This window comes from Falco cherrug, chromosome Z (genome assembly GCF_023634085.1).
Source record: "Falco cherrug isolate bFalChe1 chromosome Z, bFalChe1.pri, whole genome shotgun sequence".
NCBI classification, from domain to species: Eukaryota; Metazoa; Chordata; class Aves; order Falconiformes; family Falconidae; genus Falco; species Falco cherrug.
The window spans coordinates 47,622,011-47,694,099 of record NC_073720.1 but is presented as its reverse complement, the minus strand read 5'-3'; the positions used below and the strand labels follow the sequence as shown (position 1 = coordinate 47,694,099).

The window sequence follows — 72,089 nt, the reverse complement described above, 5'->3', positions numbered from 1 at the left end:
CAAGCAAGAATGAAAAGAAAGAGAATAATCCACATTACAAATCATCTCTGTGCACACTACATAATTTGATTTTACTGGTACTAGAAAGCCATTTAAAAATAGGCTCAACCAAGATATTTTTCTGGAGCACCAAAGGTATTTGCTTTTCCATCCTGAAAAAGCCTCAGTGAACTTTAGTGTTTAAGCAGTTTTAAGCTTCACATTAAGCAGAAAAGACCTCTTACATTACTATTTCTTAATGGAAGTATTTCTCCAGGACAATTGTCATAGGTTCTTGGATGAAACAAAGAGAAGAAGCACTTTCATTTACCTCCACATTCATTGGCCTTCTTTCATGGCTAGGATGACCTGCATATGAAATTAAGCTTTTAAATGCTGGGAAACTTACTCATAAGTAGTAGCAATCTGATTGAACTAAAAACATTTACTTTTAGCTAAGAAGGTACTCCAGTGGTAGTTGTCTGTAACTTTTTCCAAGAATGACTAAACATTTAGAAAGCTTGCTTAGATGGATTACCTTAATATCCACTTTAGGAGTAATTTCCTTTCTATGAAATATTTGAGGATTTTTAGTGATATACAAAGTCAGGCTGTCTACTAATAACATTTTGATTTGTTCCTATTTTTTGTTACTAATGAGAGATGGGAATTTGCAATCTACTCTAAGTTTGCAGGCTTTAGCCTTCATAATGTAAGCAGTATCCTACCGAGTCCGCTTTGAGTGCAGATGCATTTTAGGATTCAGCTTTTTATGAAACACTGAAGTTCTACAAAGTTTTTTTAAATTTTTTTTTCCTTGTTGGCTAGTATGCAGGAACAAGTCTGGACTTTAGGCCATAATCCGTTACAAAGACACTGGTGAAGACTCAGCTGAGTTCAGTTTTGTTTATAAAGCTGAGATTCAATTTCTGTGTTAAGTATATGGAGGTGATCGTATCTTCCCCAAACGTTTAGCACTTACTGAATTCTGAATGAATTTTCTCATATATATTTTCTCTTATATATAAAGTATTAAACTGAATAATGAATTAAAAGGAACTAGAAATAAGCCAGAATTTTAGTATCTGTGTGAGCTGGTCCTTTTCCCTGGATGATCCAAAAAATGGAACAAAGCAGCCCTTTCAGGCTTATTATAAAAACTAATTAAGATTTTTTATCAGGCTATATTTGAAGTCACTGTTAATACTTGCTGTACCTGTACAATCGGAAAGACTGGAAGAAGTGAACAATTCAGATGATTTTTAAGTGGAATTGCAGGAGTAGGTTGAATAATGACTGTTCCTTCTATAGAACTTACTCAGTGAAAAAGTTCTGTTCTTTGTGACTCAGAGATAAGAATGAAGCCAGACGCTCCCGTTATCTCATTACTAGATTACAAGTTCCACCCCTGCCTGCTGTTAAAGATGCGATGGTTGTAGCCCAGCTCCCGTGTCCGATGGACAGCTGGGGGCAGCAGTGGCTCGGTTGTAAGCTGGTGAAGCCTAAATGTTTTTCTTCTTTTCTTAAGGACGACACTGACATTAATGACAAGTGCTGAATTGTTTAGAATTGTTCAATTTGCAAACTGGACTCTTACAAACTAAATCCGCCTCCACCCCTGCCAGCTTTGCTATACAGGTACAAGGCTATATCCTACATTATTTCACCAACAGGCCTTAGCAGAAACTTGGGCATGTATTTATAGGATGAGAAAATCTGTCTGTATTTCTACACAGTTCTTGGCTTCTGCAACACAGAGAGGTGTTCTTTGCCTACTGTGAAAAGAACGGAAACCACCAGATACATTCCACATAACTGCATTAAAAAAACTAACACATCGTGGTCATTTGCAACATAGGGTGAACATAATGCAGGAAAGCAGAATTGTAAGTCTGAGCATTCCATTTCAACCCCCGTGGTCTTGCCAATTTCCTGTAAGTTAACATATTGTAAGAAAATGAAAAGCAAAAGAAACATTTATTTGGGGTGACATAACCCCTACATTATTCCCGTGTTTGATCTTGTTTTTGAATGTCTGTAAAAAGTGCATAAAGGGAGAAAATTCCAGAAAAATTGTTGACACCCCCACCCTAAGGCCCTCAAACCATTTTAAATCTACTTATTATTGCCTTTGGAAAGTAAGGTGCAGGTAAACAAGGTATCTTCCCCACCCCGCACGAGTTGCAATGTCAGAAAGTAAATGGGATTAATTTAGCTATCTTGAGTGTGTACTTTGATGTAGCCTGTAACTTCACAGTTGCCTACTTTTTTTCTCCTCAAGAGCTTTGCCTCATTCGATGCACAGTATAAATACTATACAAGAAAAAAAAAACCAAAAAACAATTGGAAAAAGAGAAATACCATTGCACAAGACTGTAATGTCATCCATTCAGGTCATCAGTTGACTTGGAATCTGAAAATTCTCTGCAAGACCTCTTGAACTAACAGAGTAACAGTCTGACATTTTGCCAACTTCTGTTTGGACAAGTCCTGGGAGAATATAAGATACTCCTGTCGTTTTTAGCACCAAGTAAATACTGAATCTCCAGACACTGAGTTACACTGAGGTGTCTTTCTCTTTCATGACTCAAAGGGTTGAGAAAGGGGAGATTAAGAATGCAGAACGGGTAGACAAACCTCAGATCATAGACTCATAGATTGATATAGGTTGGAAAAGACTCTTAAGACCTTGATTCCAACTGTAAACCTAACACTACTAAGTTCACCACTAAACCAAGTCCCTAAGTGCCACATCTACACGTCTTTTAAATACCTCCAGGGGTGGTACCTCTGGCCACCTCCCCCGGCAGCCTGTTCCAGTGCTTGACAACCCTTTTAGTAAAGAAGTTTTTCCTAATATCCAATGTAAACCTCCCCTGGTGCAACTTGAGGCTGTTTCCTCTTCTGCTGTTGCTTGTTATCTGAGAGAAAAGACCAACCCCCACCTGCCCACAGCCTCCTGTCAGGGAGCTGTAGAGAGCAGTAAGGTCCTCCCTGAGTCTCCTTCAGGCTAAACAACCTCAGTTCCCTCAGCTGCTTCTGATAGGGCTTGTTCTGTAGTCCCTCACCAGCTTTGTTGCCCTTCTCTGGACACACTCCGGCATCTCTCAGCGTCCCTCTTGCAGTGAGGGGCCCAAATCTGAACACAGGATTCCAGGTGCAGCCTCACCAGTGCTGAGTACAGGTGGATCATCACTGCCCTGGGCCTGCTGGCCACACTTTCTGATACAAGCCAGGATGCTGTTGGCCTTCTTGGCCACCTGGGCACACTGCTGGCTCATGTTCAGCCGGCTGTCAACCAGCACCCCCACGTTCTCTGCCAGGCAGCTTTCCAGCCACTCTTCCCAGAGCCTGTAGGGGTTGTTGTGACCCATAAAAGACTCTCCACAAAATTTCCTGTTATATTCCAAACCTAAGCCTTCTAAAAAGAATGTTTGCCAGAATTTTGCCAGAACTTTGAATCCTGGACAAAATAAAATATCCAGCATTAGGGTAGAGATATATGGCTTGTAAAAATGAAGCTGCAGTGATTTCGCTTAGCAGAGTTATAAGGCATGTTATGATGAGAAGTGATAATTGACCTAAAATTACTAGATCTGCCTGAAATATTTGCATGTGTGTGTGTGTACACAAGAATGTGTTAAAATTTTTATAGTTCACTGAAAGAAACAAATTTTTCAGATGCTTATGAGACTGATTTTAATCATCACAATGATGCCTAACTCATTCCTATAGAACTATAACCCTCAAATGACCAGTCAAAACCCTCAAAGCAAGTCATGAGGTGGTAGGTGGTAGGAGACAAAAAGCAGCAACAGCAACAGTTTAATTTCCTGTGAGCTTCCAGAAGCTCAGTTCATTCAGGGTGGGAAAGTAAGGAAGGACCGTAGTGAGTGACAGTAAGTGTTTGTTAGCTAAGGATCTGCTTTTCTTTAGTGGAAATTGCCCGGTTTCTCCAAAGAAGGGAAGTAAACATAAACACCTGCTGCCAGATATTCCCATTTTCCAAGACCCTGTGGTGGAGAAGCCAAGCTGCTAGCATGGTATAGATATACTTTTACTAGGTTGTATAAAAGTATACAGCCTTTGATAGGTTGTATAAATGACAGAGCTTGCAATGGGTTTGACGACTAACTAATGGAATACATATTCATTTACCTATACTAATATCCAAATACTGCCCATATACTAGACAAGTGAGAAAATCACATTGCTTTCAAGTTCCAAATTCCCTTAAACAAAACTTAAAAGACCTGTGTCTGATGAAACTTTAAAAAATGGTTGTAATTCATATTTCTACATATATTGGTGCACCAAGAGAATGAAATCAAAACTCAAAATGTCTTGATGAGGCTTCCAAAGAAGACTAACAAAGACTGCAAATTCCATCTTCATTTCAAATTTACTTTAGAGCCTGAAGAATCTTGCTTAGCTCTTCCAGGGGTCTTCTGATGGTAGTAGGTGATGAAAGATAATTTCTCCAGCATTTCCCCAACCCAATTGCAGGCTTAGCAGCATTAAATTGCACATATGTATGTCACACTTAATGGGGTTTAGTCTTTAATTTTAAGTATGAACGCCTCACTCTGAAAGTAAAGCATCGAGGATGCTGTTTGAAGAATGAATGAAGATTTATACCCTTTTAAACACCTTTAATTAGTAACCTTTGATTTGTAATTTTGTGGGGGTTTTTTTTGTCTTGTCTCTTTTAATCGTTTCTGCACTGGTTGCATATTTATCACTTGCATATTTCTTGTAAGAACTGTACTGCAGAATGTTAATAACAGAGGTGTTATTTCTATAAGAATAAAAAATTTTGCCGTGTTCAAAAGTAGTATGTAAGAACTACCTTATGGAGGCAACAGTAGTGTCAAAAAAATGAAATTGTTTTGCAATTTGCATTTAAAGCAGCACTGAAAATTTCTTCTTTCAGTTTTCAGCCTCTGACATGCTGATTTTTGAAGATAATTAAGTAATTCCTGTTACTTAAATTGCAGAAATATTTGCAGCAGGATGTTTTTCTTACATTAGGTCTTATGCATCCATGTAGTAACTCTGTCACAGAATTTGCTGTTTTGACTTCTATTTGTTTCGTCTTGTTCTCTAGAATATAAACTTCTCATGCCAGTTAAGTGATTTTTTAAACAAGGATTATTTTAATAGCACAAGTGTAAGCTATTTGTTTCCAAAGAAATGCTTCTTCAGTATGCATCTTGAATTATCATGTCACAATCTAAAAATAAGAATGGATTGTTTCTATGTGTTTAAATGTTAAAAAGTTACATATTTCCAGTGACAGTTTTGGAGAAAGTAGAGTTATACCACTTATATCGTGCCTGGAGCTTGAATTTGAGCCTGCATCTGAAATTAGTTGGTAAATTCATCATTCATGATCTCACTTTACTTCAAAACTTCAAATCAAATAATTCTTGATTCTCAGCTATAATAGTCTTGAAATAATTAATCATTAACCTGCTACCACATGCTGGACTAGTGGTTTTAACAGTGGTCTAACTAAAAGATGGTGAAATACAAAATGGAATTTTAAACTAGAAGTCATAGTAACAGCAGGGTAATTGATTATAACTTTTGCCTTCTGCAGGAGCTTTAAATGCTAATGACAAATGAGGACTCTATATGACAGCATAGACAGAATGTTAATAATCAAAAAGATATCATCATTACTTCAGCAGCATTAAAAAAACAGTATTTACATTCAAGATAATCCAATATTTTACCCAAACAAAAAAAAGTGCCTGAAGTTATCCAGTTACATAACTGGTCTTCTTATACTTAATGATAACAAAAAAATTTCCATCCAGCTAAATGCAACCTGTAAGTTTCAACTACATTAAGTGCTAGGTTATTTTCTTATGTTTGATTTGGTAAATAATACATGCAGAAAGATGGGAACTTAGATGTATGTCTTTAAGTTTTATGTTTTATTGATCTCATGGGAGGCAATAAGATACTCATTAAGCAAATCATGTTTAGTGCATGCATGAAGGCTTGTAAGCCTGATTTTTAGTGGTGTTCTTCATCTAATGCAATACTGTGTGTGGAAACACAGCTTTCCACTTTCCAATTGCATTTTTTTCCTAAGGTTGCACAGAGTTACTCTGGAACTCAAATATATTGTTTCACATTGTGATACATGTTTCCTAAACACCCAGGCAGTTTAGGATGGCTTTATTTACTTGATTGCATACATACAGATCATCAATCACTCTCTCACAGGACATACCGTCACGCACACGCGCGCACACACACACACACACACACACTCCCCTACCACAGCTGATCTGTGTTTTGAGTGCCTGAGGTGTGACGCTAACAGCTTTTTTATCTTCTGTCATGTTGAAAAAAACCCCAAAACCAAGAACAGAGGTAAATACAAAAACCCCTCTCTGCTTTCATAATTTCAGAATGGGAGAGGAACAGTGCTATTGTATCCACAGGGAATTCCTTGAGTATGGTTCAATGACACAAACTTGCTTTTTATGGAGGACAAAACCAATCTTTTCTGTCAGCCTTGTTGATGGTTGATGGCATGCATGTTCGGGCTTCTCAGAATATCTTGATTATGTCTGCAGAACTCTGATTTGTATCCAAATTAATCTCCTATATATTTTTGGGGGTGTGTGTGTGTAGTTTTGTTGGAGTCTTTTTGGTATTCACCTCCTGATGGCTTGCCTTCCTTATGGCGCATTATTGGTTAGACACAGATCCCTAACCACTTTTGTTGGAGGTGGAGAAAGGCTAAGGAAAAAGATTATAGTTTTTGTAAGTTTCTTTAGCTCTGTGCACATGTATTGAGGGGACCTCAGGGGGACAGAGGTTATTATAATTATAATTAACTAGTGTTGGAAGTGGTGGTTTAAGTATACCCCACAAAGTATAAAAATATCACAACATTCTTCAGAAAATAGAAGAAAACTTTTTCCTGTGAGGGTCGTCAGATACTGGAAAAGATTGCCTAGAAGGGCTGAGGAATTTCCATCCCTGGAGATATTCACATCTATTCACATGGTCTGGAGCAATGTGGTGTATCTCACTCTCCTTTCAGTAGTAGCACTGAGCTAGGTGATCACTAGAGGTCTCTTCCAACCTCAGCAATTCTAAGATCTAATGCTATATTTATTTCCGAGGGGAGCCCCCCCCCCTTCAATATAATGTATATTTTGATTAGGTGTTGCTCTGGATGGCAACTCCTAAATCTGAGAAATAAGGGAATTCTGCTGCAGCATGGAAAAGGAGAGTGAGCAAGAATTTGGGTGCTTGGGTGGTCTAAAAAAATGGTCCTGTACCCTGAAAGAAAATATGCGTTGGTAGCATTGAAGATCTTTCATGACAATAGAACCACAGCCTCAGAATATAGCCACCAAAAGGTATGTGCATTTGGTGAGAAAGAGAGGTAGAGTATGGATGGGTCAGAAGGAGGTGTAATGGGAACAGGGGAAGCAGCTGTATTTGAATGTATGATAATAATTGTGTTAGTATTTTTCTATACTAATATAAATGCAGTAATTATTCCATAAAAACTTATTTTGATGTTTATTCATGACAGTTTGGAGACACCCTTACCTCCAGAGCTGTAATGGAATCACTGAAGGGATCTAGATCAGGTTAGGAAGTGAAAAAAAGTTGGAAGATGCAGGGACAAGGAGACAAATGAGCTGTTAAAGAGTATATTAACAATTGACAAAAGATACAATAAAAAATGGTAGACAGTAACAGTGTAGAGTTGCAAAGAGTCTAGGAATAACAGTAAAGAGGCTTCTGCTTGGCATAGTGAAACAGAGATCACCAGATGCATGACTGAAAGAGTGAATTAAAATGGACAGAGCAGCACAGATTTTGTGATGGTGTAAGTGTTAGGAGGTAAGTGCTAGGGAGAGAAAAAGTGAAGAAATCATGGGACATTTAAGCTGCAGGCAGGAGATTTGGCTGTCTGGAAAGAAATCAAAAGCCATTTTAAGCAATTTTAAGCAGTAACATTTGAACAGACATGGTAATAAATAAAGACATGAAAGCTTAAGATCTCTTATTTTAGTTCCTTGTACAGCTCTAATTTTGAATTCATTTTGGAGAGAAGCAATTTAACAAAGATATGTAGTATTACACTTACAAATTGTCTTTAGGTCACAAAAAGAGGCCAGTTTTAGCTAAATGTATCTAAACCAACACATATTATTGTGTCTTACAGAACATTTGGAAAATCAAGCCCAGAGACATAGTCTTTTGCTTTAAAATGAAAAAAAAAAAATAATAAAAAAAAAATTACATGATCTGTTCTTTAACAGCACTGGTAATATGCTTGTATCAAGCAAAGACAATCCACCAACTTTTAAATCCTACAGTTCATTTTAGACAGAAACTTTTTATGTGCAATAAAACCATGACTCTATATTCTATCTGGTCAGGCAGAAGTGCATGGCGTTTGCACAATAAGGGTATTTCCGGGATCCTAGCAAATGACTGTGGAGTACTGATCTATCTGTCCCTCCTCAGAAATGTGGAACTTTGGACATATGTCTAATGCAGGCTAAGGCCTGAATTTAATCCCATATTTCTTCTTCATAAACAACTGTAGTGGCAAGTCATACATCAAGTTGATTGAACTTTATAGTTTTATATCACCTCTTCGGAAGTGATAGATCTTATCTATACTGTTCACTCTCATAATAATAATTATTAAATATTATTTAATAATAATAATAATAGTAATAATAATAATAATAATAGGAAAGCCAAGCAGACTTTCTAAACAAAAATGTTCAAAATGTCACCTTGCATGAAAAATGCTAAGAAAATGTTTATACTCAAAGACTGATGTAAAAACATGAAGGCAGATACATCTTAAACAGTAATAAGAAGGAAATGCAACACACACACACACACACACACACACACACACCCCCCAATGTAATCTCAGGTACACATGTTCTGACTCCCTCTCTACACAAAAGCAAAGTGAGTCAATATATTTTATCTCATCAGTGTGAAGCACTGATTCAAGTCTGCCTGAGTGTTAGAGAAAATAAAATTCTGAGCAAGACCTGATGGACCTGGTTAAAGTTGCTGGCCAAACACCCTGCAGACTGTGCACTCCACTAAAAACACAGTCTAAAAATTTGCACAGCTTTTTCTGCAGTACCAGGAGCTTGTAAGTTGCACAGTATCACAGAATTGCCCAATGTAGGAGAGATTTTCTATCAGCCTAAGCATCCATTCTGCTCGATTGTTGAAAAATGCATTCTCACACTGTTCATGTAATATAAAAGAATCACTGTAAAAGGCTGGAAAATTTTAATGCTGCTTATGATCAGAGTAGTAAACACAATCAACATTTGTAATCACCATGGCAACAGGAAGCAATGTAGACTTAGTAGGTCTTAGCCCACTATGTCTAATAATAAGTCATTCATGCATTAAGAAACCAGGAAACTTGAAAAGAAATAAAATAAATCTCTGTAAGGGTTACCCTTACATTAGTTCCAAAGTTCCCACACTTCACCCCATTCGCATACAAACCACATCATATAACTAGTCAGATTTTGCCCTCTGGGCCTTTTCTTGCTATTCCCTATTCACAGTTGCTTCAGTGATGAATACCCTGCTGCCTGTCTTGTGACGACCACTCAGCAACACCCATCTGCAGTGACCTTTCTCTTCCTTTCTCAAACCAGATCTACAGAAGCCACTGCAGCATCAGTTGGAGCTGGATCTTATCCGTAATTGTTATATGGATGAAGCAGCCCATGCTGTATATGCAACTTTTCAGATAAGAGGTTATGCAATTGAATGTCACTTTACCTGTTGGAACTGTTTTATCTTTCTGCTTCCCATTATTTCAGGAAATAACAGTTTTCTGTATTTGGTTTGTATGTGCTTTTTTATAAGGCAGTTTTTATAAGCTCTAGGATAGATCTCTTGATCTTTCCCATCAGAGTTGTTCCATTTAAATTAATTGACCTAAACCCAGAGAACTGGAGAGAAAGAGAATGAATCAATCCATAGCCTAGTAGGTGGGTGGGTACCTCAGCTATGGACCACTCTGGTTCACATGCTTGTTGTACCAGACTATCCCATATCCCATGGAAATGTTCTGTCTCTGGATCATATATTCTCAGTATCTCAGCGGGTTTTTTTCAGGGGACCTGATGAAGTAAAGGAAAACTTTAAGATATATTGAATTTATCATGATGTTGATGGCAATACTTTGGAAAATATTGATATTTCTTCCACCAACGTCTACACACTGTTTGGGAAGATTTTTCAAGGTCTATTTGTTAAAGTTCCTGGTTTTATATAAACAATGAAAATGATACTCTTGAAAGGACCTGTGTTGAGCCTGCATTCTGCTCACTGTTTCAATCTATGTTCCTCTGAGGAGCTAAGGAGTATGAAGTGGGAGCTGAAATGCTGTACACTGAGAACTAACATTTGGCACAGAATTAGCTTTTTATTCAGAAAATTCACAGCAAGGAACTTCACCCACTGAGCCAGGTTGCTTTCAGTGAATGAAGTAAGGAGATGTGTAAAAGAGGCCCTCCTAAGTAAACTGCATTCCAGCTAGATCTCTATGCTTCTGGGGAAATAATCTCTAGAATTACAGCAGCAGGTATACTAATAAAGAAAGTTAACCTATTTCTATATCCATCTTCATTCTACTAAAACACTGAGAAACACACTGTCTCTGTAGAGGTGTCTGAAGTCTGGTAGCTAACTTGCCTGAAAAAATTCTCTTGATGGAAAAAAATATGCTATAATACCCTATACTTCCAGAATCTAAAATGCATTTTGTTAAGTTCTCCTATTTTTAAAGCAATGACATTCTAAGTCAACTGTCAGATTTCTTGCCATGTAGTATATCATGCATTTTAAATATTTAATATTGTATTTTAGTATAGGTTATGTATCAATATAATATTAATAATATAACTTTGATATTTTTGGATGTGATAAATATATAGGGAGTTTTACTTTGGCACAAGCTGAACAGATGACAACTTTCATCACCAGTTTGCAATACAAAACCAGCACTGATAAAAATGCTGTATTTGTACAGAAAAAAAAAAAAAAGCCCAGTCCTTAGCATCTGACATTGCCTTTGTTAAGCTATAAACATCATCATCATTCACTCATTCACATTGAAGTTTTGTATTCACTAAGATCATAGCTGTAGATTCCTGAAAGACAATCTTCAGCATCCTGCACTGAACATCCTGAATATAAATATAACTTTCCTTCTACTACACTGAAATGTGAAGCAAGAATTGAATGACGGATTCATAACATAGTTGGTGAGTTAATAAGTAGAATATCTATAAAATCCAGCATGTTTTCAGGTTTTTCCTTTACAGCAAGTAAACATGTAACCATTTATTGGATTCAGGAATAATAAACTTCATCTGCAATCTGATGAAAATTCTTACCCTAACATTGCTTGCATCTAAATCTACCATTTACTCTTCAGTGTATTAAAAAGACCTCAAATAATTTTACAAACCTCAGAAGTATTACAGAAGAAACTTTCCTTTGTTTTTTTTTAATTAAATTTCATACCTTCAACTCATTACTGAATAATTGAAAAAAAAGTGTCATTTTGTCCTTATGACACATCTTTAAGCAGTGTGAATCCCCAGTGCTCCTTGTTTATGGCAGTATTTGTAACGAAACATATGAAGTGCATTTTCTTTCCAAGTTTCTAAAAAAGCAGTACAAAAAAAGGGCATTTCTAAATCAAGGGAAGTAGAAGGTAGTGCCTCAACTCAAAAATAGTAATCTGTCAGTGTATTTAAAGAAAACTAGTATAAGATTAAAAACCTGGAAAGCAAAAAAGTACATTGATGCAAACTTTTTTACCTGTAATTCACCACTGTTGTTGAAATGGAACCATGTTATTCTTCCTTCAGTTTGACTAATATGGAGATGTGGTTTCTAGCTGTATTTCTGCAGATTTTTTTTGTTTTAATTTTCATATATTTCAATGATTTTCGTTTTTCAATAGATACCAATTAGAATGTTTTACACCCTCTTCCTGCTACCAAGATTTTATATTTGTTGCTTTGGAGCAATTGATGTATTTAAGTACATTTGCGGAAACTTTTGCTAAGCTTTTCTGACTGAGGAAGGCTGTGCTACTCTTTCATGTTATCTATTACACATACCTAACTGTTGCATATACTTTTTCCTAATTAGACATTGTGGATTTTCGTATAAGTATATAGGTTAAAAGACGTCTATGCCATTTTAGTATACTGATCCCTTATAATGCTTTTGAAAATGTGAGTTATTATACCTGGTAGATTTTTCTGTCTAGAGCATCTATCTCTAAAATAATGATGCAGAAGAAACATGTACATAGACAGAGCAAAAATCCAGACAGTTACTTTGACAACACAAAGTTTAATCTATGACAGTCATCTCACACATCTTTTCTATATCCAATACTGTACAATCCAATATTTTCTATATCCAATTCTATGCAGGAAGTGGAAATTTTAAAAAGAAAGTCTGCTGCTACAGGCCAAATGGGACACTGGTATAGTGATTACATGGATTATAAATATGTGCTTCAGGAACAGATCATTTCAAAATACAGTGATGTCAGCTGTCTGCCTGATAGTCCTTCTACACATCTCTTATACTTAAGGACTCCTTGCCATGCAACTGTTTGGTTCTCATGTTTTTTGTTTGGTTTTTTTTTGGCAGCACCACATTAAATGAATTCCGAGGAACAAAATAAAATATTTTTGAATGCAGAAAACAGTCAGGAGTTTTATGTACTTACTACAATGCTTCTATTTATGAGAATACATACTACAATGAAAAATAAATGCAGAGTCCAGAGGGGATTGCTGAGAATGAAGGCTCAAAGCCTCTGGGCCTTGTCTAACCGTTAATTCGCAAAAACCCTAAACCAGTTCTCTTGCTCACTCTCCTTATCTTTTAAAAGGAAGTAATACTAAACAACTTCATAGCAATGCTGCAAGTTTTGGTTACCTGATACTCTTTAGAAAAGAGTTTTAGTATTCCTAGAAGTGGCAAAACATTCTTACCTCTTTTAAGATTAAAAATTCCATTTTTCTTCAAGAACGTATGTCTTTCCAGTAGACTAATTGGATCCATATGAGAAAAGACTGTGCAAGAGGCAGCAAAGACAATGGCATAAATCAAGCGCAATGTTAAGGAACCTTACAAAAATTCCAAAATTTTTAACAAATGTGATCTTATGCTGTGGCATGTTTTCTGTGGTGTGTTTCCACTTAGCACTCAGATTGTTTACTGCATTCAGGCATGTGCAGTTCTGCTGATGTGCATTTCCTGAGAAGTCTGACACTGGCAGGTAGTTTAGTATTGCACCAGCAAATGCTCTGCTTCACCTCAGTGCAGCATATTGCACTAGAAAATTGCTCAGGAATACATCAACATAGTGACACAAGTACAACTGCCTCTAGCTTATTCACAGCTGGAAACCTAACACCACATCATCTAAATTTTATTCCTTTACACCAGCATTCTTCAACATTTTTAATTGATATATCACCTAACCTTTTTAAAGTGCACACACAGAACTGCACACCTCTACTGTTAAGCAGCAGGCAAGAGAGCTGAGCGCTACTGTGTCATGTATGTAAACGAAAAATTATTACTATATAAAATTGTGATTTATCTCAAAATTAAAAACAATTAAGTGCAGAATACAAAAAAAAAAAAAAAAAAAAAAAAAAAAGGAATGTGACACTTGGCCTGGGATGCCAGAAGATACCCACAGCAATCATGAATTAACTTCCAGCTTTCCTTCAGGGTGCTTGCTCTTTCTCTGATTGTAACATTTTCATGGATTATCCTCTCCTGACTTATGAGCAACTTGTGACTTAGGGAAAATGGGCTAAATAACACTGCAGATGTACTAATGGACTCCCAAGAGAAAGAAACAGCATCTGGAATTAGGTGGGAGTGGGGAGAGGGATGTAAGTGTGTTGGAGGGAGGCAGGCAAGGGAGACAATTAGAAACCACATGCAGATGATTAGAAAGGTCTTCACTGGCATGTCATGCAGTCAAGATGTTCAGCTGACGGCACTTAAAGTTATGCCTTCATAGTTTTCAGGACATGTTGGCTTATGCTCCCACCAAGGGGAAGAATTAGTGTCTTGAGGGGAAGTCCTGAGTGTGCTGCCTACAAATAATACTAGTTTGAACAGAATAGTGGGTTCAGTTCTTGGGATCCTCGGGGACCTTGGAGGCAAGTCAGGTCTACTGTGACATAAAATGTACATCGATCATGCCAGCAGAGAGAACACAAGATGAAATCTCTGAAGGAAAAGGAAATCCTTTGCAAACATGTTTTGTGTGCCAAATGGGAATGAGACTCCCTGCTTGGATTGGTAAAAGCTCCTACTTAACTTGGAAAAGGAAATAAAAGACAGGCCTTTTTAATTGTTCCCTTTTTGCTCAGGAAGGAAAGGAACCATAAGTGCCATCACTTTGGGAACAGAGTACTTAATTTGTTTGAAAAGGGTTACACATACAATTGTCTAGTTTTGTTTGTTCCTCTCCATTTCTTGCCATGGGGGACCGTGAAGCAGAACACTTCTAACTGGACTTTTGTAACAGCAGTTTTAGTCCTAGAAAAAAACATTACAACTATTCACCTGCTTTTCAAAGACGAAGCAACACAGAGCACAGCTGCTGCTGCGGCAGCATTTATTACATTCATTACATACACTATATATGAACTGCAAGTAGGAAAGGGGAACATGTGCAAAATGTCTGCTATTCCTTTCTCTCACATTATATTTGTGCAAAATTATAGAGAATTCCAATTCTGTGTAGAAGGAAAAAGGCTTGTAATCTGACTCTAAAACATGCTTATACTTTAGCAGTTCTATGACTGCTTTTGTTTTTTTAATCTTTTCTGAAACTCTGAAGGCAAAGTCTGCATATAAAAAAAACCCAAAAAAACAAACCAAAAAAACCACAAAACCAAACCAAACAAAACTTTAAAAGAACTATGAAGGAGAACCAAATAATCACCCAAGTGGGACTTCTGAAATACAATACAGGTATAAACAGCTGCAAGGGAAATAACTGATTCTGCTAAAGCTTAGCATGCTCTGTACTGGAAGCACATGTTCTCATCTTCTAAGATTCTCAAAAATGGCTATAATAGGCTATACCACAAGAACTCATATAATTTCTGTTCCTGTAACTTACATGGATATACTTATTAAGTATGCTGTGAGTTTACACATTATTTTTCATTAATTAGTTTGGCTCTTTAAAATGCTACTTTGTTAATCACTAGCTACTAGTCACAGCTTTTGTCTGGTAAATATTTTGAGAGTCCTTTTCTTCAGACTGAAAGGGGGGATTCAAAATAACAAGCAATTTATAGAATGGTATTAATGTTCCAGTAAGAAAAAGCTGCAGGTATACTATTGCAATGTATTTATATGATCAGGCACTAGAAACTGAAAAATGGAGCTAGTTATTTTCTGAATGGGACACTGCCACGGGAAATCTGAGTCAAGGGGTGAGCAGTGGTAGCAGCTATGACCATCGCTGTTGCAGGAAGCTACCAAACCCTGCTCTAAAATGCCTGGCAATATATGAATCCATCAATCAAAGTGAAATGCTATGACTTCAACCTCTAGGCTCTTTCAAACAGCTTAAATCACTGTTACAGTTCATATTCTATTCTTTTAGAAAAAGTATAAAAAAGTAAGAACCGTCATTTTCTTCCTTAATTGGTGACATATGTGATATGTTAAGGTCAGGGATATAGACAAATCAGGGCAATAAGGATGGCTTTTGTACTACCCTAGTACTTAGCCTTGAGGCCAAGCTATGGCTCAATAAACTTTTGCTTCACACTGAAGAAGTAGAGAAACAGTACAACAGCAACAGACAGGTTTAACTGGATCAAGGCTATGCTAGCTGAAATTCCAATAGAGAAAATGCCAATAGAAAAAATATAGCTTGCAGTTATATGCATTGGATTTTTTGATATTCACATTTTCTGTTTCTTGGGCAAATTCAGGTTTAAGTATGTTCTGTCTCGCCTTTTTCTTTCTTTCAGATTGACTCTCCTATATTCTCTATTTCATCTATAAATTATACAAACTGCTGCAGACCATGGAACTACATCTGTTTGTGGTTAAGTGACTGCTGTAATAAAAAGTAAGTATCACCCACTACAGTGAAGGCTGAGTTTTGATTTCCATCCCTCACGTGTAGCCAGTAAATTCACCCCAGGATCATCTTAAATGAAGCAGGATCTGTGTTGATAAAGGTCAAACACCACCTTTCTTTTTTCTGTTTATGTTTGAACGTGTACATTTGAGGTTCTAGTACTGGCAGCAGTAACTAACCTGCTATTTCCTGCTGACAAGTATTCTTCAGCATTTAACCCCCTTTTTTAAAAAAAAAAAAAATTCTTCAATTCTACTGCTAAACCCCATAGACAATCCAGGAGATATGCATCTATGTATACAATACAGACAATTTTAAAATACAGGACAATAACAATTAAAAGTGTCCCTTATTTGCCACAACCTGGCTCTCACTTGATGAAACCATATTTTGATACTGTGGTAATTTCCCATTTCCAGAGTTTCTTTTCCTTTGATTACCAGCTTATTCCAAGATGTAAACATATTTCCAAGTGCCTTGGAAATAGGGCATCAATGTCAACCTTGCTGCATGCCTGAAGCATTGTAAAATGCGTTATTTAATTACAGAGTAATTGAAGACACAAGAACCTAGTGAAACCTTCTTCTAACTCATTTCACATTGGAAATCAGCTAAATGAATATCTAGACTTCTAAACACTGGTCCATATTATTTTTTAGCTCTGCTGTGAGCCAGCAAGGTTTCCCATGTTGCCTGTGTATGCATTCTCCTTAATGCTAAAACAGCCCTCTTCAGATTGAAAGGATATACCATTTTGATTTATGAATAGGTGTCCTGGTTCCCTTAATCCTCCTAACATATCACTCCAAGACTATAATAATGGGCTTACTTTCAATATTGCCCAGTCAATAGACCTGGCAGACTATCTATTATGATCTGAACCAGTATGTTCTGTAATAATAGGAATATTCAGCTACCCCCTGTGTCTTATGCTTAATGAAATGATAGGTGGCTATGCAGAAAGTAACAACTATTTTAATCAAATCAGTAAAGGGTTGGTTAGGATTCTAGGCCTTTAATTTAAAGACAGGATGTGGGAAATTTTTTTTTAACTGTATATGCCTAAAATTAGGTTTTATCTACTACCAACAACCTTGCCTCAAAGTGTCCTGAGCATCTGTGGTACTCAGTGGAATTGAATGTGATGGAAGGCATTGACTTGCGTTTTTCTCTGGTGGTATCAAAGGAAGCTGTAGTTGCCCAACAGAGCTGATAACATGGCCATTCACTTTAAGGTGATCACTTTTACCTAATCAGACTTTTTTTGGCTTGCATGCTTGCTAATGCAAGAACACAGTGCATAAACAGCACTTATTACACAAGCCCTCTCTCTTGCCAAATGTATCAGTACCACAAGTTCTGATACTCTTAAATCCATGTAATTTTCAAGTAGGAATGTAGATTTGTACAGTATGATTTTTGTAAAATGGTTAAGCAGTAGAATTCAGGGCTACAGTCCTCCCTTAGGTAAAAAAAAATCTCCACAACTGTTAGAAGTAATTTTAAAAGGACATAAACAAGGAATTGTCAATTTTGAGTGAGAGGGTTAAAGGTCTCGAAAATCCTACAGTGATTAAGGAAAATAATTGTCTTCATTTCTTCTTCTGACAAATCACTGCATAACTATGCATATTTTACATGTTTTCTCATGTAACTGGTGCAAGATTGTCAGGTGCTGGACCTGGTTATCCTTTAACAATTAATTAATCAAATTTAATTAAATATTAATCAAATTTTAAATTTAAAAGATAAAATAACTGGGCACAGTTTTAATAGGTCTCATTTACCTCTTATCATTGATTTCCCACAATCCCAGTATTCCCAATTGGAGTGTAATTTGTGACTACATTAAAAAGTAGGCATTTTTCATTGTCATATATTTTGAGGCAAAACAATACTAGGAAATGTAGGAAACAGAATTTTCTATTTAAAAGAGACATATCAACGAATGGAGCACTCTGATCTGATGTATAAATTTTGAACATCATATGGGGTAGCATAATGCATATGTATGTAAAAGTACTTGTCATTCTTCTACTGTCTGTTGTTGTGAAGTCCATTCACAAATGCTTTTATTTCTTCTATAACATGGGTTTGTGGAGATGTCTATATGGAAAGGGTAAGACAATAAACCACGGAATGGTCACTTATCCACAGAAAAGTGCATTTTCACTCAGACATACAAAGCATTCCTGAATTCCACTGCTCTTTCAGATCTCAGCTGTAGGGTTCTCTATTATTCTTGCACTGATGGAGTTTGCAGTCCTGAGGGATGTGGGTCAGGTGAAGAGTAAAGTCAGGACCCTGAATCTCAGGAAAGCAAAATTCCAGCTGTTCAAGGAGTTAGTCTATAGAGCCCCCTGGGAAACTGCCCTCTGGGACAAGAGTGCAGAACAGACCTGGCAGATCTTTAAGGAAGCTTTCCATAGGGTGCAAGAGCTTTCATTCCCCAGGTATAAGAAATCAGGAAAGGAAGGCAAGAGACTGGCTGAGAGACCTCCTGGTCAAACTAAAGGGCAAGAAGGAAATGCACAGGCAGTAGAAGCTGGGACAGATATCCTGGGAAGTGTATAGGGATGCTGCCCAGTTGTGTAGGGGTGGGGTCAGGAAGGCTGAGGCATGGAGGGAGCTGAACTTGGTGTGGGATGCAAACAATAATGAGAAGGTGTGGTGGTGCATCGCATTCCCTCTCCTGGGCTGCTCTCGGGAATCTCTGTTAGGCCTTACCTCTGTATAATGAGCTGGGCAGTTAAGCATCCCTTGACCGTACCAGCAACTCTTGCATGGCTGAGCAGAATGGGGTTTTTCTGAACATGGTACTTATTGTAATCTATTCCAAACAGGCCCCAATGGACCAAAAAGACTGTTATCATTCAGCTCAACTGCATTTAAAAAAAACAGAACAGAGATATTCTGAGTGGGAAAATGGACTTTTTTCTTTAGTCCAGGCAGTAAAAAAAGTTGAGAAAATTCACCAGGGACAATATGTTATGGTAAATTTACCACAAATTGGAACTGTGCCTCACGGGCCACTTGCTTGGGAAGTTACTGATAGCAATGGAGCAAAACATAAAATAAATACTAGATAGTTTTATCCTGTATCATGAAAGGGGTAACATGTTTGGCTTTCCCCACTGAAACCTTTCCTTCTTTTCTCTCACAGGAGAAAACAAATCTATATTGATGGTAACAACAACAATGGCAGCGTACTCCTAACTCAGTCTTGTTTTTCCTCTTAATTTGGCGAGTATAGTCCATCCAGCTCAAACACAAAAAATTTTGGGACCATGTACTACTAAATTATACTGGAAGTGTCGGGATCTCACCAAAACATAAAAACTTGAACCTTCCTACTCTGCTAATACATGAAAATGAAGCATGTCTAAAGGATGGATGGACATGAGAAACTCCGTATGAAAAAGAAATTGGGATTTGCAATAGTAATAGTATCACTTCAAGTAATACTATCACTTCAAGCCATACCAGAGAAAGAGATAAAAATAAGATAGCAGAACCAGATTGCTGGTACAGTTTCACTGTTACACAAACTATACTCGCATTTTGGCTTTGGGTTGATCATGGTGTAGAACTATTGTTTGATTTTATGATTAGTAAGTATGAAGTGTGGAATTTGTGTATGACAATTTGTGTATGCATACATACTTCTTGATGTACCCAATCCTGGTCTAAATTTATCTGTACTAGCACTGCACAATAACATGATCTTTCATAGGCAGGAATGGATGTGTTTGTATGAGAATCCTTTGTGATTTTATGCTTACAGACACCACCACTGTGGACATATATAATCACTCAAATACCTGTATTTGTAATTTTACTGAGATTATGGGATGCAACTTTAAACAGCTCAGCTCCTACCAATTGCTACAATCTCCTATCAGGATTTACTACTTATGCCCATTGGAATGAATCTCACATTGGTAAGAAAACTGTTGGAACATGATGACTTGAGTCAATTGCTAAAATGAATCCAGACCAATGAAGAACCCTAATTAATGTCCTGATGACACAGAGAAAATTCACTGTATCCTAGAAAGCATGAAGAAAGATGGAAAACATCACTGGTGGGATACCTTATTTGGATGGTCACTGACAAAAGCAACAGGGACTTTGAATGGAATGCTACATCACAGTGTACTTTTGTTAATTTCTGTCATATTATACTTGTTGTTGAACATTATTTTGTGGACATTATGTTAGTGTGGAGGATAGCTGGACAGATGGCACTGTTACAAAAACCTGTTTGCTTATATAATATTGCATTTAAACAAAGGTAGGGTAACCAAAGGTTTCCTTCAAATCACAACTTCAATATGGTATTAATCTGTTCATAAGCACAGAAGCAAGAGGCAACCCTGAGAGGTGAGAGGCTGCCACCCTGAGAGAGATGGATTGGCTTTAGTCACAGGATGGATTGTGATGGTGCATCTCGCTCCCTCCCCTGGGCCCCTCTATGATCTCAGGAATCCCTGTTAGGCCTTACCCGCTGTGTAATGAGTTGGTGGTTAAGCATCCCTTGATGGTGCCAGCAACTCTTGCACAGCTGAGGTGAGAAATAGCACTGACTGCATCAGAAGCATTCCTTCTCTGAATTGTAACATCCCCTTACAAGCCCTGGAACATCCCTTATCTGAATCTGAGAGGTACAGTATAACTCTCACAGGAATTTTGAAAAACTTTGAAAAGTTTATTATATTATCTTATTTAATTATAATATTATATATATGTACTATATATTATTATTTTTTATATTATATATTTATTATTATGAATATTTCATTTATTTATTTGCTGACCAATTACAGAAATTTACTGATGACTAAAGCCAATCATCTCTGACCCTAAAGACAGTGATTCTAAGTGAGGCTCTTTGAGCTCTCCTGGACCGCAGTAGGCTGTGAACAGCATCTCCTTCTGCATGGGACACCTTTCAGAGCTCGCAAACTCCCAACTTGATGATGTTAGGAGGACCATCACCAAAATCTAACAATTGAACCTGGGCCAATACCCACATCCTCCTTGAGTCTCAACCCTTCATCTGTTGAGAAATGTAAAGGCATTCAACATATTTCACTGAATTGGAGGGGAACTTTTTAGTAGGTATATACCTTTGTATATTTGCATCTATCTATCTATCTATCTATATCTCTTTTATGCTTGTTCATGTGTGTGTGAGTTGATTTAGGTACTTCATAATCGTATAGTATAAGTATTACTAGTCCAAATCCATAGTTAAGCTGCTTTTGTAATTTAAGTAAATTGTATTGACTCACTTTGGAAATGCTAGATTAATCATAGGTTAAGTGCTCCTAAAATCCTATGAACAACCTTAAAGTGTGAATAAACCTTAGATACCCTTTAGATATAAACTGTTGTCCAAGTCTGAATCTAGGACCAGATCTGGCCACACCTAAGCTCTATTAAGAATTTAGAAAGCAAGGGGGTCCACTCTGAACCTTGTGACTCAACAGGAGGGTCCCCATTACCCTTTTATGTCTTTAGTCTTTGTGTAAATCATTCCAGCTTACTGTGAGTTTGATTCTTCTTTGTATGATTTATCTATGTAAGAAGTAATAGAGTGGACCTTGCCACCGAACTTTGTGAAGTTGCACTCTCAGAAATTTGTATTAAAAGTATTTGCTAATACCTTTAATGGTGACTATTTAAGCAACCTAAACCACTCATTCATGACAGAAGGACTTCCACTGGTATGCCAGCTAGTAAAAGAAGGTCAGAGAAAGTGTATCCCCTCTGACAAACATGACTGGCAAACTGGAAGCAATGGATGAGGAGAAGGCTGAGGTATTCCACATTTTTGCCTCAGTCTTCACTGGAACCTCTCTTCCCACACCTCTCGGGTGAATGGACTGCAAGACGAGGACTTGGGGAGCAAAGTCCTTCCCACTGTAAGAGGAGATCAGGCTTGTGACCACCTGGGGAACCTGGACATATATATGTCTATGGGACCTGATGAGATGCATCCCAGAGTCCAGAAGGAATTGGTTGATGTAGTTGCCAAGCCACTCTCCATGATATTGGAAAAGTCATGGCAGGCAGGTGAAGTGCCCAGGTGACTGAAAAAAGGGAAATATTGCACCCATTTCTAAAAAGGGTGGAAAGGAGGACCCTGGGAAGTACTCACCTATCAGCCTCACCTCTGTACCTTGGAAGATCATGGAACAGATCCTCCTGGAAGCTCTGCTATGGCACATGGAGGACAGGGAGCTGATTAGACACAGCCAGCATGGCCTTGCCAAGGGCAAATCCTGCCTGACTAACCTAGTGGCCTGCAGTGATGGAGTGACCACATCAGTGGACAAGGGAAAAGCTATGGATGTCATACATCTGGACTTCTGTAAGGCCTTTAACACAGTCTTCCACAACATCTTTCTTTCTAAGTTGGAGAGATATGGATTGACTGTTCAGTGGATGAGGAATTTGTTAGATGGTCACATGCAGAGGGTGGTCAATGGTTTAAAGTCCAGATGGAGATCTGTGATGAGTGGTATCCCTCAGGGGTCCATATTGAGACCAGCACTGTTTAATACCTTTATCAATAACTGACTGTGGGATCAAGTGCACCCTCAGCAAGTTTGCAGACAAAACCAAGCTGTGTGGTGCAGTTGACATGCCTGAGGGATGGGATGCCATCCAGAGATACATGGTCAAGGTCAATAAGTGGCCAAGTTCAACAAAGCCAAGTGCAAGGTCCTATACCTGGGCTGGGGCAACCCTCAGTATCAATACAGGCTGAAGGGTGAAGGGATTGAGAGCCACCCTGTGGAGAAAGATTTGGCATAACTAGTGGATGAAAAGTTGGACATGACCCAGCGATGGGAGCTCACAGCCCAGAAAGCCAGCCACATCCTGGGCTGCATCAAACAGTGAAAGAGGTGTGGCCAGCAGGTCGAGGGAGGTTATCCTGCCCCTCTACATTGCTCTTGTGAGACCCCATCTGGAGCACTGCATCCAGCTGTGGAGCCCTCAGCACAGGAAAGACATGGACCTGCTGGAGTGGGTGCAGAGAAGGGCCACAAAAATGATCAGAGGGATGGAACCTCTCCTATGAGGAAAAGCTAAGACAGTTGGGGTTGTTCAGGCTGGAGAACAGAAGGCTCCAGGGAGACTTTATTGCAGCCTTTCAATACTTAAAGGGGACTTAGAAGAAAGATGGGGACAAAATTGTTAGCAGGGTCTGTTGCAATAGGAAAAAGGGTAACGGTTTCCAAACTAAGAGAGCGTGGATTCAGATTAGATATAAGGAATATTTTTTTTTTTCAAATGAGGGTGGTGAAACACTGGAACAGGTTTCCCAGAGAGGTGGTAGATGGCCCATTCCTAGAAACATTCAAGGTCAAGTTGGATGGGGCTCTGAGCAACCTGATCTAGGTGAAGATGTCCCTGCTCATTGCAAAGGGGGGTTGGACTAGATGAACTTGAAAGGTTCCTTCCAACCCCAACTATTCTGTGATTCTTTCTTGCATTTTGAATGAACGGAGATTAGCGTAGTAGCTCTGTCAAGCTGTTGACCAGTCGTGTTTCTTATCAAGACTAAGTGGAGCTATTGTGCATCCTACATTTTGTAACACATAGATGCTATATTAAGCAACTGTTTTATAATTGATTTAGAGGTTGAAATAGGCAATACCACAGGGGAAAATGCTAATGCTCAGCTGACTTTTCCTTAGTCTCTTCCCATGCTATGAGGTAATTTCACATGAAGTAGCAGACAAAAACATTCAAGCCAACTAGTTATTAGGATTTGTCAGGAATATGATTTTTTAAAACATCTGCATGCTAATCTTCCAGGTCTTCTCTGACTACAGTAACATGTCAACAATAATTCTTGCTACTCATTAGCAATGGCATTTTTACAGGTTTTGAAAGGACATTTACCTGAGTTTGCTTAATTTAGCTATAATATATTCATGTACCTAACAGTAAAGCACTTTGTAAACAAGTACACCAAGACTGCTTTGAGCAGAATACCTAAATTGATGTCTATCCCTGGATGTATTCCTATAAAAAACAAAGGTAGAATGTGCACAACACCTTCTTCAGTTCACAGTGAACAACACTTGTTCCTGAATGATAACTATTATATTTGCATATAATCTACTTGACAGCTATTAATAGTAATTATGGAAACCATATTTCCATTGCACATATAAATCTGAAGCAAATCCATTACACATTTTTTGAGTACTCATGTGTATCCCTCTTATGGCTGTACACAAACTATATGACAAATGAAATTGAAATTTGCTTCCACTACTCCTTATCTAGGGCAGGAAATTATCCATATCCTGTAGCTGTGTATCACTGAATTGCACAAAATTTCCTGTAAGCATGTTAGCCTGAATAGTTGCAAGTTAGCACTCATAAGCATTTACACAACACATGCAGCTGCAAATGATCTCACGTCTCATATTTTGTCACTAATTTTTGCTGTATGTTTTTATATGTTACACAGCTTATCCATAACAATAGTTTGTACTTCTTGATATAACACCTAATTTTGACCTTTGCTACTTTTGTCTATAGACTTAAGGAAATGGTATAACCAACATGTATGTCCTTCTCTGATAAACGAAGTATGCCCTTCCTGTGGTATCCTCCACAAAGTCGCATCAGTGTGAGTGACCAGTGATGAATAAGAATGTTGTATAAGTAATTTACATGGTATACTTCCATTCTTTTTCCATAATAATTTCACCTTAATATTATTGTATTAATTTATTTTTTGTTTAGAAAACAGCACATGCTACTGTGACATGCACACATCCTGTGACATGGATGCTTTTAGTACAGAATGCATTACCTATCATCCAGGAAGAAAACTTTCTGGTCCTTCCTGAAACATACAAAGCTTCACTGAAGCTGTTGCAGAAAAATGCAAAACTCAATTATGAAAAAAAAAATGCAAAAAAGGGATTATAAAAACCAATTCCATATGCTAGATACCTGGCAGCAACAGCAAACTGTTCTAACTGGACAAAATATTTCTGCATGCATATACAAATACAGCAGGTTAACAAATAATGACTTAGATACGTCTAAATAAATTCAAAATCACAGAATGGTTCAGGTTGAAAGGGACCTCTGGAGGTCATCTTGTTCAAGCCCTGTACTCAAGCAGTGCCAGCTACAGCCAGTTGCCTAGAACCATGTTCAGATGGCTTCTAAGTGCCTACAAGGACAGAGACTCCACAACTTCTCTGGGCTACATTTTCCCATGCTCAGTTACCCTCACAGTGAAAATGTGTTTCCTGATGTTCAGGAGGAACCTCCTGAGTTTCAGCCAACTGCCTCTTGCCCTGTCAGTTAAAGAGGATGTAACAGTCTTCAGGGAACCAATTAGATGGAAGCTGATTTATGTATTTTGTTCTCATGTCCAACCAAAATGTGTAGCGCAGAGAATTCCGGCAGAAACTTCAGTTCATTTCAGGAAAAGAAACAAACAAGTCTTGCAGTTCATGTTGAAAAGTCCTCAGCACTGCCAGTCACTCATGGATGACATTTGGCATTGTACATGTCTTCAATTCCAAAGGTGTGAAATATTGCCTTCAGTCAAAATAACAAGCATTTACCTTCAATCACAAAAATCTCAGCATCAGATATCACACGATGAATATTTAAAATTAGGCAGAGGGTAGGACATGCTGCTTTAAATTCTATTTCAAGATTAGTTAAGCTGCTGTTCTTCAAATTTCCACTACAGCTAATTCATTTCCACCTCCAGTATTACCATTTTTCAAAATATAAAAGATTTGTTTCTTCCAGCTGGTGGAAGATAATAGCCATGTCATAGTGTTGCAGAACTAAGTCAGTGCACCAGCCTAGGTAATGTCACAGAAGGAAGCCTCCAGCTCCTGAAGTCAGCCCTGGAGATTTTGTGGTGGTCCCATAGCAGATAGAACGTTGGCAGTGGCAGTTGGTAAGAAAGCCAGCCCAGAACGTGTATGAAAAGGGCTGTGCCAGCCCAGTCTGGTAGGTGAGCAGCCAGGTGAGATGGGGCAGGGGTTGCTCAAGGTGACTGAGGATGGCCACTTTGTACTGCAGTCACTTTGTACTGTGGACAGGGAAGCGACCGGACCATGGAGCACTCCTGTCCTTTTCTCTGCCAATGAGCTGTACAACTGCACGTTCTACAGGACAGATAAGGCAGCACCAACCCCTACTCCACTGTGTTCTTACAGTGATCTGGAAGCTCCCCAAAGCCATGGGAAAAGGGGCTTTCTGCCCTTTCTTACTGAGGTACCCTGGGGCCAAGGTGCTGGCACTAGCCGTAGTGATGGAGTGGCCATGTACAACTCAGCAGAACGCTGGTGGAAAAAACTATGAGCAGGCAGGTGCAGCGGGGAAGCGAGTGCAGTGCACAGGGGCAGGGGCTCCCTGTGGTGGTGGAGGCTGGCTGCTTTCTGCTGCAGTTGGATGTGCAGATGGGGAAATGACCTGACCACAGTATGCTCCTGTCATCTCCCTCCTCTGCTACTGAGCTGCACCATTGCCAACAGTCCTACAGTACAGGTAAGGCAGCACCAACTCCTGCTCCATGATGGTCTCACAGGCAGCTGGAATATCCCCAAAGCCATGGGCAAAGGGAACTGTGTGCCTTTTTTCACTGTGTACCCTGGGTCTCAGCTCCTGTTACTAGCCCCAGGGAGGTAGCAGCCATACCAGATTGCATAGAATGCTTGTGGTGGCCAGCATGGTTGCTCCAGCATTGGTGTCTCCTGGCCATCAGGTAGGCACGTAATGGACAGCTTTCCTATGAGACTGGAAGAGCCCTAGGAGGAGGGCAGGGGCTACTGGTGGCAACAGAGGGTGGCTGCTTCAGTTGGTGGTTCTCCCGTCTTTGACAGTTGCAGCACTAAACAGGTGCATGTGCAGACCTTGGCACACTTCTGTCCTCTTCTTCCTCTGCTACTCAGCCAAGGAATGCTGCAACTTTCTGCAAGGATATTGACCAAACCATAAAGAAACATATTATCCTGTACTTCTACACTTTATCTAGTACCCTGTGACAGTGCTATGGTCCTACAGGCAGCTGGAAGGTTCCCAGAGCTGTGGAGAAAAACAGCTCTGCAGCACCCACATTTTTGTGTGAAATTTATTACAGAATGAAAAGTTTATAAATACAAATTTCTGACTCAGTAACCTATTTTTCCTGAACTTAATTTTCTTGAAGGCTAGTAAAGCTATTTTGCTGCAACCAATAAAGTAAAATACTATGTGGCTACAGGATTCTTCATTCAGAAGGAAAACAAATCACTATAGAAATGGCTTAGACAATTAAGGCTATTTTAGTTGTGTACCTATACATTATTTCACTATGTAAGTGCTCCTGAGTAGTGGTAGGAGCAGATAAAGTTTTGAAACAAAACCAGATTTTGATCAAAACATGATCAAACTTCTTAACTGTGCAATAACTTTACTAAATGCTTGACCTAAAAAATAACTGCAAAAGTTCAAAATCACAACTTACTACAATACGAGGGCCAAGTGACTTTTAGATAATGCCATGTTTCAAGCACAGAGAAGAAATAAAAATGGTAAGTACAAGCTCATATAATACGAATTTCTTATTTACAGGTCAAGCAAACAAGTTCATATAATATGAATTTTTTATTCATGGGTCAAGCAAATGTTGCAACACAAGCAAAAGTCTCATTAAAGTTGAATTATCAAGTAATACACAGATGCAATTGGAAGACATCCAGCAAGCAACAGGTACATTAGCAGAATATATCTTGGGACTGGATGATCTCCAATGAGCTCTGCTGTAATCCATTTTCCACTTGCTAATGCCATCTTTGAACAATGACGGAAAATATGTATTAAGTTCAGCAAGAATACTTGGAAATGTATTAATGAACTCATTTCACCTAAAGAACCTTGAAGAAAAGGATTCACCTTTGTATATTTATTATGCTTGTTACTGTTTCATACAGTCAATGACAGTACTTCTGACAGCTCCCAAGCTAGAAATCTTTTTCTGATAAAAAGGAAAGTTTAAAAATTGAGACTCAGTGAGCTGAAAGTGAAGTAATAAACCCCTCTTTTATTATTTTTTGCTTTTCCTTCACTCCGTATTCTACTTACCTGTTGTACCTGCTGTTTTCACTCATAGTGTAATGACTGACTATCTGTAGGTTCAATGTTGTCAGAAATTCCATCCTCAGAATTTGAACTAAATTACAACTCATACTATGGCTAGGGAAGAGAGGTCTCAAATCACTTTTGAAAATGGAGTTCTGATAAGTGTTAGATAATTTTTTAAAAGTTGCTTGATTTTCTAGTACCTCTTACTGGAAGACACAATATTTGATGTTATCACTAGGATACTTTTAATTTCCCTGTGTTTCTGTCCTTATCCAGTTCTCCCGCTTTTTTTTTTTTTTTCTTTTTATGGGATTCTAAAAGCTAACTTCATTTGTTATCCTTTGTATTAAAAATCATAGATAAAAGTGATACAGAACTAACCAAATTCAATTAACTTCATTACAATAAGGAGGACCTTGAGATTTCTGCCATCATTCTTAAAGTGTAAAATGCAAAGGCATTACTGTGACTATTAATGAAATTGATGTAGGAATGAAAGTGTGTTAAGCATAATAACAACAAACATGGTATGAGACTATTAATATAATTAATATATTTTATTAATATAAGTTTTTAAATAGTCACAAACTAGGCAATGTCAGAAATTAATTTTGCCTGTTGATCTCAATTAATTTTCATTGGATTTGTGTGTATGCATTCTTCCTTTTAGTTATTAGTACATTTGATTAATTCTCGTTTGAGAAACTTCTTTCAAAACTGAGCAGTAACAAGGATCTAAGAACATAATTATTACTTACATACAATGTAATTATTTAGTATTTGCCTTCAGGAGAATTTGAACCCAGTCACAGGGCACCCCTGTGCTAACCAGTCTTCCTTTATAAAAATGAATAAACAAATGAAACTGCAGTTTCAAAAAGTTCATAGATTACAGAAATGATGATGCTACTAATTCCAAATTAAAATGACTTGTGCCCAAGTTTTTTTCTGTAATTGTTGTATGGTAGTGTATGAAATGGTACTGCAATAGTGCTAGGGACAAAGAAGAAAAAACCCTAAAAAGTAACAGACTTTCAGCCACTGAAATCTATGAATAGTGGCCATAGTGCCCCAAACACATCAAGATTTACTCAGAAAAAAGCTACAAGAGCTTGTGCTGAACCTAAGAATGGTCAAAAAAATCTACCAGTTTACTGAAGAGATAAGGACAATACATTTTAATTGCATAGAATTGTGTAGATAACCTGAACACTGCAACAAGCAACAAAATGCCTGTTGTTAAACCAGATTAGAAAATACTCTTCCTTTGAAACTATAACCCCATCTAGTGGGACTCCTTTTTAATAGCTGATAGGATTTGACCTGTTTCTCACTCTGAGTATTCTGTGTTAGTAAAGACCATCAAATAGAAGTGGCAGATTCCCAGGTTTTGCCTGCACCAGATTTCTCCTTAAAGTATACTATCTTTGCTACCGTTATTGTTACTTTCTCAGCAACAAGAGTGGACGCATGCAGGGAACCATCTACTGTATTATCTGGATGAGCTCTGAAAAGACTTAGTGTAACACTGTGGGAAAAAAAAAAAAAGTTAAGTATCTAGTTTTATGAGATGTATGCTATTATAGCTAGAAAAGTACAGGGAAGAAGTAGTGTCAGTCAATGGTCTCTGTAGTACTTTACTGATTTCTTTCAAAGCTGTCTGCGGTCAGAGGAAATTAATAAATTACAAGGGGGCCCAAGACCATAAAAGAAAACAATCTTACTGTAGTGAATGTTGGGGACTAGGCTATCATGAATTTGAGCAAAGCAGTAATGAATTCTGGCAGTGCACACAGCTAAATGGCAGTATGAGCACATTCCACTGGTTTTGTTCCTTTTGCCTTTAATAACAAAGCAATTGAACAGGAAAGATGGCTAGTCAGTCCTAAAATCTTCTCACCAGGAACTGTGATGTATGGAGTAAGGAGAACATGGAGGGTGTTTCTGGTCCACAATACCTATAGCTCTTATGATTGTAACACATAGCTCAGACCAAATGTAGAAACTAAGGCAACCCTGCAGAATGAGCTGGCCCACTCCTTCCACACACTATGGCTTCATTGGCAGGCGTCTTCAAGTTTTTATTAACACCTCACTGAGTAAGAGGATCTTCATCAGCACCCTGCCAAGACAGAGCACTCTACAAGCTGCAGGAATCACTTTCTCAAGTTCTGCCTGTGCTTAAGCTGGGCCCAACCAATGACATCACTTTCTGCATTGAAATGATTCTGTAATCTTCGGTATTTCTTTGATCAGTAATAACGGTTATTAGCACTGACAGACAAATTACCATCAATTTTCTAGAGAGTATACACCTGATGACACAAATGGGGCAGTTATACTTATGTCAGACCAGCTGCTGGATACTTGCAAAGTTGGTCGGACAGTGCTATTGTGGTTTCTGCTTCAAAGACTTGGAGTCTGTAAGACTGCCAAGACTCAAGCCTTAAAATAAAAGAGCAGATATGCAGAGCTACACCAAACTTCCATCTATCCTGGTTCAGAGACATAAGTGTATGTTTATGGAGAAAGTGAAAAATATGAGCAACAGCAGAAGGATCTTCCAACTAACTCAACCACTTTCATGCAGCCAGCAGCTTAGGACTTTAGAAAGTTTAATAGCCCTTAATGGAGTTTTATTCCACAAATTTGTGTCATTCCCTTTTAAACCACTTGTACTTTTGAACCAAAGTATCCTATGGAAATGAGTTTCATGATTTAATGACAATTTGCCTGGAAAACCACTTGCTTCTGTTTGTTTTATACTTTTTACCGGATCATTCCATTTAGTAGCTCCTCTTCCTGCACTCAGAGAGTATAAAGTAATGATGACAGACACTTTCTCCACACCAGTCAGGTTTTTATGGGTCTCCACATGCTACTTGTGTGTGTGTGTCTGTCTGTGTGTTACTTCCTTTTTGCGAAGGGGGTAAGAATGGCATGCAGACTTCATGGATTCATGATAAGTTGACATAGTATTTTAAGCTTTTTTCTCATCTAGTTACCCCCTAATATTTTTTTAATTTGTTTTCCTTTCTAACCACTTCTGAGCATTCAGAAAACTACCTATACAGTTTCTACTATCTTTCCTAAGTAGAAATAGCTAATTCAGAGACCTATAAACCCAATGACTAATCAGAATACTTTTCCCCTAGATGACCTTCTTTCATCAACACTTTCAGCAGACATTTTAGCTTTGACTCATTTATTGTTCTACAATTCTTCATTGTTTTCATCATGCTGAGAAGCATTCTGCAATAAACTTTGTATCTTCGTTACTAATCCCCCCTCCAGATGGCTTAAAAATATTGCTTTAGTCTAAAAAGCATACAGCACAGAATTGAGACAAACTGTACTAGTAGCATCTCTTCATAAACTGAGTATTTATTCTTTCTTTTTGCTTCCAGTTATTTGGTTAACTGGTTCTTCATAAATATTATATACCTAGCTCAGCATGTGGACAAAACTCTTCACACTTAAAATTCTTTACATAATAAGGACATATTGCCATAAAATTACTGGTAGCTGTCTATCAAGTCTGAATAAACTGCCATAAAAGTTGATGGAAGAGTTTCTGTTGATTTGTATATGAATTGAATTAAACACTTCGGTGATATATGTGAATATTTTAACACGGACTTTTTCAAAGTACAATGATGATTCCAAGCAATATTTTTTATGCGAACCTGATATGGGGGCCAGAAACCTGTCTACCTACAAAAGCTGACATATTAAGGTTATAAATTCATACCTTTCTAACTGAGGAAGCTGTTTGAATTAAAAAAGGTCTCAGTATTTTGCAGCCTGGTAATCAAAAAAAAAACCAACCCAAAACATTGAAAACTGTAAGGGATTAAGTCCCTTGGTTTTCAATTAAACGGAAAAACGGTTGAGTCTTCAAAGGAGAAAAAAATGCAACTACATTTCATAGTGGTGACTACTTTTGAAGAAATGAAAGGTTTCATAAGAGCTTCTAGGTTACCAGAACATAAAAAGTGGAAAGCAAACATGAAATTCTACACACAATTGGCTTGGGCAGGCTAGGAAAAGTAGTTTTAAAGAATATTTGTGGATCTCCTAATCTCTACATAAGAATTCTAATCTTCAGTATCTGTTTACTTCATAGTGTCCAGTTAGTTTAGTGATGGACTTGGCAGTCCTGGGTTAAGAGTTGGACTTGATCTCAAAGTCTTTTCCAACCTAAATGATTCTATGAATCTCTGTTCCTCTTAAAATGTTGAGGTCTACTTTAAACAAAAGGGCTTCAAAGAAAGGTCATACAGGGGAATGCTTTCAAGTCAACGCATGCTACTTTGCTGAAAGAACAAATTGTTAAATTGCAAACATACCACAGAAGGCAAATTTCACTGTGTGCTATAAAGTATCTAGCTTGTAATACAGTGACAAAACAGATACACAGGAAATAGAAAACAGCATTTTAAACTAACATTTATTATTCCAGCAAAGGGAAAACTACTGATCCTGCAAACAGCTCGGTACTTAGCGAGACAACGGCTTGACCCCAGTAACAACACATCGTGACGGAAGTGTCTGCAGGACGGAAACCTCTCGGCGTCGGCCACACGGACGCTTTGACCTCTCTGGCGCACAACCCAGGCTGGACGGGCCCGCTCGGTTGGTATTTAATGGTCCGTTAGTAACCACAGCCTTCTCTGTCAGCGCTGCGTTACCTCCAAGCACTCTGTTCATGCACATCTGGCGAGCTCAGAGGTATGCAGTCCCACATGTGACAACCGGCTGGCCCCGTAGCGCTTCAGTGACAGGAAAACGAGCTCGCCATCGCACTCACCCGGTGGCGAAGGGCCGAGGGGGCCGTAAGTCTTACTGAAGCCACTCAGGGCGCTAAGTGGGAAGAGGGTCACTTCTCACGGGGAGGCCGGCAGCCCTCGCCGGGCGCGCCCCTGTGGGGCAGGCGGGGCGGGGCGGGGCAGGCGGGGCGGGGCGGGGCAGGCGGGGCGGGGCGGGGCGGGGCGGGGCAGCCGGCGGCGCCTCAGCCGTTACGGGCCGCGCCACGCGCGCCTCCCTTCGAACCCGCCGGAGGGGCGGGCGCGCGGCTTCCGGCCGGCCGGCAGCGGGTCGGCGGAGCGCAGGGGCGGGCCACGCGGTCACGTGACCCCGACGGCGGCGCCCCGCCCAGGCGGCGCGGCGGAGGCGGGGGCGGGGGCGGGAGCCAGCCTCAGCCCGCACCGCCCCCACCGCTCGTCCGGCCCGGGCGATCCGGGAGGATGGTGGGAGCGAGATGAGCCCCGAGCCGGAGCCGCCGGCGGCTCCGGCCCGGCAGGGAGAGGGGGGGCAGGAGGAGGAGGAAGAAGAAGAGGAGGAGGAGGAGGTGGCGGCGGCGGCGGCGCCGCTGCCGCCGCCGAGGGAAAGCGGCGGCGCCAAGCGGGGGGGCTGCATCATGCTGGTGAAGAGGGTCGGCCTGAAGGTGGGCGGTGGCGGCGCGGTGAGTGCGGGGCGGGACTGGGGTCGGTGTGCTCGGCGGCGGGCGGGCGCCGCAGGCCCGGGGGGCGCCGCCGCGGTGCCAGCAGGGCCGGGCGGCCCGTGGCTGCCAGCGCCCGCCTCGCCTCCCGGCGTTGAGCGCCCAGCTGCCCCCGGCGCGGCCCGCGGGGCCCCAGAGGGCCCTGGGAGCCCGCTGGAAGTAGAGGTGCGGTGGGGTGGCGGGCTCCGCTGGCAGCGGCTGGCGGCACCTCGGGCCGGGCAGGCCCTGAGCGTCCCGCCGGCCGCGCCTCCTCCCTGTCAGCGCCAGGTCTCTGCCAGCCCCAGGGCATTCGTTACTAGTTTGCCTCGGGCAGAGGCGACTCCGGTAAGCAGGTGGTTGTAGACAAGTTTTCTTTAAACGTATGTAAATCCGAGGTTCCAGAGTTCTGGGAGGCGCCTCTTGGCGAACCTAACCTGCAGAGTTATCATGCAGCTTTAATAACTAAGCTCGTTCTGTTTCATCTCTTCCCACTACATTATATATTAAGATGTCCTTATGCAAATAAAAGGAGTTGGAAGGGAGTGGTCCGTGCACTCACTTGAAAGCGTCTGCAGGAGGGTTGTGTTCCTAAGTGTGGCAGTGGTGCGTGTAACTACTTCTAGAGAAACGTGCTTACAGTGACTTAAGCTTTTCCCTTTGTACGTGTGTGCTCACTGGATGCCTTAAAGCCAGATCTGAGATAACACCTCCTGAGCTTTCTGCAGTAGGTGGGGACAGGTGACTTGCTGCAGGCAGGATGGCCCGGACTGAGATGATACAAGCCATCCCGTTTTGTTGCCGGTGAGTCCAGGGTATGAAATGGGAGTAGAGGAACCCAGGGAATGCACACAGTAACAGAACAGGTGATCCAGTCATTGACAGTTTTTGAAGTGCTACAGATGCAAAACTAGGCAACGTCTTGCTGTGATAAATCTCTTTTGGCAGATTGAAATAACGTAAATTTTATTTGCAACCTGACACTAGCTGTTAATAGTTTTTTAGACTATGTTCATGTTTGGGTATTCCTGAATAATGTTTTTAATGATAATTTTCACACAAAATTAGATACGCTGTAAGCATTGCTTATGCCAAAAAATTTTAGAACAATGTTAAGTTTGTTTCAGGGAGTCAATATGTGCGAAGCCAGTCACTTACTTTCCCACAGATCTGCTACTGGAGAGAGGACAGTTTACTGTGTTATGTTAATATGAAGTGAATGAACTGGTAATATATTTAGCTGAGCATTAATAGTGTAGTATTAGTGTGATACCATGGCTAGAGCTCAAGAATGTAAAAAAATAATTGATATCAGTAGGTTGTCTCTTACTCATTGCTGATGAAGGTGTTAAGATACTTTTAATACATGATTAATCCAGAGAAGAGGAAAAAAAAAGTTATGTGGAATTCATTAATTAAATAAGTTATTTTATATAAGTTAATTCCAAAGTGACTGCTTCACACTTCTTGTAACTGACCACTTCTGTATTTGAGTCTTTCAATTCTCTTTTAGAAATGGTTATGTTTTTCAAGAAGCAGGTTGGACTCCTTCAAGAAGTGCTATGGATGTCTGCTTTATGATATATTTGCTATTCCAGGTTTGTGTACAGCAGCTACCATTTTGGACTCTAGAGATGTATGATGCGGTAACCTGGTCTGAAGTCAAAAGAGGTCTGAAGTGAGAATAGGAAAGTAACTGTAGAAGAGGCCCATTGACTTACTAGTTAAGAAATGTAAGCTTTCGGTTTTATCAGCATGGATGATGTCATTATATAGAAGAAAACCAGATACATTTAAATATGAACAAGGGGTAGGAAATGGAGACTACAGGTGGATAATTTTTTTAAAAATCTGGGGACTTTCATTTTTTTATTTTTTGAAGAAGAGTAAAACTCAGGTGGAAAATAAATCCGTAACTGACACAGGCGCTTACCTGTTTTGTGTTGGTTTTTTTTGTATTAATCGTGGAATGCTTGTTAAAGTCAGATTAAGAATTAAAATAATGCTTTTCAGTACTTAAAGTATGCTGGTTTATCAGTCTGAAAATTTAGCTTCTAAATGACATAAGTTCTTAATTTATAAAATTCTCAGCTTTTGCTTCTTGGGTGTTTTTTTGCCCCCTCCTTCCTAGTTGTGCCCTTAAGGGACTTTGTGTGCCTGTAATGCATCTCCTACAAGAGAGAAAGACTTGGGGGTCTAGCCTTACCTTCTATACATTGGTGTAGGAGTAGTACAATTATACTTGCATCAGCTTAGGGTCTGCTTCACAGTTTTTGACTGAACAGTCTGCTTCCTACTTTGTTATTGCAGTTCCTACACCTCCCTGTGACTCTCATGTGGCTGTCATATTGCTAGAACTCTGTCTGCCTAGACTTTATTGGAAGAGCTTAGTAAAACTAAAATATGAGGGCCTGGATCATAGCTGTAGATTTAATTGTAGAGATTGTCTTTGATGTCAGTGGGAGTGTGTCCCTGGCATTTGAAAGTGGAAGCTTGCCCTTTAGGCTGCTGCTGAAGAAGTAAATAAATGGAAATTTGGTGAGCTGCTGCTTTGGTCTGTGAAGGATGTTTTAATTTTTATTCTGATTCTTTTGTCACATCAGATCAGTAGGACAAGTGGAAGAGTATGACCAAGTCTGTCAGGTTGCGCAAGGCTTTCTCTCTACTCCTGCAGCTTGCAAATAACAAGCTTCTAGTTTTTGATTGATCTGTAACTAATTTGACCCTGTTGAATGCATTGGTTTCACTGAATTGAAGAACTAAAATATAAATGCTGAATGAGTGATTTTTTTAATGAATTGAGTTACTGGCTCAAAACTACTAAGAACAATAGTATGTTTAAGTAAGTTCCACTGGAATTAAAGCAGTTTGGCTGTAATACCAGATTTCAGTGAGCTTGAGAAATTGAAGTAAATGATGCTGTGAACATTTTGTTACTGGTTATGCAATCTTGTTCCATCTGAATTATGAGCTCTGGTAGTATAAAACTTAGCGTGACATTCAGAATACTCATACCACGTACTTCATTTCTATGCAACCTTTTGTCAGTAGAATAATGCCACACAAAGGAAGCTTTTTAGCAAAATGAAGTGCTGTACTGCCTAAATAAAGTGGTTTTATGGGAGAAGTCCAGAAATGGGGTATCTCAGAAGAAAATACACATAGATACCTTTTTGGGAATTAACCATACGTTGGTTTCATGTTCTAGGAAACTATAAAATGCCTCGTCCAAGACATCTGTGTTTTTTAGAAAAATAATGAAAGTAATCTGAAGGTTAAAACTGTACATTTCAGAAGTTTATTAGCCTTTATTCATTAACTGTTCTACACAGCAAAGCACAACTGCTATATACCCCCCAAATTACAGTTTTTTACCCTTACTGATAGCATTTTTGGTTTTAATACTTCATAAAAAATACTGTATGGTATTTTAAGTTAATTAAAAAGAATTAAAAAAATAATTTAAGCATGATTAAATTTTAATGAGACACTATTAAAACAGCTTTCAGTCTAGTAAGCTGGTTTCTTAAATTTCTTGCTTGTAGGATTTAAATTGAATTGCTAGTAGTAGGCACAGTGTTCAGTGTGCAGTTTGGGTATTTAGTCCTTTGTGGAGCACTGTTTTCTCACACACAAAAATTAATTTTCCTCTTAAATTTGAATAATTGGAGATGAGCAGTGTTGCCTTCTCAAGGTTGCCAATGTCATTCTGATTCTTCCCATCACATTAAATTAACACTGAGTCTGAACTGTGAACCATTACCGGGAGTTACTAGCTGCTTATATTCATGCTGAGAGGGCACTTCTACTCTTCTGAGTTTGCTGTTACTGATCCTCCAGGTTCTAGCAATTTGGAAGGTTTGTGTGTCCAGAGAAAAGCGTGCTTGGCTAGAGGAATAGAAACTTAATTATATAAATAAGAGTTGATATTTTAGTATTGAAGTTCCAAACTTAACTACTGGGCGATGAGCTTGAGTAATTATCTACCTCATGGAAAAGCATGTGAATTAACTAAGAGTCTGTGCTTTTTAGAGGAATTTCTCAGTGTCCTATGTCTTTCTACATTTTAGGGTGAAAACTTCAGCCTGCAGTGTGGTGTAGTGTAATACACTGGTTATATATTATCTCTGTAAAAAGTAGTTTAATTAGACAATGCAGTACTGTCTAAAGCTGAGCTTTCAGAATGTGGGAGGGCATATGGTGATTGTTCTCTTGGATGCTCTTCCTACCCTTGATGGCCTCAGCCTCAGAGACTGAACCAGAAATGGTGTTTTACGCCCCTCAGAAGATTCCTGCATGGTAAGCTTGTCCAGTTTAAACTTAAACAGGAATGTGTTCCCGACAGAAGAATGATTTGGCAAGACATTTTAGACCCTGAGAGTAAATTGTGTGAAGTGCCGTGCGATTTAAACTTGCTGCCTCAGGTCCTGCTTATTTTCCTGTATTTTAGTATGAGAAGACGGTGGCAATTTTCTTCACAGCTTTCATGGCACTCCAAATTAAATAAATCCCAGTTGTATCTTTCTGCAGATGTTTCGACTGCAGCTTGGAGAAACCTACCTCAGATTTCCTCCCTACCTTTGGCAGTGTTCTTTGTCCTTCTGTAGGCCTCATGCTTCTGTGAAATAGGCTATTCAACAGTGTGTATTGCTTGAAGCTTCTGAACAAAACAAGCAGTCATGGGTTAAGAGGGAGGCTTTTTACATAGATCTAATAAAAATGGTTACAAGACCAGAAGCAGAGGTTAACAAGGCAGGCACATCACATGTTTACACAGTATTACAATGATAATTTTTCTTAATCTGATGTATTTTTGAATACGCTTCTGTAAGCCACTGCTGAATGCTAAAGTGGTGTCTTTCATGGAACTGTTTTCTCTGTGTTCACATTCCTAAGTAGTCGTCGTCCTGTATGTGAATTTAAAACTGGTTTTTTTCATGTTTGCAGTGGTTAAATTTATCTACATTAAAATTAATCTGCCATTTAATCAGTTTTACCAATTCCATCAACTTCTGATGCTCTTCACCACTGCTTTCTAGCTTCCATAATGTGAATTGTGTTTTGCCATCAGTGAACTTTGTCACTTTGCTTGCAACCTTTGTACAGTTCAGTTATGAATATGTTGAACTGTATAGGCACTAGGACAGAAGACTGGGACACATCTGGTAACTTCCTTCTGCCGTGAAAATTTAAGTTTTTTTAATTAATCCTGCTGCTTTTGTTTTTTCTTTTTTACTATTTTTTTAAATTCCTGTGAAGAGTTTATACCCTTTTCTGCTTGCTTTAAGAGCCTTTGGTCAGGCCTTTGAGTAGATTTACTTGAATTTTCAGAAGGCTTATTAACGTGGTCTTTATCCATACACATTCATTTGAGAACTCCAGGTTTCTTAAGGCACAATTTCTCTTTACAAAAAAGGCACAGTATCTCTTTGCAAAATCTGTTCAGGCTTTTCCGTTTTGAATGAGTTGTGGTTCTGATACTCTAGACCCGTAGAATATGATTTAGCCTAGCTTTTTCTTGGTAGAGTGCATCACAGTCTTGGTGTCCAGATACAGATCTACTTAAGGTATTTCTTTTGTAAATGAAATCCAAGTTTGGACCACGTGTAAGCAGAATTGGTTATGATTTCTATTCCAGCTCACAAGGCACAAATAAAATGCTAAAGGCTGTGATGGATTGGAAAGCACTTTCGCTGGGAGTATTTTTGCTGTGTGTTCAAATTACATGTCATGGACTGGGGTTTGTACACATAATCACTTGGTGTTTGCTTCTAGTGACAAAGGCAGCTAAGGTCTTCAGGATGCTTTTTGCACTTGAGTGAATTTTTGCTGGTTCCAGCAAATGGGGCATTTATGGGGAACAATTGGCATTAAGGTGGTTTCTAAATACTTCAGCTTGAAAATGGAAGTTAGAAGGCACTAGAAGGGGCAGTATGCAATATTGCAAACATGCAATATACCTAGAGAGCTACCTGGGTAATACATGCAGAGAAAAGAGCATCCATAACGTAGTGAGATGTATTGGTAGCATAATATTTATGCTAGAATAAGCTAAAATAATTAAACAGTGATGTAGTAAAGCAGATCAGGAAAAGCTTGCATTTGAAATGGCTGAATTTTGGGGGGGAAACGGAGAAAACTGCAGTGAAAATAAATGTCGAAGGGGAATGTGCTTTATAATTTGGCATGAACTTCAAGGTCTGAATGATTCATACGTGAAAGCATGTTTCTGAAAATGTTTTACTGATTCTATTAGTTCAGTTCATAGTTTTCTTGAAAATATGAGAGTTGACACAGTAGATTGCCGTACAGGTGGTTGTGTAAAAACATGTAGCAAGTAATTTTTGTAGGGGGAGAATATTGCTGTAGGTGTTTTTTTAAAAGAAAGTGAGAAAACTCTTCATGCACATCACTGTTGGTTTACATACCATAGAAGGACAGTGAGTGCTGTTTGCAAAGTTGCCCCTGTAGTGGAAGAAGAACAAGCAGCTAGCTTGTTCTTAGGCTCTACTGAGACACCCGACTGCCTTGTGGGAAGTAATTTCCTGGAGGAGGCTGGTGGGGGTGGTGGGGAAGGCAAGTTTCTGTGATTGTCTCTTCAGAAGTTCAGCTTGAGTTCAGTTGTCATCTGTGTGAGATATAATGGGGTTCTTCAACTGGAAAGGTAATCTGGGGAGGTAGCTTCCTCCTCAGGGCAGGATCAGCTGTGAGGCCTGAGCAGGTTGCCTGGGGCTTTTCCAGTTGGGTGTTGAAAACCTCTGAGGACAGAGAACATGTGTCCAGCTCTGTGGGTAATGGGCTCTGCTGCATCACCCTCATGGGAAGAAAAAAGCATGCTGCATTTATCCAATTGAGTCTGTTTCTTAATCTGCCTAGCAGGACTATATTGGCAGTCATCAAAATGTTAAAAGTTTGAGAAGTCACTCTGGAAGACTTTGGGTTTAGAACAGTGAGAAGTAGTTTTGTAATGAAATAAGCACATTGCTTAAGGGAAACAAACAGTTAAGCATGTTTGAATTTGGATGTTGAGGTGCTTTTGCAGCCATTTGAACAATTTTAATTGTTAAATTATAGGTTTGAATTAACAGATAGTTACCTAAAAATTGTGTGAATAAATGAATGCTGTGAATTCTAGCTTTGCTCTGGAGATCTGGAACTGGCTTTAAAATTGTGTCATCTTGTGGAGTGTATTAGGGTGAATTGCACTAGTGCTCCTTCAGATTGTCTAAGATAACGGTATTCTTACTGACACTACATTGCAGTTTTTTCCCCTTTTCTGTGACCAGTTCTTGCCAGCTGAGTTTATGACCTTCACATCTTCTCATTGGTTTATTAATGTTCAACAGCTGTGTTCTGCTTTAAAGGAACACAACAGTTTGTATTACATCCGAGTAGTTCTCCCTCTTATCTTCAGATTAACTTTTGGGTTTATTCTGCCTCCAATAAAGCCAGAAGAAAAAGTGATTGTTAGAACTGGGTATAGGTGAAAAGAAGCACAGAAGGAGCAGAACTGTAAAACTGGAGAAATAGTAGATATTTTGTCAGAAGTTCTAGGGCTTCAGGTTTTATAATGATAACCTTAAACTTTTATTGTTAAGCATTTGAGATTACGTAATGTTTTGCTTGTATTGATTATGCAAGTAACAGCTTGACCAGCAGCTGCGTTTGAAAGCAATTGTAATGTTCATATGTAGTTTCTCAGCCCACACGCTGGACTGTCATATGAAGGTCTGTGTGGATAGAAAATAAGCCCATAACAGGTTTTAAGACTTTCCTGAGGGCACTTAATTTTTAATAATGAAAGCAACTTGTTTGTTGACCCTATCTGCGCTATTTCTGAAATTGTATTTAAATCTTTTTAACCATAAATAATTTAGTAGCTTGTTCTCATTTTGTCTAGTGCAGGGAGCCTAAAGCTCTTTGTGCTTCAAGTTTATAATGATTTTTTGCATGTGTGTCTCAACTTCATTCTTTGTACAAATTTCATGCAGTTGCGTTCTGTTGCAAAGCACTTTCTCAGTGTAGAAATGAGCCAGACATTACTTGTGGAGTAGCTTCATCTTAAAAACAAGTGTGAAGTGTTTTTAGAAAGCTCTTTGATTTCAAAATGAGTAAAGAGTTTTTACTGCTTTTTCATCAGTGGTCCAGGCTGTGTATGTGATCAATCATAAGCTGTTTTCCTTTCTTGAAAATAACCTGATGCTTGATTAAAAATTTGAAAGCTTTTGTTGTAAGAGTTTTTAGGACCTACAGAAAAGATGGGCATTCAGAAGTCCATTGGATGATGTCATTGAATTTTCCTGTTTGCATGATTTTACTTTCCTAGTACAGCCATTTGCATAATTGTTCTTGAATTAATCTAGACATTTAGGGCTCTGTAAAGAAAACTGAAAATCATCAACTAGAGTCTATGGGGATCATAGGTAGCTATTAGTATGTCTGATGTGGAATACTTGACTTCATTTTAACAGGTGAATGTTCCTTTCAGGATTTAAATTCTACTTTTCCAGGTCATGTCTTGAATCTGAAAGCCCACAGAGATTTCTTCTTTTCAGTAGTTCAGTGCAACTATTTTTAAGTTGTGTGATACTGCCAGAAATCATTTGAAGACTATTTTAATCTGGAGTAAATACTCATTTAGGGGTAGTACAGCAAAAAACAGTAGTTTTGAAATGACTTCTGAGTAAAAAAACGAACTTATGCATGTCTTTTGGAGTATGCATTTACATCATCTTTCTGGTAAATCTCAGATCAAATTTACATGTAATAAAAACATAACAAAAACCCCCAAACACTTCAAAACTTCATTTTTAGTGTCATTAGAAATGTTTGCTGAACGCAAACTGGAGGTGTATGCCTGTTCCAGAGGAAACTGTTGTGGAAGGGGACCTCAGAGTTCAGTGTAATCAGTGTTAAGTGCTAGTCAGAGTGACATACATCTTGGCAAAAAAATACTCCTGAAATTGTTACCCTGTTACATTATGTAGAAGTACTTGCGGACTTCTTAGATCTTAGATAAGGAAGTTCTGCTCCTCCCCACCCCCAGTCTCCAGAATCTTTGCTATTTAGAGATTTAAAATTGCATGGTAACCTATAGAGAAATATTAAAAATGCTTGAAATTATCAGCCTCCCAGAGATACTATTTGATCTATGATGTTATCGTATTATTTTCCAGGAGAAAAAGAACTGTTTTCTTCAAGTCCTCAAGTTTTGAAGCAAGCTGCAATGTAGAAAATTGTTTGAATCTTATTAGGTAGAAAAAATGCTTGTCTGGGTGACTTTTTGCTACAGGTTTTGATGAACTCTGAAATATTTAAATACTGTTAGAGATCTGAGCACTTAAGCAGTGCAGGCAGTAGGGATTTCTTTAAAAATCTTTACTATAGGCAGTTAGCTTAAATGAATCTTGTAATACAAGTGTTTTCTAAACCTGTAATTCCTGCCAATCTAGGTGAAAGTTACTGAGCAGGAGAGAAACACTGAATGCGTCTCTGCTCTACCTTTATCATAGGCTGTCTTGACTTCTTTTGGTTCAGTGGGAGACTCTGAGTTCCATTTTCTCCTTACTCTCCACCTGCTGAAATGACACAGTCTGGTTGATACTTGTACTAGATTATGTCTCTGCAACAGAATCCTGCATTAGTAGCTTGCGTAATGTACACAAGATGTATACTTTTATATTTTGGATAAAGTTCAGGTATGTATGGCCATACCAGGTGAAAGCATTGTACTGTTCCTTTCTAAGAACTCCCAGTCCTGTGGGAGTGTAATGGCTTTGGATTGGCTAGAAGCATTGAAAAAGTATTTTCTACAGGACAAGTGATAAGGAAAAGGGTAATTTTAGAACCCAGAAAATTTGTAGAAGAGCTACTGTGGCAAGGGGCACAGAAATGGAAGAAAGCAGAAGCTGCTTAAATGTGCATTACCCAAGGGTTCTGCCTGGTTCATCGAAACAACAATTCCAGATCTCTCATCTGGGATCCTGTCCTTGGATCTTGAACAGCAGCAGTTTCACAGCATCACGAGCTCTTCTGTAGTTTGTTAATTCTTCCTGGGATTACTTGTTGACCAGTAGCATAGCTCCTGGATCTCTAGTCCATGGGCACATACAAGCATGAAATCAATTTATCACCTGTCCACAGAAAGCAGTTGTACAGATGGCATAAGCTACCCCTTCCTTTCTCGTGCTTTGGCACTTTCAAATAGAAAAATGGATGTTATTCTGATCGTGTGCATTGTCACAGCTTTGTTGGAACAGTGATGTGATTTTCGTAAAGCAGATATGTTCTGTTGCCACTTGTGGAGGTTAGTAGGGAGAGTTAGCATGGTTTGTCACGCTGCAGTGGAAGGGTTGTGATTAGTGCTTATGAGGGAGGAAGCCTAAATGCCCCACTGGAGGTGAGAACAGTACAGGGCAATGTCAGGCATGGGGAAAACAGTTCTCTTCAGTCAGCAAGAGTTTGAGGGAACAAACTCTCTCAAGTGCCCTAGAGATTTTTAGTAGTTTCGTAATAACTGTTCTCCACCCTTGTTTGGCTTGTTACTGTTCCCAGGGGCTTGGTAGTAGGTCATCCTGAAAGCTGGCTGTGCTCAAAATACATTTGTAAGAGATCTTTGCACATGTAACAAACTGGATATGTACAACAACTGTGTGTATTTTTCTTTCTTAGCAACAAGGTATTGGCCGGCCAAGTGTATACCATGCGGTGGTGGTCATATTTCTAGAATTCTTTGCTTGGGGACTCTTGACAACTCCAATGCTAACGGTAAGTATTACTGCCAAGATGACAGCTGAGCAATGATGACAAAAGTTATTTTTCTAATTCCTAGAGATCAGGGGTTTTAATTTATTTTACATTTCCTGCTTACCTCATTAACTGAATTCCAGGAATCTTAACATTCAGCATTGCCCAATAGTAGTGTACTGCAGCTGAGATATGAACTGCTGAAACACTAAAAGATAGTGAAAAATAAATTAGCAGTACACTGTACTACTCTTTAGCTTTTATTTGCCTTTTAGAGTAAGATCAGTTTAGTGTATAGATGAAAGTGTCTCTGGAAACTCTGGCTTTTTTAAGCCTTCATAGTTCAATTCATCTTCCAGACATAACAACTGAATAAACTATACATTTCATAGTAATCTTTGTATGCTGTTGTAGGCTGGCTGTTTTGTCAGCATGTAGTTGGAAGTAAAACATAAAGGCTTTCATGTAAGAATTAGATTTTATAAGTATTTAATCTGAAATGCAGTTTTCCAGACAAATAGATAATTTGAGTGTTTGGTAATAGGGTATGAAGTCTTTCATCTGAGGACATTGGTCTTACTGAAATCAGGCCTGACTTAACTGAAGTCATCAAAATGTGATAGTTCACTTTTTCATCAGATAATAGAGCATTTTGAACACATGACAAGCAAGGGATTGAAAGACCTTGGAGTTGATAATTTTCCTTCCCCAAAATCCAAATAAAATCATCTACATAACTGTTGAAAGGGGTTTGTCTAACCTTCCTAAAGAGAATCACTGACCTTGGTAATGTAACTTAATAATGAAAACCATGTTAACAGCCTTCCTTGAAGTAGATGTCTCACTAAATGACCATCCTTTCATGCTGTCTTGCCAGTGTCAACATATAGGGAAGCTTACAGAGTTTGGTTTTTTTTTCTTAAGCAAAATGCACAACTTGTAAGTCGCCCAGGCTTGCCAGTTCTCTTTTAAAGGGATAATGTCCAAACAGTAGTCTTTAAAAAAGCCCTCCACTTTATTAAAACTGTGTTAGAGGGGTTCTTCAGTAGTTCTTCAATAGTGTATTCCAATTGAAATAGTTCCATATGAATTTCTATTGTTAGTCACATGCAGCTGAAATGTTAGTTCTTGAAATTAGTATTTATCATTGTGCTAGGTCTAATAGGAGTGTTCTGAAATGCTTGTATTGTAAAGCTAAATTCTTGTTTTGACTGAAGTATGTGGATTCAGTACAGATGTGGTCTTCAATGTCTTGTGCTTTGAATGCTGTGTCCCTCTCATGTGGTCTTGAGTACTTGAATAAGAGGCTGTTGCATTGGACTGAAAACAGTTTAAAGCACTGAGTTACAGTAATGGTGTAACATCTCAGAGACGTGTAGATGACTTCAGTGTTCTTGAGGTGATCATCTTTATTTGTAATCAGCTTTGCATACACTGAAAGGCTGCTGTTTGTTTTAAATAATTTCAAATCTGGTTTGATACTTTCTCCATTCATACCATAAAATCAGTGGTCAAACAGGTGCAGAATTGGTTTAAATACCTAAACAGAACATGAGACCAAAAGGAGGAAGGGGTGTAAATAAGCAGAATTATCTGACCAGTAGTTAACATAGGAACAACCACTTTTATTAAACCTATGATTTGAGGATCTCAGTCATTCTTGGAAAACAATGCGGATACTTTTTGGTGACACAGGTATTGTGTTTCTTCAGGCTAGTGGCTTTGTCAATATGCATATAAATTTCTGCAGTTGTTGGTATTTATAGATAACAACAGCAAATTATTTTGAAGTGTGTGTGCATACAGGCTCCGATCATTGCAGTAACTTTTTTAATCGACATAGTAGCACCTACGAATCCTTTTAACTGTCTTTTACATTTGTGGTAAATCTGTTTAGTGTAGATTAACTTGCTTGCCCTTGAATTGAGACTGCTGGTAAGGCACTTACATGAATTCATAGCTGGACTTAAAGCATACGTGAAATGCTCAGAACTGTTAATAGTATTTTTAAGCATCTACTTGTTTCCCAGAAGTGTTTATAATGGTACGAGTATTGAATATCTGCAATTTGTTTAACAGCAGTTTGAACAGTGTTTTGGGCAGTTGTGAGTATAGCACTGTTTCTTTTCTTGATGGAGTAAGTTAGCTGAATCTCATTTTCACTCATAATTGGTAACAATGATAGAGTCAGCTTTTTGAAGTTATTATATATCTCAAGAATTCTGTAATTTGTACCACATGGAAATGCTTTTTCCTTATGTTGAACCCTGTTTTGAACAAGTACCCACACCAAACAGTCTCCACAGTACAGTGTAGTTTGTGCCAGCAGAGGGATTTATGCCAATACATTGATATTAAACCTTGACAATATTTTCTTATGAAAATAAATAAGGGTATAACTCTGAGTGAAGATAACCTTTTTAACAAGTCCTGGTAGAGCTATCCTCTTGTACAAATAATATTCAAACTTTAAACCAATTTTCTCATGTCTGTCCTGATTCAAATAATGTTTTTTTCCCCTGTCAGGTCTTACATGAAACATTTTCCCATCATACATTTTTGATGAATGGTCTTATTCAAGGTGTTAAGGTAAGGTATTTTTTTTAAACGTGTGACCTAAATATTCTGTATGTTCCTATATTGTAATTTGTCTCTCCTGCATTCTCTGTAAGAACATAAAAAGCACTGAGAATGTAAGTAATTCTTAAAACATTTTGTCATTGTAATGGTTGTGTTCTTGGGCACAGTTCAAGTTTTGCTGCAAAATGGTAGCATCTTGAAACAAGTGGAATATTTCTCAGAAGTTTAAAATCCTCTCATCTGAATAGGTACCAGTTGTAGCTATTGTAATCTTGATAAGGATCCTTCCGAGAATTGTGGTAGGTTTTTAATATCTGCTTCCTAATGTCAGATGGTTTATATCAAAAGCAGATTAATGCAGCCATGATGATACTATTAAGATAAAAAATGTAGCTCTTACAAATGCTGTGATTTTGTCTGAGACATAGTATAAAAGCTAATTTTCATCAGGGTGGTTTATTTTTTGTCTTCCTGGTCGTCTTTTAATCAAAATTTGAGCGTTCTGTGATAGTGAATATGTTCAGAGCAGCTTATAACTTACTTATACCACTGCATTCACACAGTGGTCATGCTGGATTGTTGCCACAAAAAAAGCTTGCCAAATTTCTGTAACGTAAGTAAAACTTGAAACTCTCTTCTTTGCTAGCTGTCTTACTGAGAGTCTTCAAAGCACGGAGTGTAACTTATGACTAAATTAATTTATAGCACCCAGAAATGTATTTAACTTTGTATTCTGTAACAAAATCTGAAGTGTTGTTTTTAGTTGAAGTACATCACATATTTTAGATGGACTTGCTGTCAATATCTTCCATGGTGGATTGGCAGAACACCATGCACTGGGCATGTCAGGATGTCTCAGACTGAAAGAATGAGTTTGCATTGTTCTCTTAGAAAAACAGAGTTCATGTTCCTCTTCCTGTTTTCTTTCAACTCTGTTCCTTCACAGTGCAGTGTAAAATATAAGTAGTGAATGGAAGGTTCCCCATATATTTTCTACAGAGCATATATGTAAAAGAGTGCATTGATACACCATGATCTTAATGTATGTATTGCTCTAATAGGTGTAATAAACAGGGGAGCATGGCGTGAGCTTGGACTTCAGTGTCCAGTATTTTCTTAAAGTGCTGTTTATGAAACATCAAAAGTGTTTCAGTTGACAGCAGAATGTGTTAGTTCATATTCTACTGAAATCTGACTCTTAAGGAGCAAAAACAGTTTCAGCTGAGTAAGATGTCTTAACTTTCCTAGGATCCGGTGATCTGGCTTTATAGCTTTTGCTCTGAATTTACTTTGAGATCATTGGAATCAGGGTTGTTTATTGGGATTTGGCAGAATAGTGATTTAGTACAGTAGTCTGTACACATGTTAAACTTGTCTGGTGTTTATAATAGCAAATATTTCGTTAGCTAAAGTTAGTTGGAGTGGACTTCCAGTGTATTGAGGTGCTTACAGAGCCATGTATTTACTAATGTTTGGACTTGTGACAGAGTTGAATTGATGAGAGAACAGTATACTAGTTAGAAGGAAGATGCATCTGTTCAGGAGGTTTTAGAGTTAAACCTGTGAAAGACTGTACTTACATTAATTCTTCTGTGTAATACAAAACAGATTTGAGGCCTAGATTTTAGGACTTTGTGAAATGCTGAAAAATGTAGTATTTGATCCTTAGTCGGTTTATTGCATGACAGTTGTGCCTATACATCTGACTTCTGCCACCGGAATATTGGTATGTTCCACTATCTCAAGTTGTCAGGCTTGCTGAAACGGCCCTCATAGTTCTTGCAATGTACAAATGTCATGTACATGATCAATATCTAGTATACTGAAAGCCGTAGGTGTTCTGTTTAATTTGTTTCAGAGAACAGTTAGATTACTGAAAACTTAAGGACAGTCCAAGTTAGAGGGGAATTTGGGTTTGGGACCTAACACTGGTCTCGTGTTAGAGGCTGAGAAGATGTCTTTTGTGAAACTAGACTGTAGATTTTTAAGAAGATTTTGCAGTCTGTAGTAGTTCTGTATTGAATCAAATTGATCTTGAAAAAACGTATGCCTTTTTAATGCACTCAAGTTTAATAATTTGAAACAATACATCAGAATCACAGAAAAGTAGACTGTAGGAGAATTTGTGTACAGTTTGTTATCAACACTTCTATGTTTAATTTCAAATCAAATTGCAATTTTTGGTACTTTTTTATATTGTGGTTAAAGTGAAACTTGGAAATGTAAGTATAGACATATTGTTTTTCTTGTGTCACAGGGATTTTTGTCCTTTCTCAGTGCTCCGCTAATAGGTGCTTTATCAGATGCATGGGGAAGAAAATCTTTCCTTCTTCTTACAGTTTTCTTCACCTGTGCCCCAATTCCATTAATGAGAATAAGTCCGTGGTAAGTGGTACAGACTGCAGTAGTGAGCTGCTCAGTACAGCAGAAATTCAATCAGAGGAGTGGTTTCGGGAAGTGGGAGGATAATAAAAGGGAAGCAGTTTTCCTTTCAAGATGTGATTGCATTATTCTGGAGTTTTCTGTTTAAGAGGCATTAAAACTGTGTATCTTATAAGTAGAAATTATACAATAACTAAATCACATTCCATTCACACAAGTACAACAGTAATTGCAAATTTTTGGTAGCCCTAACTCAGTTTTAACCTCAGCTGTTAACATTTTTCCCTCTGAGGACCGATAGTGCTGTAATAAAACATATTTTTAAAGCTAAATGACCCTTAGAGTCTACTGACCACGGAAAAATATAATTGCTGCAAATGAGACCACAGAAAAATATAATTGCTGCAAATGAGATCTTTTAACTCTTTGATTAGGCAACTTTGGAGTCTTAACTGAGTGGAATTGACTTGGTTTCAGTTTCATTTACATTCATTGTGAAACTTGGGAGGATTACAAAAGAACCTTGTGTGTGCAGAGTTCGGCTTCCAAAGCATTATATATGATAGTTTATTCCTTAACTGGTTGAGAAACTGAGTTCTAACGTAGTTCCTTTTTTATAACTTAAACTTGCTTCAGCTTTTTGAGAGTGTGAAAATGTATAGATACCATGGCCTGAAGGGGCCATTTCTTCTTTTAGGCTGATGTAAACAGTAGAATATAAAAGTTAAAATAATTAAATATAAAAAAATAAAATTCCATTTTCCAATATTTAAGTGAGACTTAAATCTCCAGTAAAGCTCTGCTAGTTCTTGAGGAACACTACTCATAGCTTAAATACAAACTTGCTTGATTAGTAGGAGAAAAGAAAGAGGTCTTAGCTTAAACTTTCTAATTGTTGCTTTTAAATCATTAGGTGGTACTTCGCTATGATTTCAGTATCTGGAATCTTCTCTGTTACCTTTTCTGTAATATTTGCCTATGTAGCTGATGTAACACAAGAACATGAAAGAATTACAGCCTACGGACTGGTAAGAGACGCTAAACTTGATGAAAAGGTCAGATTATGACCTTCATATTGAACTTGTGTTTTGATGCACAGATTGTTTCCTAATTAATGTAATGAGGTTGATAGAGAAAGCAATGAACTGTGCGTCAAGTCACTGCGTTAGAATTTGGGAAATCTAATTTAGACTTTTTACTGCTGCACAGAGCAGTCTGTGCTTATAGGAACAGAGTAAGAATTTGATGACTTTACCTGCATAGAGGGCATGTGTAACAAAACATATTTTAAGTTTCACAGTCGGAACAAGAAATGTTGTTAAAGGCAATGCAAGTTATTTAACACTTGATCTGGCATATTTTCCCACCCACCTGTAAATTGCACTTTTAGTTTACATGAATTCTTTTTAATATGGAATGGCTTTTTCTGTAGTCAAAACAGGCAGAAAGGATGAAAATGCGTAATGCAGTGTTTTTAGTAGTAGTTGTGACCTTTTTTAATTAGCAAGGCAAGAGGAAAATAGTTCAGTTAGTGTGAATGAGCCTTTCCAGTAATAATGTAATTCCTGGTTAGTTTGCTTTCCTGAGTATCTGTATTGGTTTAGATTTTGGAGGCCTATTGGTAGATGCCTTTAGCCTTTGAACGTCAGTTTATCCCTCCATCATCTGTGCATCTGTTTTCACTGTACAGATATTAATGAACTTGATTTTTTGGCTAACTAATTTACTTTGAGCTGTTAAGGCAAAAAATAAAGGCAAACCTTAAGGACATACGGTTCCTCAGATGTTGATGTAACAGTTAAGAAAATAAAGAACTTGGTACCTTTGAACCAAACTTGTGTTTATTGTTGTAGTAGAGCACAAAGCAGCTTTAAAAGTTCTGAAATTCCCACTTTATTTCCTCTGCCTATAAAGAAGTCTGTATATTTGGAGCATATATTTGCCTGCCTTCAAACAGTGCTTTGTTAACAGCTTGATCTAAAAGTCTGTAAAATACAGACAAAAGTGCAGTTGGTTTGATGAGGTCTGTATCCCTAATCAGTTTGTTATAGTTTTCCTTAGGAATTTTTTTCCTAACTTGGTGTAAAGCTAAATTTCTAGCTTGTTTTCTTAATTAGTCTATAAAATAGTTATGCAGTGCTTTTTATTTTAGGGACTGGAAAAGAGTGGTACTTAAAAAAACCAAACAAACTAGCTTTATTCAAACCTTTTCTGATGATTTTTATAGTGAAATTTAACTACAGCCCTTATTTTTCATCATGTTCTGCCGTATGTGAATATAGTAAGTGATGTGTTCGTAGTTGCATGTCACTGCAACTTAGGATGAAGCCATTATAGTTGTTGTTGAAGTTGTTGTCATAGCTAATGATTTTCTACTTTGCTATCTAGTGGTAGCTATGTATTTTAAATACAAACTGTTAACAAAGGCATTATGTATTACTCAGAGTGCTGAGGCTCAGGTTCATTTAGGCAGGCATTTAGATGTCCTGACAAGTTTTTCAGTGAAATTTCGTTAAGATTCATACTTAGAAAACAAACGCCATTTTAATCTGTTCAAAAGTAAGACCCGTTTTCCTTTGAGCCGAAGTCAGTCTTTGGTTGCAAATTCTGTCTTGTATGATACGCTGTGGAGGAGGTTGGAGAAACTTTATTTGAGCCCATGTATGTGTACTGTCTTAAGTTACTTATTTGTTTGTTTAAACTTATATTTTGACTGGTGTTTTTTTTTAAAACTGCACTTCTGGGGAGGGCTGGTATTGATCAAGTTACTTTGTTTTTCTGCAGTGGCAGAGTAACAAGTTTGAAACTGTTCTTGTGCATAGGTATCTGCCACCTTTGCAGCAAGTTTGGTAACTAGTCCTGCCATTGGAGCATACCTGTCTGCTAGCTATGGAGATAACCTTGTTATACTAGTGGCCACATTGGTGGCTGTTGTGGACATCTGCTTCATCTTGCTAGCTGTACCAGAATCTCTGCCAGAAAAAATGAGACCTGCTTCATGGGGAGCATGTATATCATGGGAACAAGCAGACCCCTTTGCAGTAAGATGTACTTCATTAAGTAATTAATAATTGATGATTAATTATTATTAATAATAATTTGCATTAGGTAAGCTTGATAAATCTTTAATCTTAGCTTGAATATTCAGTATACCATAATCTCTGTTCTCCACTGTCGCACAAAAAGATCTAGATAAATCTAAAACCAAAAATCAAACCAAACTTTGCGGATTAAATGATTGTTGAATAGGAAACAATGTTTACTGTGAAATCTAAAGGGAAACTGCTTTACTTTTCTAAGTTACTTTCTCTGTTTTATTGTAAGAGAAACGCTGAGTTCTTATACTGCTGCAGACCCCAAACCCTGATCTTTTAAGGGTTTTCCATATTTATTTTATGGTTTGTACTTTTGGTTGGCAATATCTCTCTCCACTCTTGGTGATACGTGATTTCTTTTTAATATAGAATGGATCAACGATACCCAGTTTGTCTACACATATATATAAGAGGGGTTAAAACATATCATGTGGTCTTTCTAGTAACTTGTTCATGTATTCTCACTTAGCTAAATTGTGTTTGTGTTACACCTTAATATCTTAAAGAGAGGAAAGAGTGATTGTTCTTCATGAGATCCATCCTGCTGGAACTAGTTGTGCATGTTGAGAGATGAGTGACATGCCTGAAAGACTGCAGTTAAAGAATTTGTTTTCCACAGTTTGCTACTCAAGGTGATTCATATTATGGGTGAACAAGAACAAGAAATGTACAAGGAAAAATACTCTTGTAATTTGGGCAGAGAAATAGTTGTAATGAGGCTATATAATTTGCTAGTGTCTTTCAGAACAGATTATGATGATCAATTAGAAGACATTATGCATTTCCCTAAATATTATTTGAATCTGTTTTCAGTGAATACTTTTAATCTGGCATTGAACAGTAGCTTGAAAAATGAAACAGAAACTTTGCAGAATTGGATACCACAAACCTTATATAATAGGGGGTTATTTCTAACTTGATGTTCAGCTGTTTCTGTGTGTGATTTTTTTTTTTTTTACCCTTATATGTGGGTAAAAATGGATTTGAAAAAAGTAAATCCACCTTCTACTTCCTTTAGACTTTGAGTAAATGTTTCAATACTTGTTTTGTTTCTTTGTTTTACAGTCTCTGAAGAAGGTTAGAAAAGATTCTACGGTTCTCCTGATCTGCATTACAGTGTTTCTCTCCTATCTGCCTGAGGCTGGCCAGTATTCTAGTTTTTTTCTGTACCTGCGACAGGTAAATGTTGGTGTCTTCACATCTTACTAAGGATGTTTATATAAGTATTCCCCAAGACCTGCTTCTTGTGGAAGGTTTTGCTCAGAAACTGCTTTCTGACAAAATAACTGCTTTAAAAAATAAAGGCAGGGTACTTTGCTAAGCCAAAAGCTGAATAACACTTGATTTCCGATACATAAGTCCTGCCATAGCTTAAGCATGTGTTCATACAGTTAAGCAGACCTTTCTTCCCATTCAGTGCAGCAGTTTGTATGTCTTGAGGTGGGATCTTCCCTGTTGAAGAGCTATTGTGTCTGGGAGTGAGCGGAGAACTTCAGTTTCCAGATACACGACTTCCTCTGTCTCCTTTTTTCAAGGCAGTGTTCTTTTCTTGTGTGGATTTCTTGGCAAGCAGTTGAGTTAAGGATTGTTCATGAAAGTGTACGCTTCCTGTATGGATTTAGAATTATAAGCAGGGATCAGTGTTTCACTTGAAGAAGATATGTCATTGCTAGTGATTGTCCTGGGTTGTGTTCAGCATTTGTTTTATGCATTTTCTGCTTCTCTTCAGATTATAGGTTTTGGATCTGCTAGCATTGCAGCATTTATAGCTGTGGTAGGCATACTGTCTATAGTAGCTCAGGTAAGCTTTATTCTTTTTAGTGTGTTATTAGAAAGTACAAACTGAATGCTAAGGCATGGTCTTCAGACTATGAAGCTTGGCCGTAAACTTCGTACATGCTCTAAAAGGCTAGTGTATCTTGCATTCACTTAACGTTGCATTCATGTATAGTCTGTGTAAATGTCTTGCTTTAAATCTGCTTTCCTTGAAAGTACTGGACCTGGACATCAGAAGATGAAATTAAAATTTGCTAAGCTTGGATCAGTAAATTTACTGGAACTCTGGCTTTAAAATTATTTAGGAAATTGGTTACTTAATGCAAGGCCTTCTGAAGGGGAACATGTTATTTATTTTAAGAAAGAATCATGCTACTTGCACCTTTCAGTCGGCTCATGCTCTCGATCTTGCATGCAAACAGTGCAGGTGTTGACATGGTCTGTCCAGAGTTACTCAGGGTCAGCACAAAAGCTGAGGGACTATGAGGCTTTGGTATATTGCTTTCATACCTCTTAACTGGCAACACTGAACTGGGTTTTGGACAGGTCCTTTATACCTTTTAGAAATCAAACAGTTTTTATGATGCCGATTTTGGTATCTTTATTGTGCAGTTTGTCCTCCTGTTGTGATAACAGAAGAGGAATGGCACATACAATATGCTGCAACCTTGTTGCCATCCTTAGCAGAGTGGAGGTCTTAACTGTTTTGATGTAAACAACACATTCTTCAGTGTTCACCGCTGGTGTCAGTTGTATACTTCCTTATCAGTTCAAGTCGTTATTTTAGTCCTTGCCCCGTGGCTTGTTCTGATGCTGTTATGTATGCTCACATTTGTCAGTCACACTTTATTCAGATTAGTATTTTTGCTGAAAATCTCTAAAATGGCAGCCCTTGTGTTTCATCATTCTCAGTGTTGAAATGAGGAGGTTCTGCGTTGATTTTTGAACTCTTTGAAGAGTGCTTATTGAAATAAGCTTTGCTTCGTAAATACTGATCTATGTTGGCATGTTGGATATCTCCAGAATGATGTAGATAGAATTACTGTATTTTTGCTATTTAGCTTTCAAACTAGCTTTGTCTTATGAATGAGAAACAAGTAAAGTAGTGCAAGATGTACATGAGAGGAAGTGTGTGCTGCTTTGCAGTCCCTCTGGTTCCTTTTCTTTGGATTTTTATTAATGCATTGCTGAATTTCTTGTGTTAAAGAAAAACATGTACTCTGTTAACTGAGTGAAGTTGTCCATATGGACTTTGGACAAGGAGCAGTCTGCTCCTTGCCACATGAGTGTGTTGCTGCTGTATGTGAATTGCGATCTCTTTTCACTCAGCAGAAACACTCCTAACAGATGAAAAACAGTGGCCTTCCTTCAGGTTTAGTTTCCATGTGCAAATGAAAAGGTCATATCAGTGGTGTAAAGAATCAGCAGAAAATGTAATTTAAGATGCTTAGAAATTTGCCTTGGCCAAATTTCTGTGCATGTGGTGAAGTTGGAAAAGCAGCAAGATTTACTTGCTGGTTTTAGTTGTAAAATTGGATAGTAATTCATCTGACCTAAAGAGATCACTTTTTTCTGAAGTAAGTGTATTTTTTCCCCTCTGGTGTTTGCAGATACTGGTAAATTCAACCCATATCCAACCTGTACTATCTTAACTTGGTAGCAGCATTTACCATGGAACTCTCTAGTCTGTAATGGAACAGAATTGCAGAGGTGGAAATGAGAGCCTGTTCAGAGTGGAAACGGACACTGAGATACAATGTCCATAATGAAGGCAGTACCTTGCCTTCTTGATGTCTTGAAGCAGAAACACTTTAATAGTTCAGAATGTCTGTACATCAAATATTGATATGACTAGTCTGCATTTTTAACTTAATACAGGAGAAGTAAAAGCATGAGTAGTGTGAATTTCCTTGTCTGTTGAAAGGTCTTCTGTATTGCTTTGTGTAGAAGGAGAAATTATTTTAGCAATCTGGTTTTTAAAATAACATTTGGATGAATCAATTTCTCTTACAGACTGTGTTTCTCAGTATCTTGATGAGGTCTATAGGGAACAAAAATACAGTTCTTCTTGGCCTTGGCTTTCAAATCCTTCAGTTGGGTTGGTATGGTTTTGGATCTCAGTCTTGGTAAGCATGCATTTTCATAGGTACATACCTGTTAAGGAACTGAAGATATTTTTTGCAAAATGTTCTTCCATTCAGTTCTGTCATCATGAGTATTTAAATGTTTTGTGAATTAAGTATTCTCATTTGCATGGTATTACCTAAGTCTGGCTTGTATTTTGCACATGTAGAAATGCTAGAATTTTCCAGATACATAGTGGAAGTTGAAGACTAACAGCCCTTTTGAAAAAGGAGTCTTTGCACCATTATGGTCCACTGAGTTTTATGTCTACAAATGTGGTTAAAACTTTTTGTTAAACTCACAAGCTAGTAAGTGGTATTTTCTCTCCAATAATTCCACTATATCCATTCAGTCAATCGATTACTGGACCTCTGCTTTTTTTCTTTCTGTTCTCTTACTATAACTATATTTGGTGTTGGAAACTATCTAGAGCTTCTTTTGTTGCAAAAACTGAAGTAAAATGAACTAGAACCATAATAAGCTGGAGCGGCTTTTTCTTTACAAAGTTTGACCTGCTGACAGTGATGAATGCTTGTTCTTTATCAGAGCACTTCCTAGTGAGTTATACAAATTAGAGAACTGCCTCACTGGGACACCCTGTGAAATTTTTCTTTTTTACAGCCTTTGGAGAAGGAAAGCCTGTGCATCACTCCTACTCCCCTGTTTTCCTCTGCTGTAGTAGCTAGTGTAGAATCAAATGTGCTTCTATTCCAAGAAGCTCAGGGTAATTTGTAGGAAGGGAGCAGAAGACAGCCCTGAACAGATCATTTCCAGTCTTTAGATACTTCAATAAGAGTACTTTTGAAAGGGCATCAAGCCTTGAATGAGGGTACCCTTGTGGCCCTTTTCAGGGGAGTGGGGTGTAATTATATGGGCAGGCTCATTTTTAATTCGAAGTATGTATTTAACACAGGATGATGTGGGCAGCAGGAGCTGTAGCAGCAATGTCAAGCATTACGTTCCCAGCAATCAGTGCTCTGGTTTCAAGAAATGCAGAGTCAGATCAACAAGGTGAGTGTTAGATGAATTTCTGTTTCAACATCAGACTACTTTCTTGGATGACTCTTCTGTCTAGAAAGCAGCATATTTACCTAGGTGTACTTTTCAAGTATGTTGAATCAGTTTCTTGGGCAGTAGCTGTCCATAGGAAGTCAGCCGATCTGTAGGGAAGAGGCATGTACACAAATTTATCAAATTTGCATTGCAATATGTATACTTTCTGTCTGACCAGCTAATTGTCTTCTAGCTTCCTGTAAAAGTACTACAAAAGCAACAAAACCAGATGTGGTAACTTTCAAGTTGTTGTTTTGTTTTTTTTTTTAATTAAAAGTAATAATCTCTAAGTGAGGATTAATGTAATGGTACCATCTTTTTTAGTTTCCATTAAAAAGGCATCTTTTGAGATTGAAATAAACCTATACAAGAAGCTCTATTCTGTGTGGAAAAGTTGTCCCTATTTGCTTTAATACCTCAGATTTTCAAGGAAAAGAAGAGGAAGCTTAAGGAAGTAGCTGATCTAAGAAGACAGCAAAATTAATTGGTTTTGATATGAATGAGGAATGAACAATCAGAAATAAATTCATTTAAAGTAAAGTGGGGGAAGGGGTCATCACAAAGTAGAACCCTTGTGTATAATAATTGAATTTAGTGTTCTCATTATAAGTATTAGTCTTTAACATTTTACTGCTTGAAGTTAGAGAAGTGTAGTTAATATGTGAGGTATGAAGGAGGTGTAGTTCTAGGAGGCGCATTTCCATTGAGCTTGAAAGTTGCAAAAGACAGTGTTTTGCATGGCTTTTTTAATCATTCTCTTCTCCCCCATTTTTGTTTTGTATTTATGTCATGAATTGAATAGTTAAGTTGAGAGAAGGCACTGATCTTTCATTTTACATAGAGGAAACTACTGTTAATAGTGCAGGCGTACAGTAGTTTCTAGAGTGATATTTTGCCACCTAGTGGCACAAAAATTTTAAGCTTACGTGTCAACCTATGAAGAAAAAAACTTATACAACTTTGCTTTACACTTGTTTTCTTTCCTTCCGTTTTACAAGTTACTGCCTTAGGAAGGAGGTGGATACGCAGACTACTAGTATTGTAAAAATAGTGTTCTGAAGAATCTTAATCTGTAAGATCACCAAAAAACTTCTTACACTTCAGGAAGTTGAAACAGAGATACACCCCTAGAACCTGTATTAATCAAACTTCTAAAATAATCTAATGTAAAACTGCATCCAAGCTAGTACTGCTGCATTTACTGCCCTGAATGAGTTACTTCGTACTTAAATAAATCCTGATTTTTAGACTGGTGGTGGAAGAAATCTGTTACGCAACCCGTAACACATGGATGCATTACTCTAACTTTCACTTGAAAATAAATTGAGCAGGTACCACACTTAATCTCTGCTTTCTTTGTTGTGGGCTTTGGGTGAGGGTGGAAGAACTCTAATAGAGAAAATCAGACTTGCACATAAATGTAGTTGCTCATACTCAAAACTCGCATTACTTCCAGTAGCATGCAAGTACAGTGACAGAACTATGGTCATGCAGAGAATTATTTTAACAAGCCAAGTTGTCTTCAATGTATTTCTTATGATCTTGGTATGCAGACATAATTATGAGATGTGCTATTTTAGAACAGCTATTAGAATATACTCAAGAGCTGTAAGCTGTGAATGTTTCATTCTTTATTTAAAAAAAATAAATAATCCTACTCCTTTATTTTTCTTCATTAGGTGTTGTCCAAGGAATAATAACTGGAATAAGAGGTCTCTGCAACGGCCTGGGACCAGCACTGTATGGCTTTATTTTCTTTCTCTTTCATGTGGAGCTCAATGAATTGCCACCTGATCAGACATCTGGAAAAAAAGCAATGCAAGATACCAGTGATGAGGTGAGTTTAAAATTTGATGTGAAGTTTGCAGTGTAGAACTCGGGGATAAAAATCTGTCATTTTGGTTGATTTAAATCCTTGATACCTAATTCTTGAACTCCTCGATTCTCACTTGTCAGCTTTATTGAACTATTAAGATAGCTTATAACTTAAATTTGATAGTACATACTTAGATTTACGGTAGTAGCAGCTTTGGTTTCAGTAGTCTTAACAGAGCCAGTTAATGTGAATCTACTCATAACACAGTTAAAATTCAGTATTACAGGGAAACATGAAATTTTGACAATAGGAGGGTAATTTTTGTAACTCAGTAAACTGTAACAAGTTTATCTCTGAATCTCACAGCAATAGGTTAATTATTCATGTACACAGTAATTTAGTATACAGTTAAGATATGTTTATGGTTTTTTGTTTGTTTGGGTTGGGGTTTTTTTCAATGACAGTAATAATGCTGTTTATCGTCTTTCCTTACCTGTATGAAACTTGAAGGGTAATGGAGAAGTCAATCCTATACAACATTTTTGGAACTCCCTTCGATCTTTTGTTTTGTTTTGTTTTTGTTTTAAATCCCTTCCGTCTTTGTTTCAGGTCTGCATTTTTGTCTACTTTGTTCTTCCCGATTTGACTTCCAAAATGTCAAATATATGCTTACTAGAGTTTGGAACCTTATGGACTCCTTTTAGTTTGATTGCTCTGACCTCTTCAACTACAATTTCATTGCTTTTTCAAAATACTAAGAATGCACTTTCCAGAGAGGTGATGATCTCTTAGTTTGTCATTAAGCTGATTAAGACAGACAACAGATTAGCTGGTAATAATAAATAAATAAATAAATGGTAGTGTTACTGTGGAAACAAGCCTCTTCCCAGCTATTAACTATAACCAGTGCTTGAACATATTGGTGGCGTGCTCCATAATTTGCTCAAGCAAACAAAGTAGAGTTTTAAAGTAAGAGAGTAAGGGGGTAAAAACACTCTTTTTTCTTCAAAAAGGAACCTGTAGTGAAATATGGAGACCATTAATAATCACAGTTTCAGATTCTCAAGAGCTGTGTCATGCTTCCACTGGATAAAATTTCATTCTTGAACTCTGTTTTTTAAAGCATCAAGTCACGTAAGCTTTTCTTGGGGGCAGGAAGTGTGATGACTTTTTGACCTTGAACATACATTTCTGTTATAAGTAATTTCAGTATGTTCTGTTACTTTAAGAATATCCATGTGTTTTTTTTGTTGAAGTAGTCCAGATGTATTACAGTGGAGTAACTGACTGTTCCAGTAAGTTATAAATGAGTCAGAACTTGTGTAGCAGAATTTTCTAAGACTTAACGGTAGAAAAAATTCCTGCAGTGAAGCCTATATGTAGGCTTCCTTATAAAATAATGATTTTTCTAAACAGTAAGTGGAAGTTAAACCATCATTTCAGACATCCCTGTTTTCTTGAAAACCTACTTAATAAATAAGTAGACTTTTTTTAGTTAGAAGTACAGCAAAATAAATACATATTTGTATAACTAAGATTGTTTTTTCTTCTAATTTCAGTAGGACAGCTCTTATGTTTAATTATGTATGAGCTCATAAACTTCGTTAAATGTCTGTAATTACCCCTACTAATAGTTACCAGGCACCTAACACATGGGACTATCATTCAGGAAAATATTACAGTTCTTTTTCATACTGATTCTTATGTTCAAGTCTAATGTAACAGTGGGAAAGAACCACCATTCAAATATTATATAGGCATAAAAATTGAGCCAAGTAAAATGAGTGGAAATAAAAACCAGGGAATACACGCTGATTAGACAAGGAAAATGTGTACAAGCCTAGCTTACAACACTAGAACTACCATGGATTTGCAAGGCCCAAATGCAAGCTACATGTCTCTTGATCTTGTTCAGTATTTTAAATTGATAATTAGGAGATGCTTTACAGATACACATAGTTTGAAAAACATTTATTTTATTAAATGCTAATAAATCTTCACTAAGAGATGTTTTAATAACAAGTTTAAATGGTCAAGTACCTTGTTTTAAAAAGTTACTGGATGTCTGTGGAACTGCTGTTAACTGGTAAGTCATTTAGTCTGTGACAAGCTTTGTTAATTTTTTTTTTTTATTTAAGCTTGTATTCTACCCCTGCTTGTCCAAAGCTATGAGTGTATAGAAACAGCTGAGAATGCACTGTTACTGTGCTGAACCTTGATCAAACCCCAAGGTGCTGTTAAGGTGAATTAAAAACAGTTCTTCCTCCTTTATTTCCACTACTGTAATAGTGGGGATTATTACAACTACAGGAAATGGATTTTAAAGCTGTTATCAGAAATAGGTTATGTATATAGGTTTTGTTAAAATAATTAATGTGAAGAATAAATTTGTGTAACTTATGACACATTTTACTTTGACAGAAAGCTGTCTTGTCCCATTAAAAAAAAAAAGTTTAACTGCTGAAAGCTGATTATTGCCATAATTTAGTATTGTACCTTTCAGATATAAAGTCTTCTGTGTACACTGATGGACAAAGTGCTAAAACAAATGGTTAGATACCATGGCTTTGTAAACCTCAAATTGTTAGATATAATGGCTTTGTAAACCTCTATATTCCAACAGTAGACAGGGAAATCTGGATACAAATTTCGGTTATTTAATGTGTAGAGTAAATGGATGGGAATACATCCCAGTGGTAATTTCTGGAGGATTATTTTAAGGAGCTTGAACTTGAAGGCAAGTCAGAAAAACAAACAAACAAAAAAGTATTAGATTCTGTTGCTCTAGAGGACTTAAGAACAGGATTTTACTGAATATCACTTTTTTTTCCTTGCGGAAGTGGGAGAGTTGCAGTGTTACCACAGGTCACAGTTGCAATTCTGTTCTGTCAAAGAATTGATGTACCTATTCAAAAAATTGTGTATCTGCTATGCAAAGCATAAACAGTAAAAGCATATCTGGCTTAATTCCTATTTAAATAACTGTTTTCAAAACTGGAGACCCTGAAGAAGAGTGTGAGGTTGCATAACGGTCCACAGTGAGCCCTTACAGCGAACAGGGCAGCCGTAGGCTGTGTTTGGACAGCGATAGTAACTTGGCAATGCAATAAGCAGGGACTGCTGTTCAAAGCTTCTTACTCCCTTCAGTGGAACTGCAGTAGTGGAATATTCAAAAGCTGCTAAGATAAATCAGCTGTTACACTACAGATGAGGATATTAATTTATTACATTTGAGTACTTGTGGGCTTAGCACCACTTGAAGATTTAAGTAATATTGTTAGTATAAATTATGTTAATATGATTATATACTTTAAAGACTGTCAGCTGAAAAATTAGGCCTCTGCTTGTAGTAAGAGTTGAAGCAAGGGAAATATGCTGTTACTTTGTGTTTAATTTCAGCTGCTTTCCCACTTTGTATTAAAATAACTTACTGCATTTCATTTGGTAGAGAAAAAGGACACTGGATTGACAAGTTTAATCTTCTGATTTCTATTTAATTTTAGTTGACAAAGATACAGAGAAGTTGTTCAAGATAAAAAATAGTTGCTGGATTGCTGACACTTTCTCTTGTGGAATTTTGTCATCAAACATAGCTGGCTTAAAATTAGTCTTACAACCTTTCTAGTGCATGCTTTTAACTGGGGTTATGAAATGTGGACAAGTTGTTTTTTAAATTTAAAAACAAACTGCTTAGAAGCAAGAGAGAATAATTCCAAATACCAAGTTATACACGCCAACAGCCTGACTCTGCAGTGAGAACAGTATGTACTGCATAGCCTGCAGTACTTTCCTCACTCATGTATTAGTTTTTGGGAATGTTTATTTAGCTAACGATTCTAATGTATGTCAGCCATAGAAGCTAGTGGAAAAAGTGAAGTTGAAAGATTTACTGAGCATTTCCTTCTGGGTGTTGTGACCTTGTCCTATTAGTCTTCAGAGGAGTCTTGCTGATTTAACAGGCTTGTTGCCTAAAGAAAAAATAAATACAAAGAAGCATCAGTCATTGTTTCATTTGCTAAGCAAGCCTATTGTCAGTTGGTAGTTCTGTGCGTGTTTCTGTTTTTTAGATCACTATGCAGATCAGGTGAGGAATTCTTAGGGACTGTAGATGCAGAAAATTCAGGTTGTGGTATATGTATGAACTTGTTTGCATAACTTTATAGTCACTGTAAATAAGTCTGCCATTATCTCCTGCTTTAATGTTATAGTTCTTAATGCAGAAGTCAATGTCTAAAACTTCATGAATTCTTTGATATGCTTGTTTCCCTGCAGAGAGCAATCATTCCTGGTCCCCCCTTCCTGGCCGGAGCGTGCATTGTTCTTCTGGCTTTTCTAGTTGCCTTATTTATTCCTGAGAACAGCAAAGCCAGCAGTACCAGAAAACACAGCGACAGCATCAGCAGTACTCTGAATAACAACCTGGACCAAAGTAGTGAAGAGGACACTGAACCATTGCTGCAAGATAGCAGTGTATGAAGCCTAACTTCTGAGCAGACTAGGGAACAAATTCATGCACTGAATTGCAGCTCTGGAAGCTTGGTGGGGTCTAGAGAGTATCTGGCCTCTGAATGGAAGGTGGCTGTGTACAGGGGAAGGTCAGATGCTGTACGATACTTGAGTTTGATGCCATACCTACAGGAGGGTTTGTTTAGCATGGCAGGTCACAACTAGACATGATTCTGCCCGATACAGGACTGCAAATGCTATGTCAAATCCTGGTATGGGGTAGAAAGCAGAATATACAGTTGTAATAGATTTTTTTTTTCCCAAAGTTTGAACATTCTGTTCCCAAAGTTATATGCAAAATAATCAGGTTTAATGCAGAACAGTTTCTGCCACCACTGTGAAAGGTTGTTTTGCGTTTCTTACGCCTTTGTCTTCAGGTATGCTACATGTAGCCCTTACAATATAAGAGGGACTGATCTACATGGTTCTGGTATCTGAAGTAGTGGTTATCAATAAAAGTAATTAAATTTCCTGAAGATACATTCTCAAATACTATTTAGTAACGAGAAGTCCAGTAGTTACCAGAAAGCAATGATGAAACTGAGATGCCTTTTGTGGGTGTATGATCACACATGACAGTCGTTACCCATAAATCAAGGTCATATTGAAGTCTTAAACCCGCATTTCAGAACAGTATGTTCTCAGCAGTTAAAGCAAATCCAGATGGCACCTGAGAGCACTGGTCACAATAATGTTTTCTTGTAAAAAATAGAATTTTAATTATAAAAAGAGCAGTGTCAGAAATATGGACACTTGTGACTTCTGAAGCAGGAAAAACAGTGGGTGCCGGAGTAGTTTACATCAAGAAATATGTATATTTATTGCATTTTGTCACTTTATCTGACATATGAAATAATCTTCCCTATTAATTCTTTTCACCCCTGCCTTAATTGCTACTTAGTGTTCAGTTATTAGTCATATTTAGCCTTCATATCACTGTCTTACCTGCTGATATATTCATATCAAATTTCTAAAAGATGCTTTAAAGAAGTTACAAATGGCTAAAAATATGCTAATTTTTAGAGACATTTTATGAAAAAGACACAGATTTATATGTATTTTGTTGCAGTGTAAATGGACCATTAAACCCAACTTTAATGAAGTACTGCTATGAATGTTTTATATGTATGCAATATATGTAGATATTTGTAAGGAGTTTTAATTTTTCCAGGTGGAGCACTGTGTAAATCATGTAATTATAAATGTAACGAGGGTACTGACAGATAAACAGTTTTTTAAAAGGATTGTGTATTGGCTGAACAAATTTAAAAAATATATATTTTGAAACTTGTTCAACATTGGGCAGAGACAACAGACCTTTTGTACTATGCAGTTTGGTTTTTAAGTTAATAAGCTTCCTAATGCATAATAAATCTACATCTTAAGCTTTCTAGGTTTCATGTGTAAGTGTGTTCTTCCAAGTTCACTATTGTGCCTTCCCTTCTTCAGAACAGAAGTGGTTTAATCCTAATTTTCTGGTGAGGTTTACTTGGAATTCAAGTCTGGGCTTTTATGCTGGATATTTTTTTTGCTGCAGGTTGGGCTGCAGTCCAGTAGGTTTTGCATTATCCCAGTGTACAGTGTCTTCAACTTGATATGGAGCTTAAAGAGATCATGGAATATGTTAGTGTTAAAAGTAGCAGTTTTCAAATTTATTACAATTAATAGTATTCTAGCAATGGATCAAATTTTAATTTTTAAAGTAAGATCTCAGAATCACGGAGTGATCGGTGTTGGAAGGGATCTTTAAAGATCACAAGGTAGGGACATCTTTCGCTAGAACAGGTTGCTCAAAGCCCAATCCACCCTGACCTTGAATGCTTCCAGGGATGAGACATCCACAGCTTCTCTGGGCAACTTATTCCAGTGTTGTCATCTTCATTGTAAAAAAAGATTTCTTCCTTATGTCCAATGTAAACTTACCCTTTTCAGCTGAAAACTGTTGCCCGTTGTCTTGTCACTACAGGCCCTCGTAGAACATCTCTGTCTTTCTTATAAGCCCCTTTTATATATTGAAGAGGTCTCCCCGAAGCCTTCTCTTCTCCAGGATGAACAACCCCAGCTCTTGGTCTTTCTTTGCAGGAGAAGTATTCCAGCCCTCTGACCATTTCTGTGGCCCACTTCTGGACCCACTCCAACAGGTCCATGTCTTGTGCTGGGGTACCCAGAGCTAGATGCAAAAAAATATTTTGAGCGTACACCCATACCGTATATAAACTATATATGTGTATTGCTATACTAAAAGTATATTATTAAAAAAATGAAAAAAGGTGAGATCTAGTTTAAGTAAACAATTTAAATGTGTTTATTAGTGGTATGAAATACATTTTTGCTCTCACTAGAAAATTAATAACTCAGTAAGTGATGCTATAGAATACGCTTAATTATTTTTTTTTAAAATCTTGGTTTAACACTGCTGTACAAAGATTCAAAGGTCTGGTTCTAAGTTCATTTTATTTTGATACTTGGTTTTGATGGCTATCGTTACTTAAAAAGATAACTTACAAAGATACAGAGAATCAGATCGTAGTAGTGCATTGATGGCTGTGCTTATTAAGTCACGATGCTCACTTTTCAATCCCATCCACCAGTTAATTAGGCAAAAGTGTTTGTTAAAATTCAAGTAGTAAGTTTGTCTTCCTCAGTGTCAATCGTTTGTTCTTGCAATCTGACTGCAAAGTCTGTTTTTGTTTTTTAACAAATGGATTGAAAACCCAATAAAACTTTTCATCTGGAAGATTCTAAGCAGGTTAAAAAATTGTTTCCAAGTTCAAGTGTACAGTTGTGAGAGTTGTTACAGGTGACACATTTGCACCATTTTTTGCAACAAAACCACATGATGATGGAAATATTTCCAAACTTCTGTCTTCAAAATGCTGTCTCCATACAATAAGTTTCTTTTAAAAAGCAGTTATTTTCTCACTCTTTGTTCAAGTGTCACATTTACTTTGAAGATACAGGTTAAATGTTTTTATTTTTCTAAAAAACTGGCTTAGGTAGCGTAAACTGACAGTCCCTTTTCATCACAGAAAAGGTCAGCAGATTTGGAATACTTGCTTGTCCTTCTGTGAGAGAAAAATATGTACCTATCTTTAAGTTTGACAACTCTTCTAAGCACTTTGACAAGAGATAACTGGTGAGCCTCTGTGGTACAAAAGACTTTTGTGGTCACTCCCCAGCTCTTTCCAATGTATTGAAAAGATTCTAGTATTGAAAGGTCTTGGTTTTATAAAATTAACCACATTCATAACATCTTGGAGCAGTCTGTGTGCTTCTGACTGGAGCACATTTGCTGCACTGGCTTGCCTATGAGTAATCCAGTGAATTAATTTCACTGTTGCTATAACCTTATCCTGGGATCCATTTTTTTTTTATTCCAGTGAAAGCAGCTACTCCATTGATGGTTACAACTTGTACAACTTTTCCATAAAGTATCATTTTTATTAAAGAAAGCATTTACTGTTGAGAACCTGTTTTCTCTAGTACATCTTTTTTTAGGGACTGACAAGGAAGTTCATGGTCATTTTAAAAATGTAGCAAATACCATAAACTGAGACAGGTTAGAAACACCTGTCTTTCATCCAACTGGATAAGAAACCTCCCACACCCTGTAAATTTTTCTAATCCTTGTTTCTTCAAGGAGATTGATCTAAGAGTAGAGGTAAGGGCTTGATTCCCTTGTGTTTAAAGAAGTATACTAAACCATTTTTTTTTTTATTTTCTAGACAATTTATCTTGAATAAGTGTGGAAGAAAAGAAGGTATTATATATTGTCTCTTATTGCCTCAAAAGAACAGTCTTGCTCCATTCCCTAAAAGAGCACTGCAATAAGAGGATGGAAGATGTTGGGCAGTGTTCAAAATACACTCCCAGGCATGGCATTGCTACTACCTGGCTATTGAAGCCTGTGTTTTGTGTTGATACCAAGTGCCTTTTTCTTACATAATTTATCTGTATCAACAAAAACTGACAGTGAACAACAGCCAAACAATGTCAGACGTGTCAAATGACTTTAACACGTGGAAAATGTTGATGTCTTGAAACTTTGCCGTGGTTGTGGTGTTAACATCCAGAAAACCTGTTCTACAGACAGATTTTGTCTTGTAGGCAACTATATTTCTTTCCCTTCTCCCAGTTTTGATAAAGAGTATTTTAAAGTATATTGTTATGCTTTGCAGCAAAATACTGCAGTCTTTTCTGAAGGTGATGCGTTCTCTTTTGTTAGAGATACTTAATCGTTTATGGAGGTGTCTGCTACATGGTATGCAGATACCTCTTTTGACAACTTGATGCCTTTTCTCAGAGCAGTGATTCAAACATCCCTGTGAAAAATAATGAAAGAAAAAAACCAACGAAATTGTTCTAGTAACAGACTGAAGTGTTAAGCACTGAAGAAAAAATGAAACATACAGGTCTATGCATCCTCCCATGTTGCTTACAGTTCCAAAGCATTTTTTTCTTGCTGTCTTACTTGTTTATGCTTGCATAATGACTGAAATGTATTTTGTAATCATCGTTGCATCTGTAACTGGCTTGTAAGTAGATGCAACATCAAACTTCTGTAGGCTTGCCCAGCTCGCCCTCTAGCAAGTACACTTTATGCTCATGCTTAAATGCATTGGGAGTTGTAATTCGATGCAGCTAGTGATCCCAGAAGATTTAAACATGCATTTAATCATTAGTAGAATATTTCAAATACAGTATTTAACAAAGTGTACACAAGGTGTACATTTTATATTTTTGTTAACATTGAGAGAGAAATAAAACTGAAAAGGAAGATTGCAGAATATAAATATTTGCTAGACTATGCCACCTAAAGCCAATTGCATTCCACAGATCCTTGCAAGGCACGCGTTTTGACCTCTGAGAGAGGCTGCAGGCCCCTCTATAGTCCTTAGAGGAAAAAGCTGTTTGCAGAGCTGCTAATTTCTGATCTTAGAACTGAGTGGTTAGGATTTAACATGCTTGGACAATGGGTTTCCATTTTTCCTCAAGAAGTAAGCTTGCCAATGAGTTAACTTTAATTTTTCAACATGAAAGTGTGTTTGGGCAAATATCTTGGGAAATATGGAGCACTGAAAACTCCTGATGATTCTGAAAGCAAGTAATACTAAATAAATCCAGGTATTTTTATTTTTAATGCAAATCATATGAAAACAGACGATGTGGCAAGATCAAGGAAAGACTCCAATTTTTACTGTTTCAGAATAATTCTGAGATTATTTATCTATATGTGAAATACATCAGTGCCTCTACAGCTGCCCTTCCTGAAGGTGAAAGAAAAGAAAAATGTGATAAAGGGCAGACTGTCAGGCAGCATGTTATGAGCAAAACACTTTCTTAGGGTAGAGCCTCACCAAGAGTGGGCTGGTGCCACCTTGACATTACAGCATCTGTCAAAAGGAAAAACAACTCATGACTCTAGGCAATAACTGACGGTAGTAAAAGCAACCAGTTTTCCCTATTTCTCCCATCTCTAGGGGAGAAAAACCATCAAGCTACCATGTAGCAGTAATATTAAAAAGTTCTGCACAGGTGCCTCAAGCAGCTGGTTGAGGTCTTGGTCTTTTATTTTATTAGGAAATACACAAAAGTAAAAGCTTATCTTCAAGTTTGTGGAAGGAGCCCAGGGCAAATATCTTTGAATTTATTTGCTTGTATTTGGTGCTGAATGTAGTTATATTTGGAAAAGGGACTATAAAAATGGAACAGGAAAGATTCCACGTGTGCCCTTTGGGGTAAATTTTTTAAATTTTATTTTTAAATGGGATGTTTAGTTTTCCTTAAGTGCAAAGGCTCCAAACTCAGCCTGAGATTTTCAACTTGTGCTGTCTTATTTGTAACACAAGTACCAGAAATGATGGCCCTCCTAAAATGCAGCGTAAATGTAATAAAAATGCATTTGAGATTACTGAAGGGAGAGAAGGAAAGAAAGCAGCTTGACTTCCTTAACCAACTGAGTTTTGAAACTTGATAAAAATCTCATAAGGTGAGGAAGCTTTATCTGATAGTTGATACAATGAAGATTAGTACTGGTTGCAGGAAGGTTTTGTTAAAATAATTTATTTAAAAAGTGCTTCACTTGTTATAAGACCTAGCTTTGAAAATGAAAGATTTTTGACATCTATTGATCAACTACTTTGGTCAAGGTTATATCTGACATATACCCAGATTTTAAAAAAAATATTGTCCTGAGAATCAGAAAGTAGTAGGAAAACCTGCACACCAAACTTGATCTCTGAAAACGGGAAAACTTGGCCTTCAAAGAAAAGAATTCAACCCCATCTCAGAGTTACTTTTCCATGATACCCTGGGTGCCAAAAGCTTTTCTAGTATTTGTTCACCCACTCAGATGTAAACCAAGCTTCAGATACCTTGTTCTTCAAAGCTGGGAGAGTTCAACTGCTGCAGTCGTGGGTGTGTATTTTGCAGCTGATTGAAGTAAGATGCACTTCCTTAACTCCAGAACTCCAGTGCTGTAAAAATGTCTTTTGTTTATTTGTTCATGCTCCAATCTTTTTTCTCCCTGAGGTGACAATTATTTTCTAACCATCTGACTTTTTGAGAAGATCTCTAGTAGCTGGTATGTGAGGATGTTTAGCAGGAAATAACTGTGCTTGAAATGGAGTGTTCAGGTGCTTATTGTCAGGGGAACGCTAGTTTAAGGCTTGTGTCCTTCTTTGTCGTGCATAAAAAAGATCTAAAAGTCTTAAGAAAAGGGTGATGCAGCAGTGCTATTTAGAGCCTTGTATGTGCTGGCCACTTAAGCCTTGACTGCATCATTTCTTTACTCGCCAAGGTTCAGATGATTAATCCCATTGACAGCAGGCACTGGAAGTACCTGGCACTGCTAGTTGCAGCTGTCTAGAAATCCTAGTGTTAGTAGTAAAACTATCAGGAAATTTTGACTTTTGTTATCACAGTGTTAGCCTTCACATCATGGTGTCAGGAGTACTTTAAGGTGTAGGTATCTTTGTAAAAAGATTTTACCACTTTATTCCTAAATAGAATTAGTCATAGGAGAAAATCTTAGCTGAAGAAATAGCACATCCATCCGCAAAAAACAGCATTTTGTTTGAGTTACAAAGTGCCCTAAGGCACTTGGGTAAAACATGACATATAGTTCTTGGATGTTAGTCTGAGACCTGTTCAGCTCTTTTAGAAAATACAATGCCTGCATTATGGCAAAAGGCTATTGACTTATAAAAAATTATATCTGGCATCACTTTTCAACTCAAAGGACCGTGAAGAGCTTTGTTAACTGAATACAGTCTTTGTTTCTAATGCTACATAAGACAACCCTCAGTAAAGGACAGACCGAGGGAGTGAGGAGTCCTTGTGCTGATCTCTTTCTTTGAAAGTGCCAGTTGTGAAGTCTGAGATCAGCTTCATTAATGCATTCTGTGAATAAGCTAAAAAATCCTCACCTACTCATGCACAATGCAGTGTATTTGTCATTCATATTTCACAAAAGTTTTAGTAAGCTTGAATATTTTTCTGTCTTTGTAAAAATTACTCTGGATTTCACTAAAGTGAAATTATTATTTTTTTCAAAAATAATCACACTATGCAGTAGAAATTATGTGCTGAAGCTGATGATGGAAAGCAGAACATGTTCCTGTTTTATAATTAAACATAGCAAACAGCAGGATACCTTTGGCAAGGGTCAGCTGTTGTATTAAATGAATTTGTGATTAGAAGTAGTCAGACACAGGAAGAGCTGTGACTCTGTGGGATTAGATGGCTAAATTACTGAAAAACAAATGGAAACAAACTAAGATAATTAATCTAAGGAATGGATAGAGATTTGTACTGAAACTATTAACACTGGTATGACTGAAGTGTAAACAGAACAGTATGTTAAAGCCTTAGAAACGGCCAGACAAGGGTATGGTATGCATTAATTGCTGCAGAACATGGAACATAGTTTCATTCATATGACTTGATAGCAAGAAGAAAAAACCTGAAATACTAATGCTGTCAAGGTGAGAGGTCTGGAGCCATAAAATACCCATATAGGAAAACAAAAGAGCCACAAGTCTTTGGCATTTTGCTCAAGTTTTACAAAGGGTGAGACCAATTAGAGAGGTGAAAGGTCCCAAGCGGTATCCACACTAAAGGGTTATAAAAGGCACATGCCCCAGTATGTATGTCATAGTCAACCAACAAGAAATCAAGATGTGTGAGAGCTGAGTAGGCAGTGTTGTTTGTCCTCCATATCATGCCCAA

General features: G+C 37.8%; 1 protein-coding gene across 1 annotated transcript; it reads left to right on the top strand.

The window, feature by feature from the left end:
* The first annotated feature begins 33,504 nt into the window (after positions 1–33,504).
* Positions 33,505–65,250, top strand: MFSD14B (major facilitator superfamily domain containing 14B). The gene is made up of 12 exons (XM_055699357.1): positions 33,505–33,770; positions 44,454–44,549; positions 47,055–47,117; positions 49,366–49,493; positions 50,404–50,518; positions 52,313–52,531; positions 53,651–53,764; positions 54,315–54,386; positions 56,375–56,487; positions 57,399–57,496; positions 59,218–59,375; positions 63,627–65,250. The coding sequence occupies exons 1-12, from the start codon at positions 33,567–33,569 to the stop codon at positions 63,828–63,830; spliced, it is 1,584 nt and encodes a 527-aa protein (XP_055555332.1). The 5' UTR covers positions 33,505–33,566; the 3' UTR covers positions 63,831–65,250.
* The last annotated feature ends 6,839 nt before the right edge of the window (positions 65,251–72,089 follow it).

Excerpts from the sequence above, each read along its gene's own strand:
- MFSD14B (XM_055699357.1), top strand. The coding sequence starts at position 33,567 with ATGAGCCCCGAGCCGGAGCCGCCGGCGGCTCCGGCCCGGCAGGGAGAG. Across the intron at positions 44,550-47,054 it reads TGACAACTCCAATGCTAACG|GTCTTACATGAAACATTTTC; the intron begins GTAAGTATTACT and ends TTCCCCTGTCAG. Across the intron at positions 59,376-63,626 it reads TGCAAGATACCAGTGATGAG|AGAGCAATCATTCCTGGTCC; the intron begins GTGAGTTTAAAA and ends GTTTCCCTGCAG.